The sequence below is a fragment of the Vitis vinifera genome, chromosome 8 (assembly GCF_030704535.1).
Source record: "Vitis vinifera cultivar Pinot Noir 40024 chromosome 8, ASM3070453v1".
NCBI classification, from domain to species: domain Eukaryota; kingdom Viridiplantae; phylum Streptophyta; class Magnoliopsida; order Vitales; family Vitaceae; genus Vitis; species Vitis vinifera.
Window position 1 is genome coordinate 17,416,852 of NC_081812.1, and position 52,176 is coordinate 17,469,027.

Here is a 52,176-nt window from a genome sequence, read left to right on the forward strand (position 1 = left end):
TCCAATCCCCTGGCAAGGCAATTATTCTCTTTATTTGTTTCTCACGGTGATTATTTGGGGAGCTGAAAAAGTTTGCAACTATAGCATAATCAGAATCAGTAATTAAAATTCCGCATCAATAGCATGCAACACACATATGCAAAAATGAAGAATGGCATTCAGATGATATAAAACACAGAACTCTTGCTGAAATGATATATTATAATGTAGGTATACAAATTATCCAGATTTTTTATTCTAATAAACATGCTAATAGAGCATCAATAAAAAGATTACCGGAATGCTATCACATCACCATGAGAAAACTTGTACTTTTCAAGGCAAAATTTCTCCAACAAGACATAATCATCTGCATAAAAAAGAATGATCATTGCAATTAATTTTAAAACACAGGAGGGCAGAACTTGTTTAAGCTTTCTCTTAACTATGTTACCAGTCAATGATCCCATAAAAGTTCTAGCATTGGGATTGAATGTGGGATACATGGAGAGGCCTTGCACATGGGCAATACTGGCATATCGATCTGAAATGGTAAGGCCTATGAGCCCAAATGTGAAACACTTCTTACCAAAGTCCCATAAAAAGTTTCGAGTTCCCATATCCAAGTCTCCTCAACCATATGCATGTCAGGCATAACCCGAAGCCATCTGCACCAATCATCAACATCCATTAAAGAAAATCAAGAATAAAAAATAAAAAAAAGAGAGAACAAAGGACCAAAATCTGCGATCTCACTGCCACATAGTAATATTCATCAAGCATTATGCATTTTTAACTAGACAATAGTAATCATGGATCTATCAGCCAGTGTCCTTATATCACAAACATTAGCCAAAAAATGTCTTCCTTAAGGAATTCATGTGTTCTCTTTATTTATCAAATCTTAGTGTTAGCTTCAGCGCTGTTGAGTTAAAATCTGTTGCAATTTTTTGTGCTCAAAAGAGCATAATTCTAATATAGTTGCACCAAAAGGATCACCAAAACCTTCAATGAAGTTTACTTGGATGTTAGAAAAAAAAAAACATTCACCAATATGCAATTAAACCCAAACAATAATGATCTTTAAACTACTGCAATGTCCATATCCTCTCATAATTCCAATCAAACCCAAGCTATTGGGGAAAAAAAACCCACTGGAAACCAGATTAAACTATCTTTTGAAATAACTAGCACATATTCATAACTTAGGTTTCCCACCCTGTACGATAAGCCCAGGAAGCAACCTATCCCTGAATGACTACCCCAGAAAATTACATGGAAGTAAATGTTTTTTCCCCAACTATAAGATATCAAACAGGTATAAAAAGATTTAGTTACTTGTGCAGTCTGACAACTATCCAGAAATGTATGGGTGATCAGGTGTCTACGTCTCTGGCTTACAACCAAAACCCAAAAATTGAAAGAAAACGGCTCACATTACCATTGTACTTTAGCTGATTTTACAATGTAAATGGAACCTGCGTACGAAACCCAATACAGAAAATTCAGATTGAGGGAGTGTGTGGTGCAGAAAATTGTAAAACGCAACTCAGAAATTACCATTTACAAAGAAATATGGTCACGTTAATCGACCTCAATTTCCCCTAACAGTTAGGTACCGATTTTTTCTCCCATTTTCTTTCAATAAAATTTTAAAATTTTAAAATTTAAAAAATAAATATATAAAGAAAAACCTTTTACTCAACAAACCGATTTTCTCTCTCAGGTAGAATATGAAGAATCCAGTTTCCAAAAGGAAAAAAAAAAAAAAAGAACCCTGAGCAAGTGTTAGAAAACCTTTACCTGATCCGGAAGATAGAGAGCTGCTATGGGTTTTGCTCTGCGGCACAGTCCTACCATGGCTGTTGGATCGTTTTCCTCTTGTAAGATGAAGCAGGGGCTGCTGGGCCTAACCCTCCTTTTCAAGGCCCTAGTCCAGCCCATTCAATTATTGGGTTTCTAGCTCAGCCCATCTTAATTTTAACCGTTTTTGCAGTTTCAGATTATTGTAACGATCGCTCTCCCGTGGGGCCGAAGGAGAGAGCGACGATGGGTTGCTTGGCAAAGTCAGAGATGGGGACCGTGGCGGCAAGGCCAGGGACGATATGGCGTTAGTCCGTGGGTGTGGTCGGATGGGATTGTGGCTGTGGGAAAGAGGGAAAATGGGTATGGAAATATGATGAGGGAGTGATGAAGAGATGAAAGAAGAGAGTGTTGGCAAGGGAAAAGGTGAGCCCCGGTGGTGAGATGTTCAGTTGCAGAGGAGGTGGTGTTGCGTTCATCAAAGGCAAAAACGGAAATAATTATAAATCACACTGTTTCTGGGCTGCTAGGGGGATTAATTATGTTATTGGGCTCTTGGCTCAGACTCTGCAGAACTTGGCCACCAATTTCAATTCTTTGGAAATTGGGCTCGAAAATTTTCCCTATCTTCTTTATTCATCTTTTTATAAAAAGTCATAATTATTTCCAAGTTATTAAAATATAAATAATAGAAAAGCCATAAGCATTTTGAAGTTATTAAAATATAAATAAGATAATGAGTTATAAATATTAAAAATATTTCCTATAATCAGTTAAATATATTTAAAAAGGTCATTCAAGAATAATTTAATAAATTGTTTTTAATATTTTTAATATTTAATAAATTTTATTATTTAAGTATTAAAAATAATAAAAACTCTCTCAAAATCATTATTTACTCATGGGAATAATTGACAAGGTTAATTGGAGAAAGATATTGCATAATAGGTTTACGATGTCAGCCACAGAAAAAGCCACGAAACGTGCAGACCTGTGGTCATCACAAACGGTGGGTCTCAAAAATCAGATAAGGCGAAGATAAGGCCGACGCTCCCACACCCCTCAGATGGATACGCTCCTCCAATCCAACGGCCACCAAGCCTCACCCTGGATATACCACAAAGCCTTCACCAAACCAAATATATCCCCAGTCGAATCCTCACACCACCACAATTCCATTCTCACTCTCTCCAACATCTCCACACCCGCCACTCCTTACACAACAGCCATGGCAACCACCACTGCCGCCGCCGCCGCCGCTACGTCCTCATTCATGGGAACACGCCTTCCCGACGTCCACTCAAACACCGGCCGCGTCCAAGCCCGATTCGGGTTCGGTCGTAAGAAAGCGCCCGCAAAGAAGGCCGCGAAGCGGGTGTCCGATCGCCCGCTATGGTTCCCGGGAGCCGTAGCTCCAGAGTGGCTGGATGGGACCTTGGTTGGGGACTACGGATTTGACCCCTTCGGTTTGGGCAAGCCCGCCGAGTACTTGCAGTACGATTACGACTCCTTGGACCAGAACTTGGCCAAGAACATCGCCGGAGACGTCATCGGAACCAGGTTCGAGGGCGGCGAGGTGAAGTCGACCCCGTTCCAGCCTTACACCGAGGTTTTTGGGCTGCAGCGGTTCCGTGAGTGCGAGCTCATTCATGGGAGGTGGGCCATGTTGGCCACACTCGGTGCTCTCGCCGTGGAGTCACTCACCGGAGTCACATGGCAAGATGCCGGAAAGGTATGTACATAGTTGCGATACAGGATGTGTGGTTTTTTGGGTGGATCCTATTACTAATAATAAGGTTTGGTTGATTGATAATTCAGGTGGAGCTGATCGAAGGATCATCGTATCTAGGGCAACCACTTCCATTCTCCATGACCACATTGATCTGGATTGAAGTTCTGGTGATTGGGTACATTGAGTTCCAGAGGAATGCAGAGCTGGACCCAGAAAAGAGGCTGTACCCAGGTGGAAAGTTCTTCGACCCATTGGGATTGGCAGCTGACCCGGAGAAGAAGGCGGTCCTCCAACTGGCGGAGATCAAGCACGCTCGCCTTGCCATGATTGGTTTCCTGGGATTCGCCGTCCAGGCAGCCGTCACCGGAAAAGGCCCTCTCAACAACTGGGCCACCCATTTGAGCGACCCACTTCACACAACCATTATCGACAACGTTTTCTACTCTTAAGCTCTCCCAGTATTTCTCCCTTGTGCCAATATTTTATAATAGCTGAGATGTCGTGAGGTATCTGTATTTGCCATCTTGTAAAGAACGTAACATTCACCCTTAAGCACAACGCTATTGCCCTCTATTATCAATTTGCCTTCTACTAAATGGCCCAATGCCAGGCTTGCTGTAGCATAGATGAAATTTGAAAACACCAACTAAAATTAAAATTTCAATATTAACAACTTACAATTAACAATCTTGGTCCAAATATTGAGATCCCTTGCATAATTATGGATAACACAACTAATGTGATCCACTAAACCTGAATTAAGATTTTCGATTCAGTGCTTAACAAATGCAACTGTTTTTTTTTTTTATATATATATAATATTCTTATTATTTGTTGCAATTAATGTTTGACAACTTATCATTAGGTTATATTATACTGTCTGTATAAATGTTTAAAGTCAATTCAGTGTACGATCATTTAGTATGTAATGCTTGATGTTTAGTGTCTACCGGGATTTACTAAACTTGATCACAATATAATGCAAATAAAAACAGAAACAATGCAATATGTTTTGGAAAGATAAACTCACTAAATAACAACAGTATGTGTTAGAAATCCGACTTATCCTTTTTCTAACAGACTGAGGGCAAAGACTAGGAAATATACGGGCACGCAGAATTTGGGGGGAGACAGAAGAAAGGAAAAAAAAAAAAAAAAAAACAGAAACAAAGACAGGTAGACCATAGAGAGCAGAGTGAAAATACGCGTACAAGATCGCAGCGCTGCTCACTCCACATGGAAAGGTCTAGAGAGAGAGAGAGAAAGAGAAAGAGAGAAAGCTTAGGAAAGTTGGATCGAAATTGGGGAGATTTTTCTGGGGTTTGGGGAGGTTCGCTACTACCACCCATTTTAGGGTTTCAGATATTAAGACGGTTTTTTGGAAGGAAGACTTGCGTTACGTTTTGAGTAGACTCCTGTTGTTAGGATGACCTCTCAAAACTTTAGAATAATAATTAAAAAAAAACTTAGTAAAACTTTTTATTCAATTTTTTTCCTTATTTTTTCTCCTCATAATTAAAGAATGAAGAAAATATTTTTTTAATATTTAATTTTAAAATCCTAAATATATAATACAAAACCATATTGTTATGCATTGTACTAAAAGATAAAATTTACTTCTTGCTGGTCAAACAAAATCATATGGAACATTTTAGTACCAACCTTTTCGTGCTTGTTAGGATGCAACTTTCATCTTCCATAGAACACAAAAGTTTGTTAAGGTGCTAACTTTTTATCATGGTTTTAAAAATCGGATTGGATTAGTCGGTCACGGTTTCAATCCGATCAATTATATCGGAAATATATAGGTTAAATTGGGATCGGATTGGTTGAACCAGGGTCCGACCGGTGAATCGGACAAACTGGACCGTTCGATTAATTTTTATTTTTATTTTGTTTATCAGCATCAAAACGACGTCGTTTTGATGTTTCTAGCGTCAAAATGACGCCGTTTTGGAGGACCTCCTTCCAAACCCTCCCTCTTCAACAACTGCCACCCACCCCCAACACGCCGCGACAGGCTCCCACAGTCGGCCGTTTCACCTCAATGGCAGACACAACTCTACTTACTCCTCTAACAATGGCAGCAAGAGCATCAAGTTCCTCAAGAAGACTCTCTTTCACAAACACTAGTTCAATGCTTTCTACCAAGGTCGTCCCAAAAGGGTTTCTGGCCGTGTGCGTGGGGAAGGAGTTGAAGAGGTTCATCATCCCGACCAGTGAACAGTGAATCAATAATTTTTTTCGGTTCAATAATTGATTTGGTTCTAAAAACATTGTTTTATATCCCTTAAATAACAAACACTTTACTTCTTATTCGAGGACTCCTCAAACTCAAATTCGTTAATCAGCATACAACTTCTTACTCATCTCCTTCAATTAAAAGTCTTTTTATGTCATTAAAAATATCCAAGGCTTATTATATCAACTAATTGGTGATCCAACCCTTAGTTTTTTTATTGTGGGCATGTGCCTTATTTTATTATCAATTATTAAAAGATAATTATGATGCACTTATTTTGTTATTAATTACCTTTTATTCAATTTAAAAGATAATTATGATTAATAATATTAAATGCTAAAATCCTATTAGTTAGTTAAGGAGACATTTTTTTAAATTATCGTTGATGTTGATGAAACTCAAAAAAGAAAGAAACTCTATTTTAGATTTGATGTTTTTTTTACCCAATATATATACGGTTTTCCATGCATCAAGAAACCAAGTTTTTTCTAATTTGCTATTCTCCGTAAAGAATTTTTCTTGAAGATCAATCTCATGGATCAAAATATGTTTTCTTGATTATTTATTTTATTTATGAAAAATCACAAAGTTCTAAGATTTGTGAATTAGGGTTATGATTGTTTTGCATAAATTAAATAAATCATAACATGTGGTATTAGAGCACAAGATTTACTAACTTTTGATTTTCTTCTAAAGATTATTTTATGTTTATCTTATGATATCAAATCTTTTAACAAGAATATTAAATTTATTGATATTTTTCACTTCAATTGTGTTGGTATACCTTTATGAGTTGAAAGGTATGTTCTACCTTTCAAATAATTGACTATTTAATAACTATTATTGATGTGATTTCTTTTGTATCTTATTGTTTATCATTTTTTTTAAGTTTGTTTCGGATCTTCTTTTAGTTTCCTCTTGTATATTTGTTGATGAAATCTTTAAGAGAATTAATTGATATATAATAAGATAAAAGTATTGCATGAAATTTTGAGTAATATATACATAAAATGTATTGCAATTATTGTATTATTATTTATGTTTATTTGATATTATACAACTTAAATATATATTATGAATGGTTTGCTAATCACCAAAGTGACAAAACACTAAAGTTTTATGTCTATTAAATTGCACAATATTATTAAATAAATGTTAACTATCTAATTTGATATCTATATCATGAATAATTTGTTAGTCACCAACGTGGCTAGATTAGAAAGTTTTCATAAAGGTCAAATTAAATAAAATTCAATTGTTGATTATTATATAATGCTATATATTAGATGACATAATGATAGGTATACATTTTTTTTTTGTCACAAGTATATTGAACTTCATTGATTATAAAAATATTTAGGATTGACCCAAAGGTTGATTAGTTAATTTTATAATTAGAATATGATTGTGGTTAATTAATATACTTTATTTGATATGTATAGTATATCTAAATATGGAGAACATGTCAAGTTAGGGTATATATAATTGTCAATTATAAAATAAATAAATAAATAAATTAAGCATTAAATATATTTATTGTTGTACATTGTTGGATTACCCAAAAGAGAATGTACAATTATTGTTTATGTTAATGTTAATATTTGAATATGCATTATGTATTTAATTTTATGACTCAAAATATTAATGTATAAGCGGCGTTCTATGTTTGTAGTATCTGTTCTTATTTCTCTTCATTCACAAGTTTTGTTTGTTTTGAAATATAATGGGTTTAATTCCTTTGAGTAGTGTGAACAAGTCCAATTTCACCTAAATGTTTTAGATCTTGATTTGACACTCCCAACTAATAAGCTTGTTGCTAGTATGAATGCAAGCAACATAAAACAAAGGTATTTTCATTGGGCTTCGGAAAGATCAAATAGAGTAAGCTTAATGTTTATGCGGATGATAGTTGCAAACAACATCAAGTCCACAATTCCCAAGATTGAAAGTGTAAAAGAATATATATGAAATTTATGGAAGAATGGTCTTAGTCTGACTCTATTGATAAGTCATAAGCTAAAACATTAATGGGTACATTAACCACCATGAAGTTTAATAGTTCATGTACCATGTATGAGCATGTCATTGAGATGACAAATATAAAAATAAAATTTAAATCTATGGAAATTAAAGTGAATGGAAACTTCCTTGTGTAGTTCATTATAAACTCCTTGCCTTCTTGGTATGCCTTTCCAAATGGGTTATAATACTATTAAGGATAAGTGGAATGTGCATAAATTATAGCATCTCCTCATTCAAGAGGAGACCAAGTTAAAGAAACAAGGAGTTCATTTAATTAATCTCATGGATCAATAAACATCTGGAAAGAGACCTAGAAAGAATAATGGAGATGGCAAACAAGGACTACATAAGGTTAATGTGTCATCTACTCAAATCCACAAGAATGAACACAAGAATGATAAGTGTTATTTATGCAAAAAGCCTAAACACTATTAGAAAGATTGCCTAAATTGTAAGACATGGTTAGAAAACAAAGGTAAGCCTAGTGCTTTCGTATGTTTTGAATCAAATTTGGTAGAAATTCCTTATAATACTTGATGGATTAATTCTGGTTATATCACTCATGTTTCTAATACAATGTAAGGATTCATTACGACCCAAACCATAAATCCAAATGAAAATTTTGAATTCATGGGGAATTGAGTCAAAGTTCCAATTGAAACTATTAAGATCTATAATTTGATTTTAGATATTGGTTGGACATCATATAGATGTTTTTTTCAAACCCTTTATGTTCTTTTTATTTTTAGAAATTTAGTTTCATTGTATAAACTTGATACAACTGGATACTCTTTTAAATTTGGGAATGAATATTTCAGTTTGTTTAAACATAATCATTTCAATGGTTTTGGTGATCTATGTGATAGAATGATTATGTTTAAACAAACTGAAACATCCATTCCCACATTTAAAAGAGTATCCATTTGTATCAAGTTTAGATAGAAAAAATAAATTTATAGCAATAGAAGGAACATAAAGGGTTTGAAAAAGATCTAAATGATGTTTAGTATCTAAAATCAAATGATAGGTTCTAATGGCTTTAACCAGGGTTTTGACTCGATTTCTCATGAAGACAAAATTTTCATTTGGATTTATGCTTTGGATCATAAAGAATCTCTGCATTGTATTGGAAATATAAGTGGTATAATTAGAATCAATCCACCAAGTATTATAAGGAACTTCTACCAAATTTGTTTCGAAACATATGAAACCACTAGACTTATCTTTCCTTTTGAACCATGCCTTGTGTATCAGGCAATCTCTTTGATAGTGCTCAAACTTTTTGCAAAAATAACACATATCATTCTTGTGTTCCTTCTTATGGATTTGGGAAGATGACACATTAATCTTATGTAGTCCTTGTTTGCCATTTCCATTTATCTTTCTAGGTTTCTTTCCAACTCCTTATTGACCCATAAGATTAATGGAATGAATTCTTTGTTTCCTTAAGTTTGACCTCCTTTTGAATGAGCATATTATGCAATTCATGAACATTCCACTTATTCTTAATAGTATTGTAACCCATTTGGAATAAGGCATATCGAGAAAGTAAGAAGTTTATAATGAACTACACAATAAATTTTTCATTCACTTATTTTCCCATAAATTTCAGTTTTGCTTTTATATTTGTCATCTCGGTGACAAGTTCTTGCATGGTACATAAACAATCAAACTTCATGGTGATTAATGTACCAATTAATGTCCTAGTTGATGACTTATCAGTGTAGTTAAACTAAGATCGTTCTTCCACAAATTTCATATTTTCCTTTGTACTTTTAGTTTTAGGAATTGTGGACTTGATGTTGTTTGCTATTGTCATTTGTATAAACATTAAACTCAGTTTGTTTGATATTTTCCAAACCTTATGAAAAGACTTATGTTCTATGTTATTTGAATTAGGCATATCAACAGACTTATTGGTTAGGAGTGTTAAATCAAGATCTAGAACACCTAGGTGAAATTGGACTTGTTCACACCAGTCAAAGAAATTAAGTCCATTATATTTCAAAATAGACAAAGTTTGTGAATAAAGAAAAACGAAAGTAGATACTACAAATATATAGAATGCTCATACATTAATACTTTGAGTTATAAACTTAAACACATAATACAAATTCAAATATTAACATTAACATAAACAATAAATGTACATTGAAGTTCTCATTTGGGTGATCCAACAATGTACAACAATAAATATAATTGATGCTTGAATTTTTTTAATTGATAATTATATATATTCTACATGTTTGCTATCTTTGGATATACTAAACATATCAAATGAAGTATGTCAATTAACCACGATCATGTTCATGACTATAAAATTAACTAATCAACCTTTGGGTAATGTTTAAATATTTTATAATCAATGAACTTCAATATACTCATGACAAATAAAAAATGTATACATATTATTATGTCATCTCATATATGACATCACATAATCATGAGCAATTGAATTTTATTTAATTTGAAATCTATGAAAACTTTCAAATTTGACCACTTTGGTGACTAACAAATTATTCATACTATAGATATCAAATTAAATAAACATAATAATTATTTGATAATATTATACGATTTAATAAACATAAAGCTTTAGGGTTCTATCATTTTGGTGATTAACAAATCATTCATAATATCCGTTGAAGTTGTATGATTTCAATAAGTATAAAAAATAATACAATTATTGCAATAACAATAAAAATTATATATATGCTTATTTACAAACTAAATACGATGAATTATTTATATAACCTCCTCTAATATATATATCACTCCAAACTTTATGTATTCATTATGTGCATATCATAGTACAAACGACACCACAATAAAATAAAACAAAACGTTGTAAATAAACCAAAACTTTATAACAAAAGGAAAACCCATTTGCATTAATTATTGAATGGTCAATTATTCAAAAGGCACAATATATAATCAATTCATAAAGGTAGGGCAACACAATTGTAGCGAAGAATATCAATAAATTTAATTCTCTCATTAAAATATTTGATAGCATAAAAGAGTATCATAAAATAATCTTGAGAGGAAAATCACAAGTTTGTAAACTTTGTGCTCCGATACCATATATTAGGGCTTTTTTAATTTATGCAAAACAATTATAACCCTAATTCCCAAATTTAAATTGTTAAAGTTTCTTTTAATTTATGCAAAACAATTGTTACTTTAATTTCCAAATCTTAAAACTTTGTGATTTTTCACGGATAAAATAAATAATAAAGAAAACATATATTGATTCATGAGATTAATTTTGAAGAAAAATTCTTTGTAAAGTAGAACAAATAGAGAAAACTTGATTTTTATTTCTTGATCCCTTTAATTTGATTCTACCTTGTTTGATGAAGAGAAAATTGTATATATATTAGACAGAGAGATGATTAAATCTGAATAGGAATCTCTTTTTACATTTCATCATGGTAAACAATTATTTAAAAAACATATCATCAATTCACCTATAGGAATTTAACATTTAATATTATTAATCCTAATTATCTTTTAAATTAAATAAAAAATAATTAATAATAAAATAAGGCACGTGGGGCACATTAAAAAAGTAAAATCTAACAAGGTATGTTGTTGGTGGTCCTGAAAATAGTTCCATCCTCGATTGAAATTGACATTCTACCTTCAAAATTCGACAATTATTATTATTTGCCGAGGTACAACTCCTCAGTACAATTCTCACCTAAGGATTCGAAAAGAGTAATAGAAGAAAGGAGCAAAATCATTCTTAAGTGAAAGTAGAGAAAGCTCGAAAGACCTCATGAATGACAGAATAAGAGAAGACAGAAGCTTCAAAAAAGGATGTCAAGAGGCTTGGATTGTAATTAATTAATTAAGCCAATGGAGAAGGGAATCACCATCCGATTGAAGCAGACGATTTGACTCTCACAAAAGTTGAAAAATTAAGTTGTAAAATGTGGCTACAGCTGACTGAACAAGGTTGGTTTGGGCCAAGCAAGGTAGTGCTTCAATATATATGCCCCGATTAAATATTCATTACTTTCCTCCCCGTGCCACTCCCAGCCAGCTAGACAAAAACAAAAACAAAAGAGAGTAGGAGTCGCATCGCATTCTCCACTAAGTCAGATGTGAATGCCAGGGTACAACTAAGGATAGCGTGCATGGGCTCCCACGTGTGAACTTGATGGAGACAGCACACATATCTCCGTGTCATTGCCACCACAGGATCACTTGGCGGCAATTTACCGTCGTCGCTTTATTCAACTTCCCCAAAAATTCAAAAAAACATAAGAAAAAAAGAAAAGATCCCGTTGTCAAACGTCATCGACCGGCAGTAGGCGGTAAAAGAAGTCTCCTCGTCGTTGCGTGGCGACGAACTTCAACGGTTTACCGACTAGTCCGGTCGCTCTATCAAGTCCACTCAGTCGATCATACCCTATTCGATATTCTGTTCGCTTCGGTTCTCCGTTTTGGGTCTTCTCTGTTTCTCAAACAGGTAACGTGAATTTTTTAAACCGTTAATCGATTAAATTGCTCCTCTTTTGAAGATCTGAGGTTTTTATTTTATTTTATAGATATTTGTTGTTCATTAAGAAAACTTTTTCCGTTATTTTTTGGCGATTATTTTGGAAACGCTTGTTGTTTTCTCAAATTATTTTCTTGTTTGAATTATCGGCTTTGATTGTGAAAACTTCTGCTATTTTCTTCTGAGTTCTGATTTTGATTTGTCCTGAATACCTATTTGTTTGGTTTGTAGGATCAATATTCCATCAAATTTGTTCTTTCTTTTTTGTTTTGATAATTCATATTTGATCCTATTTTTCTTTTTCAATTATGGCATCCGTACTTCAAAGTTTCCTGTTCAATATCGTTTTTCTAGCTCTCTCTGTATCTGATGCATGCATTGACCTGTATATATCTTCTAAAATCATCAAAACTGCTAAAGAGGGTGAAAAAATTACAGTGAAAAGCTATGCAAAGCATTAAATTATTGAGGTAACCTGTTCTTGAGATTATAAATAAGTATTGAAAATTTGAGAGGTTTGGTTTATATTAATTTCTTCAATTCATTTCCAAACAAATTTTCTCAAGGCAAAGAATCCAAAATTTCCTTTTTAGTTGGTTGCTAGGGCTGTACGTGTTTCAGGTAATAAAAAATTTCATTCCATATTGTTGATTGTTAGATCAATGGGGAGTGAGCTCGATACTTTGAATGTTACTCAGTGTGTATACAGTATACATGTGTTGACTCTACTGTAATTGGAGTGTTTGATACTATTCCTACTGTTATGCATTGAAGTAAGAAGGAAAAAGTTTTCAATATCAATTTGGCATGGCAGGAAGCGAGAAAGTAGAAAAGAAAGAGTGCATAAGCCCATGAGGATTAAATGAGTTATAACATAGAAAATCATGATGAAGAAATCGATATTATTCCTACTTCAACATGTTAAAACATAAATAACAAGTATAGACATTAAAAAATTCAATCTCAGCGATATCCTTAGAGACTAAAATTCACTATAAAATCCATAGAAATGGCTAAAAATAAGGGAATAGTGCATTCATACACTTTTAAAAGACGGGAAACCAAACATGAAAAATGTAAAACTTGTTCACATTGGCAATAGGTCTAGGTGACTTGTCCATCGTTCATGTTGATCCACTTGTATATCTCACACTCTGTACAGGGACTTGGAATTGCTTTCAACTAATTCTCATGTGCATTTCTCCAGCTTAATAGTCTTTGTCATTTTCAGGAATTTCTCTTCTAAACATGAAGGCTGCCAAGGGTAAGGGGGCAGCAAGGAGGGACACAAAGGAAGCATTGAAGCCTGCTGAAGACAGGTTAGATTGTCTATATTTTGTCTTGTGAAAAATTCTTACATTCTTTGGGGAGTTTGTTTAGTTTGAGATGACTCTATAAAGCTCTGTTCCTTGTCATGTTCTTAGTTGTCAGTTTTGTGGCTGAGTTAATGAGTTCTATCATATTTGATGGTGGATACGGTGGTTACAGGAATTTTGTAGTTATGGATCATGTATCTCTATTCTTTTCAGAAAGATTGGGAAGCGAAAGGCTGCTGTTAAGGCAGAAAAGAGTAGCAAAAGAGCGACCACGAAAGACAAAAAGGCCAAGAAAGACCCCAACAAACCAAAGAGGCCTCCCAGTGCCTTTTTTGTATTCCTGTATACATCTCCTCCTGTTTCTCAGTCAAGTTGAAATTGCTTCAACTTGTTGCAACTGAATTTTCAGATTTCCCTTGACTTACATCTTGTTAAAACTACAGTGAGGAGTTCAGAAAGGTCTTCAAAAAGGAAAATCCCAATGTGAAGGCTGTCTCAGCTGTAAGAAAGCAATGTTCTTCAAATACTTAGTTTTATAGTTTTTTTACTAGTTCTATTTGATAAATTTATTTTTGGAATAAGAAATTGATTTAGTCACTGCATTTGGCAATTGAAGGTTGGGAAAGCTGGCGGAGAGAGGTGGAAATCCTTGTCTGAGGCTGTAAGTATTTAGAGATTTTCCTCTTCCCTTTCTAAAAGTACTAGCTTGGACACGTCCATTATAATGGAAGATCACAAGCCTTTTGAAATAGTTGTCTTCCACTTAGAAATCCAGTGAGGCCCTGGAAAATTTACAGTGTGTTGAAAAGAGGAGAAAAAAATAAAGAATGAAGAGAAGGGAAGAGAAGGCTCAGAAGACAAAGGTTAAGGAGTTTAGTCAGCTTCCTTTATGGGAAAAAAAATGGAAGAAAAGAAAAGAGAAAAGGAATGATGCGTTCCAGGAAATTTACAGTGTGTTGAAAAGAGGAGAAAAAAGATAAAACAATTAAGAGAAAGGAAGAGAACACTCAGAAGGAAAGATTGAGTATTTTCTTCATCTTCCTTTATGGAAAAAAATTGAGAGAAAAGAAAAAAGAGATGATGGGTTCCACCCAAATCCCTTTTCCCATATACTTGTACTTCGTGTATAAAAAGGTGAAACAAATGTATTATTAGAGCTCCAGTGACCAATTTGTTTTGGTCTTGCACCTGCACTGTTTCAGCAACTTTAGCAGTCAAAAAGAGATGGTTCTAAGGGTGCAAAGTCCATAATGGCATGGCCAAATAATTTATCACATGCCCCATAGTCACATACTACTTACATAGTAGATAGTAGATAGTAGATAATAATGAATCAGGTTAAAAGCACTAGATGACTAATGGTGTGAGTTGGGATAGGCTTTCACCTTTTGAGAGTGGTGTCACAGTAGAACATTCCCATGGCTGGTAATGGTCAAGGGAAAGACTGATCTTTTAGTATGTAAGATCAGTAAGCTTTCATATATAAATTGACTCTCATAAAAAATGGCATTGATTCACTGTATTACTGACCTGAAAAATTCTTGACCTGGTTTGGAAGGAAAAAGCTCCATATGAGGCCAAAGCTGCAAAAAAGAAGGCTGAGTACGAAAAAATTATGAATGCTTACAACAAGAAGCAGGTGAACACATGCATAAGCCTTTTTCTCATCAAAGAAATGATTCTTCATTGCCGATATCACTTGCCTGACTTTCTTTTGTGTTATTGCAGGAGAGCACTGCTGATGATGGTGATGAAGAATCTGACAGGTCAAAATCTGAAGTGAATGATCAAGATGATGAGGAGAGTGCAGAGGTAATGAAACTTATCATTTGGATTGAATTAACTATCGGGTTCTTCATGTTACTGCATATGCTTGAGTAGATAAAAAACAAAAAAATAAAAAAATTACTTAGATTATTATTTTTAATTTTAACTTCTTGTTTTATGATATCAAACTTGTCAAGCTGGGGTATGTTGGTTGATTATATATATATATTTGTGTGTGTGTGTGTATTTGGGTATTTGGCATTTAAATGTTAAAAATCATGGTCGAAGCAGTAGTCACTAGTGAAGGATCATCCATATTACCTATTGAGGAAATGAAATGGGAGATACTGAGATGACATAGGAAACAGGGGTAACTGACAAAGAGTCCTCAAAATGCAATATGTGAAATAGTTTTAAAAAAATTGTGAACCCACACAGATATTGAGGTGTCAAAATGTATGTGAAGCTTTAAGAAAATGTATGAACACATAAATATGAAGGAACTGTATGAGAAAATTTTAGGGCCAGGTTTCTTGACATTTGGGAGTTTCAGGAACATTTTGCATTGGTGAATATTTCCATTTTATGATGATTGGAAACACTAGTTGAGGACAAGCTTCGTTGATTTTTTGAAGATAGGTTTCCCATTAGTACTGGGAATGGTTTCACACTTTTACCAGGGACTAGGTTTCCCATCCACATTGGGGAAAAGAGTGGGGGCCTGGCATGACTGGTACATGCATGTCTCTGAAATTAAACAATTAGGTCAACTATAAAAACTCTACACTACCCCATATCACAATATTGAACCTGTTTTTGTTTTTCCCATTGGACTCATCTGGCTACTTCTCATATTACTGATGCCAAGACTACTATAACTGCCTTGTGTCTCTGAAGCAGGAGGAAGAGGAGGAGGAGGAGGATGATGATGAAGACTGAGCTTGCATGCTTTCTGAATTGGTCATTCTGGCTGATCCAGTGCAACAATGCTGCATTCTGTATGTTAACACTTTTACAGTTGTGGTGCTTCTTGAAACAGGAAAAGAAGCACCTTGTGCTGCCATTTTATCTTGTTAAGTTATTTGTACACTTTGCATCAGCTCTCTTCTTTGGTTAAATATAGTATTGTAGGTTCCCACAATGCATGTCCTGGAGTTCTGTTTGAGTTCTTATCTTCAAAGAATTAAAGCCAAATGCATCTTTTTATCAGGTACAGATACCGATCATGCTGTTACATATGGAGATACTACTAACTTTTGATAGACAACCTTCTAAGATCTTTTTATCATCTTATTCAACCTTGTTGAAATGCTTCAAATATCAAAAGATGCATGGGCAAAAAAAATTTGGTATTGAAAATACTCTGTTTTGTCACCATCCTATGAAGTTGGTAGTTGAAATTTGTGTTGTGAAGTTGTTATTGGTTGAAATTGGTGAATAATTGTTGGGCTCTTGGTGTGTAAAATTTGCTGCCCTAGAACATTAGGACACTAACATTACTGCCTCTAGTTTAACAGAGGGCCAAACTTAAAAGGATTTTAGAATATATTATGTTATAGGAAGGTTTATTTCACATAATTAGGGATATGAAAGAGGCCATATGCTTGAACAAAGATTAAGATCTGGATTTTGATTATTGGTAATGGAATATGACATTAAAAAGAGTGCATGGAATATATTAACTGTAAACTAAAGATTGCAGGTATGACATATGAGTAAATGCTAAAGCAGAAAAGCCATGGTGATTGATATTGGCCAAAGACTACATGAAATGAAATAAGCTTGGGGGGAAATATCATTTTGTGAAGTTTTTTAATAGAATTTTTGAGGACTAAAGTAATGTCAAATGCTTGGGAAATGGAGAAAAAACTTAGCGTGCTAAGCATAGAAGTAGATATTTGAAGTGATGGTCAACTGGGTGCTAATTTTGGTTAGCAGGATATAGAAACAAAAGAGCAGTAAATTTGGTCAAAGGCAGAATAGAAAGAAGGGAATAATGAATGTTTACAACCAGTTGATTATTGGAAGAGACTTTCCATTGGATTGGAATATATATACGACAAGGAAGAAGGGATGATTGAAGGAGATGTTGGTCTTAGAGTTAGAGTTAGATGGACAAATGAAGCTCAATGGAGAGATGTAGATATGATGAGTGGCATGATGAAATATAGAATAAGAAATGAATGCAATAAGGGATGACTTCATTCAAATTGAAGGCATCACTAGGGTTTGGTAAGAAAGGGCAACACTATACTGCTACAATTTATTAGACAAGATGGTTCTAGATGAGCTAAATATTGAAAAGAATTTGTGCAGCTGAACCCCAAATAGTTGGCATAGAACTTTGTTAAGTTCAGTTGAACCATTAACTATAGTATTCTAAGGCATAAAACCTAGAAACTTTGTTACTTTGCTTGATTCTATGGAAAGTAACCATCAAATAACATGTAATAACTGTACAAAAATTTCAAATACCGAAGAGGACAGATGGACAGTAGGGGAGGCAGTTGTCAAGTTACGGAGATGGTTGGTTGGTTAATAAATACAAAACGAAGTGAAAAAATAACTATTAACAGAGATATGGCAAAGTAGAAATATTGTTGTTATTTTTATAATAATTATTATTAACAGTCAGGTCACAATGCCCTTACAAATTAGAATGAATAGACAGCTTTGGGATTAACCTAGGTATCACTGTTTCCATTGCTCAACTAGTGATTCTCTTTGATCTCTTTGTATGCAAGCTCAGCAAAAACAGCAGCAGTGCTGATGCTTATCTAGAAGTATATTTGATACGTAAGGATACTTTTCTTTTTGTTTTCTTTGTGGCCAATCGTCCATCCTTCTGACTTTTACATGTTTTTGGGATGTTTAATGATTTCATAAATCAAAATGTGAGATGCTATTGTGCATGTTCAGTTGTCTAGTTTTTGCAATGTTTTGATTCTGTTTTGGGAGAGATGAAACTAGTAGAAATGAGTGGAATGCTGTTTCCAGAGGCATTGAATTTATTTTGTCATATATCAACAAAGAGAACTATTGGATTACATTAAATTTATGTTAGGAGTGAAACAATATTTTTCAAAACCCTTTTAAGCTCAAGAGAATCCAGTTCCCCATTTAGAAGTTGGTATTGAAAGGTAGACCTTTGACGTCGCCTGTTTTGACTTCCTTCAACATCTTGAGTTTACAGGTTGGATTCATTGAGCAATTTGGGGGGTGTTATTTGCTTCTACTGTACCAAAAATTTGGAAATCTCAAATAAGAAATCTAGCCGGAATTTATTACCATTGCAATACTCAATTCATAACATGAATTCCCATTACTTTCCCGATATAAAAAATCTAAATCCTTAAGGAGTTTTTGGACAGTGTATGAGGCGATTTATTTGCGGCTGATGCTCGCGCTCTCAGGAGGAAATTAATCCCCTACAATATCTGCAATAGACCCCACTTAAATTTAAAATTTAAAATTTTAGCCTGCCTTATGTTATTGCCTGGTAGAAGAAATTCAATTTCGATGGGTAGAAAAAAATCACAGGCCATATGCAACATGTGAGCAGTCAGCGTGTAGCCAAAGACGATGCATGAACGCTTTGGCCCCATTGTTCTCCTTTTTACCGGTTCCTTCTAATCCAATCCTTTCACCCGTCGTGCATGCCAACATGCAAGCAATAATGAGCAGTTGGAAGTTTGTAAATAGCAACAGATGAATTTTGGGTTGTATTAGCCAAATGTGTATTCACAGACTTCACATTCAAGCATCAAAGACCACGGAACATAATTACAATTTCAATGTGCTAATGGGGGGAGAAATCTTTATGTACAGCCAAACCAGGTTTTTTATACACAAATCTGAAAACTGAAGAACAGCCCTCACCTGAAAGGAGGATCATAGGACATGAACATAGGATCTGGAACAATTAGAGGTAACTTGTCTATGAACATGAAAAGTCTCTTCAAATTCTCCCTGGAGATTGAAGACAGGTCATCAATCTCATGGCTGTTCATGTAGATCCACAGGTCACCCGAGCTCACTCTTTTAAGGCTATCCCGACAGAAGGGGCATGACTGAGATCGTGGACGCCTAAAGCAACCAGCAAACATTGCATCAGAATAAACACCAAAATTTTCAGGAAAAAGAATGCAACTTAAAATGAGCCACAAAGAAGACATCTGAAACCCAGAATTCAATACAAGAGTGGTAATCTATGTATGGTACTTTTTTCTTACTGGGGTAATTGCCATGAGACAACTAGAACAGGTGGGTCTATCCCAGCTGGAAGATCACAGAAAAACCAAATCAAATAACCGAAACAAACAATAAAAAATTGTTCAGCATAATGATTTTGGTAGCTACAGGACAGCGGTATTTAATATGGTTCTAACACGTGGTCTTCTAAATTATTCTCCCATTCTCTATCTGAATCATTTTAAAAGCCAATAATGTCCCCTCCACTGAGGGCAGAGAAATCTTTTCCTTTTGCAGTTTGATTTTCCCTTCTTAATTTTGCATGAAATGTTGCAACGGAACCATTAAAAACATAATCTTAAATAAATGCCAATGATAATTTTCATCTCTTGGGATGAGAAAAATATTGAAGTCTAGAGGTTCTGAGCTGTAGACAGTAGATGAGATAACTAAGAACATATGGGAGAGAAAATTTATGGGTAGGATTCGAATTCAGAGCTGATGCAGTTGAATATACAGAAATAAGTGCTTCTGCAAAGAAAATATAGACAAATGTTTCTTGTGGTGTTCCTATCAAAGAATTTCAGAAAGAAATCAGTGGTGCATAAACTAAGGTTTTTTAGCCAATATGACACAGTTGTAAATGAAATATACAAACTATACAATAGTTTGCTTACCAGTTCCGATAGCATTTCATACACAATGAATGATTGCAATTGGGCAAGACGACCTTGCTGCTTATCTCCATGCAAATGCCACATTCTTCCTCTCTCTCCACATCAACTTCAGAGAGCTTCCCCTTGTCCATATCATCTTTCCTTTTGTACTTGGCAGCACAAATTTCTCTCTGTTTCCTCTCTTCCACATCGGTTATTCCTCTTTGAAGTTGCAACAAAGAGGGAAATATCACCCCTGTCAATGGTGGGGCAGACTAGTGAGAATGGACAACTAAAGAGTTGATAAATTTCCTTAGAAGGGCATAAACACAAATCAGAAAAAATAATAATCAACTTGTTTTCTGAACATGATGGGAAAACTTTTATCTCTACAAAATAATATTTATTTCCACAAAATCTACACACCATAGAACTCTCTTATACTAGCTTTCCTTTCATGAACAGACATTGTGGTCTTGCCATCCACATACGCCTGCAACAACCCCATCATATAGTCACGCCCTTGAAAAGAAAAAGGAGGCATTAAGGAGAGGGGAGTAAGCATAAAAAACAGGGACAAGGGACAAGGGACAAGGTTCTGGGGAGTTGAAGCAACACTAAATTTGGTGTGGAGGACAAAGTAATTCACCTTATAAATAAGGATTCTAAGCAATCCAAGAGCACCAGCAAGGTGACAATCAGTCCACTGAACAAGAAAAAGAAATAAATGAGCAGCTGGACTATAAGATAACCTCATCTGGAAGCAGGCACCATCATACTCCCTCTGATAACCAGAAGCCCTGGTATAAGTCAAACCCAAAATCAGAAACCAAATCAAAGTTGAAAAAAAGAAAACCCCTTTCTCTGCAAAAGAGAAAATTAGCTTGTAAGCAATAGATCCACATATCCAAATTAAGGAAGAGCCAAAAAAGAAAGGACCTTTAATATGTTGTATAGCACTCGATCAACAGAATGAAAAATCATTAAAAGCTTAGATAGTACTCCAGTGTCCCAAAGTTCGATTTGTGTACAATTGGACCCACTAATTTCCCCACATTGCCTGGGATGGGAAAACGGATGTCCGTTAGCAATCCCATCCAAAATAGAAACTAGAAAACGGATTTTTCCCCCTCGGAAAACAAAGGGCATGAATGTTTCTAATATGTAGAACTTCATAATTTCCATTTGGGTCTGAATCTCAATTGGTTGCTCCAGTATGCTTAAAACCTCAAATTAGGCAAGATATAAGTACACAATCCAGAAGTTGAAACTTCGTTCCAAACAGAAAAGGCAACAGTCGGTCTTACCACCAACCAAACACCTATAAACCCTAAAGATATCCTTCAAATTTAGGCAAAATAATCCCAAGGTGGAATATATTTGTGGGTTGCAGCAGATTCTCTTTCAACAAAATCAGATACGGTTTAATCCTAATGAATCTTTTCCAACATATATCAGACAGCTAAAATCCAACAGCATAGAAAATCAAACACAAAATCTCAAAAATAAACGACCTCAACGTCCCAAAAACAGAAAATTCAACAGAAACCTCCATGCCCCCAAAGAAAAAAAAAAGGTAGAAGAAGAAGGAAAAAATTGTAGAGAAGGAGAGAATACAGAGTATTGGCATATTGAATATCGGCTTCAAGGGCTTTCAGGGAGTCTTTAAATGACTTGCGCATGGCTACTCTCTCTTCTTCTCCGCAATCCAATTCCCATCCAATCACAACCAACTCATATAATTCAGAGCCCTCAAACCCTAGATGTGTCTTTTTGAGTGTAGAGTGTGGGTGTTATCTACACTGTGAATTGAGAAGAAGAGTAATTGTCGGCGTGGGAATTTGATTACTTGTTCGGCTTTGAGATAACATCTTCCTTTACATTAGTGCCCCCACCCTTCTCGCCCTCTTTCTCCACACCCATTTTTACTCGCTCACTTGCCTCTACTGTAACTCGCCTGCTTCTGGGCCCCACTTTCCCCACTTGTTTTGTTTTGTTTTTTTTAGTTTATTTTCGATTACTCCTCCGCATGCTTACGTGTTCTCCTGCCAACAACCAAGATGATAAAGAGGAGCGCTGTTTTATGACACGTGGCGTCCATGCAGGATTCCTAAATTTGTGACTGTGAGATCTGATTTCATGCGGTCGTTGGGTTTAGTTTTGGACCCCACAGGAGAGCATGAGGCCCATTCCAAGGCCCAATTGCTAAATCATTAGTTCCAAGAAATATTTGGTTAAGATTGAGTGGATAGGTTGATTTAGTCTTAAATTTTTATGTAGCTGGTAGTAGTTAATGATTGAGAGGATGATAGACAGAATTCAGTGTAGAAAAAGCCTTTTTATTTATTTTTTTTATTTTATGATCATTAATGTACTATCCTTGGACAGGAACGACGGAATTTGGGAGGGAGAGAGGGTAAGAAAATAGAAAAAATAAAAAAATTTATATAAAATAAAAATAAAAAGGAAAGAAAGAATCATGGGGGATTGCCAGTATTGTACCCCACCTTATCCGATCCGAATAAATAAATAAATGTAGAATTTAAAAAGATTGGTGGCTCAGAGAAAGTGACCACCCACCAACCAGTTGGATGATGAAGAAGAAGAAACCAAGTGAAAAATAAATTGTGCAGGCATCATTGGAGTCAGAAGCAACCACTTTTTGCTTACACCACAAATACTTTAATACATGAATCGTAAATGCTAAGGTTCATGAATTGTAAATGTTAAGGTATCTTAATCTAACCTATCGAAATTTGAAATCTTGAACATTGAGATCTAAACTATTGAAAGTAAAAAACCTGAAAATTAAAAATATATGGATGATACCTTGTGGTTGTTGACCCATTTTCATTATCTAAAAACAGAGTACTGTTGACTGAACTATATGTTAATAGGTTAGATTAGGAGGAGCAACGTTTTCAGACCTTGTACATAAATTGAGCTTATTTTTATTTCCAGTAAATACCAAAAGTGAAGGCTCTAGATGTAGGGTATATGTATCAGTTTAGCTAATAGGTGGCACTCATAGGCACCCCACTTAGACTCTTCAGTCCAAAAAAATCATCTTCCATTTGACACGAGTGCCCGCCAGGGCCGCCACTCACCACATTTCCATTTGGATACGTGGGAAGAAGCTACATCAATTTTATCATATTGATGATACGCACTTTCGAGAGGATACAGACTTTCTGATAGGCTCAATAATTAAAATTAATCTATATATATAACCCATTTAGGCAGAATTTTCTACAAACTTTATATAAAAACATTCTAAAGATGGGAAGACTAAAAAAAGATGCAAAATAGTTTTGTAACTTTTCTTGGGAATTAAATAACTAGAGGAAAAGCCAACAATGAAACCTCCAGAGACATGGAGAAGAAAGATGAACCAAATGGATTATGGAACATTTTCTCAGCAACAAAAACGGTTTGAATAAGAGCTAAAAAGGACACAAGAAGAGGGATTTACATGCTCATTCCGGATTTGAATGGATGAACTAAGGTGAGGAAGGCTAACTGGATTTTTCCACTCTGTAGGTATAAATTGCCGTGTTCTTCTTCATTTCTCCCCCCATTTTTTAGTGTGCAAAACTGGCAGACTGTGACATGTAATAGCAGCAGAGCTCCTTGCTCAAACAGCAGCCCAATGCGGACAAACGTTCCATGAGCAAAGCTATCTTGTCTCAACACAAGATATTTTGCCAGGCATAAGATGTTTTGGCAATTGATAAGCAAACAATCAAATAGCACCCACTTCTTCAATGGATTGTTTTTTGGGCACCTTCAGATTGATCTTTTGCAAATCCCATCCAGAGCTTTTCAACTGTTGGGTAAAATCCCCAAAGGACTCTTCCAATTCTAACAAGCTTTGCTCCAGCTGAACAAGGATATTATCTGATCCACACCAATTCTCCTGCAGCCAGTAACTCTGCCATATACTTCGCAGGACTGATAGACTCGTAGCTCCCACCTGTAGAGAAAATTTAGAGTTTAGCTAAATTAGAAGGGTCAGTTTCACATAAAACCTCACAAGTAGTTAGTGTGTACCTTGAATGAAACGAAGACCTCAAAGTCTGTCCCCTGTTGCTTCACCACTAGAATATATTTTTCCTGGGAATATAATTTGAGAAGAGTCCTCACCTGCATTGAGAAAACATGATTAGAAGGTACATATTCCAAATGCATTTTGCATGTTAACTAAGTCAACCATTGATAGGGGTATCATTATTTCTGTTTTATGTCATCCCTTCAAAAAATATGATGCACATTTGCTCATCAGTATCAGTCATTTTGAACTGACAAATTCTTGACAAAAACAGAAAAATGGTAACAGCTAAAATGCTAAAAGTTCTATAGGCCAAGACATGCCATAAAAGGTTTCAGGTTAAATCCTGTCCCCAAATGGTAAACTACATGCTACAGTCATGTAATACCAAATTTGATTCTCCTTAGATGTTCATATTGCACATATGGCATATGTAGACGGTATGAGCTAAGAGCAATCATTTTTTGCATGTGTGATCTATGTGTTTGCACTTTGGCTGGACAAGAGTGAAGAAATTAAGCATAGAATAAAAGTTATTTCATAGGCAAGCTAGCAAGACAAAAAGATAAAAAATGTCAGAAGGAGACTAGAGGTGGAATAAAATTGAAGGGAAAAACTAATGAGAGAAAATATACTAAGTTTTGCAAAGTCACTTGCTCAGGACTTGGAAGCAAAGATCTTAATGCTAAGAAGTTAGAATAGATTCAAAATAATTTTTCCTTCTTTATTACACAAGTAAAAGAATAACATTAAAAAGCCTCTAGAAATAAGTCCAATATAAGAAATTCAGGAAATTAGTGGAAGATATGAGTTATATTGCAACAAATGGAGGTGTCAGTCATCAATAACCAAAGAAAAACAGCTCAACAGTTAAAAAAAATACCCAAAAATATTCCAAGCGATGTATTTCTAGCTATCAGCCATTATGCAGCTAGCAATGCCACATTGGGCAAGCTGGCTGTGCGTAGTGTCCAATGTCCATGAGGTGCTGGGATCACAAGAACAGTAAGTGTGGCCAAATTACATGGCATAGATACCCATGCCACAAGATCATAGGTAAACTCGTAGAATGTGCTAAACAGCTATTGGATCATGCACCAAAAAGATCATTGAAGTTTGGGGCCAGGCAAGCTCAATACCCTTGATCAAAGGAAAATTTAATGCAATTACTAACTTCTTTAAGGCAGCATATTTTTACTGTGTCAGAACATTTAAATTCTTTTCTAAACAAAAAAAAAAAATATACAGCTCTCTGCTCTCTGTCAGAAAGCATATCTATAGCTAATGCACACCCTTAAAAAGGGGTGTCTTTAAAAAAAATGACCCTGTTTAGTAAAATTCCAGTATTTTTTAACAAAAAATTTAAAAAGAAATCATTGGTTCATTTGATAAAGAAAGCTTAAAAAGTGTCATCCCTTTAAAGAATAAAGCTCAAACGTTAGGAAATCCAAACTACTGATTAAAGTAGTCAATCAAATTGGACTCATATGGTCTGCCTAGTATCTAAAACTAGACAGAAAATTGCTTTAAAGCTTAAATGGCTGCATTAAATTCTTATGCATGCCAGCAGCTCATAAAATTAGACAATACCTTGGAAACAGGTCTCTCACCACCAATCAGCTCCTCCAAGGACACACCAAAAATGATTCTTGGCTTTAAGAATCTTTGCCATGACAAAATCTTCTCTTTCCTATTGCAATCAACATATCCTGAATCAAGCACATTCAATATTCATTCTAGTAAAATAAAGGATCTAATACAAGCTGAGGGCCAGAAGCAGTATATTCACCTGGGACAATCGAGTGTAGAACGTGTGATTTCACCAATATACGGGCACGCTTTAGGTTTATCTGTCAAATAAAATACAATAAAAAGGTCCATCAGCAGACAAGACAATTTAGACATTTAAAAACTTGATGCCTCCATCAGATTTCTTCTCTCTCTCTCTCTCTTTTTCCCTCCCTCCCTCTTTCTTTTTTCCTTTCTTATTTTCTCCACTAGCATATCTGTGATTGTTTAAAAAAAAAAAGTTGATTCAAGCAAAATGAAATGATGGCAGGACTCAAACCAAACTTGATCCGACCAACTCTTCCCATGTAAAGGTTCTACTCCAATAAATCTAAGTCCATATTTTAGAAGAAAAAGAAAATGGAGTTGAATACATGAAATTCTTACACTCTTAAATCGTAGCACCGAAAGAGACTGATAACGTAACCACAGGTGTAGGAGCCGCATGCTCATCCATGTGAATGCCAACACTGGATATGATGTTGCAACAAGAGGTGAAGTCTGCAGTGATGATTCTATACCTTAGTCTAATACATTAAATTACGAATTTTATTAATAGCTAGTTCATGTTACCAAGATAATCATAGAACTATCTTGGAAAATTACATAACATACCAACACCATTATGCCAAGAGCAAGGCCTAGCAGCTGAGCAGCTACTTCCCAAACTTCCTCCTGAAACATTTGATCAAACAATCTAGAGCTCTTTTTCTTACAAGTGGAGAATAGACAGATGAAACACTTCCATATTTAGAGGCATCATTCCAGCATAGATGCAGCAAATATACACAGATAAAATAACATACCTTTGCTGCTACCTCTCCTAAATTTCCAGAAATAGCAAAATGGTTTTGAATCACACGAAATGAAGGATCCTTTAGTCCTCTTGCTACAGCCTGTTTAAATATAAACATCAAGTAAAAATAGTAGTAGATCATCCTGTACACACACACACACACACACAAAAAAAAAAAAAAAAACGACTATCAAACATTTGATCCAGAGAATATTATGCTCCTATAAAACAAAATAACTACCTAGAAGCACTGCATCTTTTTGATACTGGTGATAAATATTTACCAAAGGATGAAGAAAAAAGAAATTGTTCTGAAGGTGAAAACTTTTTAATGGAATGTAGTTCTATAATTCATCCATTGAAGCAAACCCAGAAAAATGCAATGTACATGGTCTGGAAAACAATACAATTAGTCAGAATACCTTGGCAAGATTCCCAAGAGATGCTAATTGCAGGAAATAAGCAGGATACAACTGTGTGCTGAGGTCAAAGATACTGCAAAACAGATTAATAAATTTAATGGGTTTTTAATAAAATTTCATTATAACTTTTAACACTTTTCAAACAAAAAGTTACAAGGACCTTCCAGCACTGCCAATGAGGTCAGCATACATGCGCCATTGTTTTGGATCATCATCAAAAAGATTTCCAAACTGTCCACCTGGAAAAGATGGCACCTGTTAGTAAGGTGGACAACCTTTTATATCCCTTAGCTCTCTTGATGACTGACAGACCAATAAATAAGCGACCAACAGCACCAATGCCATCCTTTGAAACCCATCTGTAGAAACAATCAAATAACCGATATTTCAATCCAATGAAAAGATTAGTTTGATATCCAACAATCTCCCTGACTTAATCTATATACAAATTGACAAAAAAAAAAAAAGGACTCCCATCTATGCAAAAAGGTACAGGATGCTCGGCAGTCAAGAAACAAGGATAAAGTGAGCTTAGTGAAAGGATGAATGGGGTGAAAGCATTACAAGATGAAAAAAATTCATTTATGATGGTTTGGTCTTAATTAATGATGATTGATGATGACACTACTAAGGAGGAACAAAATGACACTAAAGGGAAGGAATAGCTTGCAAGAACTTAAAATTATGTCAGTGTGGTCTGCCTATCCTTCTGAGTTCCTTATAAAGGAGCAAAAACCACAATGAAACTTCCAAATATGAATCAACCACAAAAGAAGAGGAAGGAAGAAAGAAATCCATGACAGCCAATAGAAATAAAAAGTCACCTGATGGCAGCAGCAGAAGCAGCAGCAGAAGCAGCAGCAGTGGTTGCTGAAAAAGAACCAACTCCAACAGCCTGTATCATTAGCACATACAAGTTAGTGTAGAATCTATTTGAAGTAGAACTCCACTGAAGAATAGTGTATCGCCAAAATGAAGACAACTAATTTAACATCAACAAGAAAGTATTAGAACTGTTCTTTTTTAATATTTTAAACATACCACAAATTTCTGGTTCTTCAACTCCATATAAGCATAGAATAGGAATACTAACAATGAAAAGCAAACTCAAAGGAACTTAGTGGATGAGTTTTCCCACAACATTCTGTTGAATTAATAGTGGAAATATTAAATATTTCAATCAAGAAATCTTAAGCCTCAACTCAACCATGAGGATATAACCTGGGGTCTAGTAGAGCTGAGTTTTTCATATTTGCCAAAAAATAGGAAATACAAGATCCCAAATCTAAATTCTTTCCTCCATCTTCACAACAACCAAATGGAGGTACATGTATCAAAATGGCATTTTGTGATTAAACTAATGTGATTTAGAAAAAGATATATATACTACATAAAAGTCCAGTTTCACCAAAAACCATGCAGATGGGCTTCAACAGAAAAACAAAAGCAGTCATAAGATGATTCTCAGACTGATTGACGCAATTATCAACTAGTTCATATATCCTAGCAAATTAATGGCCTGAGTTGGATTGACTTGCCTTTAGGAGACTTGATGTGACCAATGTGTGACAGATCCATGCAGTAACATTGGTGGGGAACTGTAATAACATGTATTCCAAATAATCATCTGAAACTGATCCTGCATTGATGTGAAAAAGAGTGAGGAAACAATCATTTCTAGGCCACTATAGAAATCATGCATGTACATTAGCTGCATGATTGCAAAATCAATTAAATACTCTAACTACACTTGGTTATTACAATCCAAATCTTAATGCTAGGTCAGGTTTTTCTTGTCCCACACCATCAAATAGCCCTCTCAGAAAGTTAAAGACTAAGCTTCCATCAGGAGTCCAGATAATATGTTTAAATGTTGTTGTCATGTTGTGTATAGATATTTTGTTTCACATGAGCCACTTCAGGCTTGCCCTCATGCTGCCAACTGCTAATCGATGTATCTATAAATGTTTTTTAATGCATTCATAGCATGTATAGAACAGATATATACCATAATGGGCCAGAAGGAGATGATTGACAAACACATTCCCATACAATTAATTTTGAGAATATTAAAATTGAAAATAAATAAATAAATCAAAGTTCATCACCAGGGAAGCCTGCTGGCAAAATAAAGTCTTTAACAATGATAGGAAGCCAAGATAATTGCGTATCTGAGAAGCTAGAGCCTTGGACCCTCTCAGTTTTGGATCCTTCTTCCTCGAGGAAGGTTTGTATTTGTATGTCATCATCTAATATGAACCTGCTTGCAGAACCAGAATTAAACAGAAAAACTCACAGACCTGACAGTCAAACTACTTTGTCTAATAAATAGACCTTTACATAAAGTTTCCACACCATATGGAACCCATGATGCTCTATTGAAATTTGAACTCAAAGATGTACTCTAATTGATAAAAAGAATGCCAAGTAATGAAGAGATATGTTAAATAAAGACCTTTTTGCAGTACCATTGTTATATTTCTCCAGCAAAATCACATGTTGTGGGCATTGACCTCTGCAACACACAGCACCAGAACAATGTAAATAAAATATGAGATTGCTGAAGAAAGAGGCCACTAGCTTGGAAGGAGGAAAAGCACTAAGTCACCTGACTATTCTTTGGTTGCCAAGAGTTGTGTAAAGGAAATGAAAATAAAATTTCAAATCTTAACCTTCTCAGTATTTGAGAAAACAAAGCCAGCTCCCACTTTGCTAACATCAATAATTATATTGCGACTATTTGGGTCAATGACAAATCCTGATATCCCATGGATTTGGGTTTGGCTTCATGGATAAGTAGTATTCACCATTCAGCTCTATCTAAGAAAATCATCTCAATATTGTTTCTGAATACTCTGTGTAACCTCGCCAAATATATCAAATCCTGAACCTAGATTATTTTTTATACAATCAAAATTTAGACATTTAAGGCTTATTTTTATTCTTGGGATGCTATTTTCCAGGAACTGTGGTGAAAATTCCAACCACAGTTTCAATAACCGTTGTGTGGATTCTTCAATTACATAGCTTTCTAGTACCATAATTACATTCAGAGGGATCCGCCTCATTACATCTCTTTTCTTGATTGTCTAATCCATATAAACAAATGGGCACCGAATCCATTTATGTGATAATAAACTTGCTTGCTGAGAAAAAACGTAGGAAAAAGAAAAAAAAAAAATTAAAAACCGACATTTCGTATAGTTTTTGTTTTTCAGCTTTTTCTTGATGAAGGAGTTGGGGGCCGAGTTTTGACATTTTGAAGAAGCCGCCGCCCAAATATGAAGGTTTGCTTTCTCATTTGTGGGATTTGTCATAAACCGAAACAGAGGATTTGGAGACGGAGGTGATGGTTACCTCTTATTACCAGCATCCCCTATCTCCTGTCCTTCTTCTGGAGAATCGGAGAGCGTAGAAGAGCAGACAATTCCAAAATCACCAAATTTCCTTCTCCTAATCTTCAATGGAGTCTGAAACCCAGACACCGGAAACGAGAATTGCAGAGCGTGAACCATTCTGAAAACACAAAAACAACTGCGGGTAGGCTTAGGGTTTAAGCAGAAGGGCTTCAACTTAGAGTTATGTTGGAGTTTCAAGAAGCGGTTATCATTATCATCTTCTATTTCTTAACTAGGTAAGGCCCTGTGTGTAGTGACGCCACAATTCTCTCCTTCCGAATCCAAACAAATACCTTCCAAGATTTCTGAATAATGCTAATTGCTTTCCCCAAAACAGCCTTTTAAACGTCTTTAAGCATTAAAAATAAGAGGAAAAAAATCCCAACTCTTTTTTTTTTAATAAAAGAATTTAGTCAGCCTCTTTCTTTTTCTTTTTTTTTTTCAATAAATTAATAGCGGCGAATAATTATCCTCAGGCTTCTTCTTTTCTGGATATATGTCGGATTTTAGGAGGGTAGGGAAGCCGTTAATGGAGCCCACTGGGACCCTAAAGCAGTTGATCAACAGCAATAAAATAATGATTATAATGAAAGATTAGATATTGAGGTCCAGGGATGAGGCCGGAAGCTCACTCTACCCCGGTGTTCATTGATTCCAACCAAACCAAGTAGTCCGCCTACAAGAAGAAGCTTAACTGATCAAATTTTGAAGTAATATCTCGATGCCCAGCATCACTCACGTTTGCATTCTAAATTTATTTAAGGTTGCAGGCTGAGATTGTCCAAACAAACTTCACCACCATGGCTTCCTCAATGCATTGCTTGCTTCTGCATGTGAATTTACTACAGATGGGGAAAAAATCCAAGTTGATAAATAAATATTCGAGACTAGCACTAATGATTATCTGACCAAAATATAGCCCCAGGACACCAGAACTGGTGGCTCAAGAATCACTACATATCATCATACAGGGCATTCTCCTTATGGAATATAATCCCCATAAAAGAAAATGGTGGGACATCATGTCCACAAAAAATGGTAGTCAAAAAGAAAATCGAGCAAAAGAACCAGCGTGATGAGGAACTGGTCTCTTCAACGACTCTCCTTCTGGTTTTGTTTCTTGCTATTTTCCTCAACAATTCTTTGGAACTCTTTCTCACCAGCCGCAATCAGTCGTTTAACCGAATCAAAGGTGGTAAGCCGAATGCTGCACCAAAAAATTGAGGAGTTCATCAAATAATGTAACTAGGCATTATGCCACTAAACTGCAAGTTCATGATGGGAAATGCTCATTCATGCAGCAAGTAGACTCATCATTTCTGATTAGTCGGGAAACATGGATCTGGAGTTCCCAAGGAAATTACTGCACTTGTTTCCACAACATAGTAGGCAGAAATTCTTCCCCAAGTATGGAGTCAATGCTAAGAATGTTTCAAATATTGAAATCACATAACCCTTAAGAGAGGATTTAAGGTTCCCATATACATACAACATTTTTAACTCCCTTATAATCCTCAACTCCACAAAGCCTTCATTCCGACCGCTGGGGACCAGCCATATAAATCCTTATTCAGTTATTCACCATTCAGCTACATCTATAGCCATATCCTATTATACATTATTAACACCAACTTCTGAGGGTCGCCAAGGAATGCTAAAAAGTCATGGGCTATCAAAAAAATAGAATGGACAATGCAAAACACCATGATGGAGCATTACATGAACATCCACAATATTGGTTAACTTTCTTTGCTGTTAAGGAAAACCTTATAATGAAATTGTTAAACTGATATTAGCTCAATATATCAACAAAGTCATCATGCAAATCTTTCAAAAACTTGACTAGAGGGCATCCCACAACTAATTCACCAAATGATCTAGACATAAGGCCTGAAGGAACCTAGTTTCAAACTACACCACAAAACCATAAAGAAGGATTTCTAAAAGAGAATAGAGAAAATGGAACAGGAGTTAACATGAACCTGCTGTTTGGTAGGGTTTTCAACGCATTGGGAACAAACCCCCTGTATAATCCAATAAAACCATCACGTTCCACAATACCTGAGACAATCAGACCAAGTCAGATATAAGCAAGGAGTTATCAATTAAAGCAACATTTACATCTTTGTTAAAAGAACCTAGACTGTTAAAAAATTTATAGCCCCTTCAAAAGGGAGAAACCAGACATGGAAGTTGTGAGGATTATGAGGCCCTAACAACAGACCTAAAAAACAGAGAGAGAGAAGTAGAGATATAAATCAAGAATTGCGAGGATGATTATAAAACTTTTCTCCATCTGGAAAAAAGGGCATAAAACAAACATATTACTTTCTTAGAGGCTCTTCCATTCAAAACTTATCCATGTTTACAGCTGATAAAATTCATGCTTTACTAGTGATGGCATCTATTTACCTGGAATAGCATCCAGCACTGTTTTGTAAGGTGCACCCTTCATTTGCATTTGCCTTCTAACTGTGTCCAAAGGATAGCACATGACTGTGGCAATGGTAGCTGACACTAAACCAGTCAATAGAGAGGTTTCAGTCCTCTTTTGGTACTTCTCTGGCAAAGACTTCTTCACCCTGATTACCCATAGAAGAGATTCATGTCTCAGATGAATATATTCTGTTTGTGTTCTCACTCACTAAGCTGTAATGGTCATGGGAAGAGGAAGCTCACAAATCAAAAACGCAAAAGTTCACAGCAATGTAAGGTGCTATTCCAAGAAGAGAAGGTCCAAGACCCTTATAGAAGGATGCAACTCCTTCCTCTCTTAGTATGTTTAAGGCAACCTGAAATCAGCTCATAAATGCATCTTCACATAACAAGGCCTTCTTGCCATAAACACAATCTGAATCAGTTGATCATACCTCAGACATAGTTTGATGGCCTGGCTCAACTGCTAGCCTTAACCTAAGTACATCTAGAGGGTAAGTTACCTACAAAAAAAATACAGAGCCAAGGATAAAAGTTTTAAATGTATATATAGATTGATAACAGAATGGATAGAAAGAGAAGTGATATGAATAACACATGAAAAATTCCAGACAATCAATGATTATTTGCAAGATAGAATTTATAAGTGAAATATATGGAGTATATGCTAACCAAGCAATAACCACATTACCACCTAGAAAGGCACATTGCAAACCAGTATGTAATAAACTAAGATTCAGCGCCTTTGTTTGCTGTATTACTCACAAAAGTGGACGTCATGCCAGCACAAGCACCTGCTGCAAGTCTACCAATAACAGAGAGCTCACCATCCTTTCCCCTAAAAAGTTTCTAGAAATTCATGTGTAAAACAAAAAATCAGAATGTCTCAAACACTAATCATTGAGATCCATATAACAACATGCTAAATGATGCTTAAAGATGGCGCCACCATTACCTTGTAAGTTTCATAAGCAAACAGCTGGACGGCACTGTAAGGTATGATACGTATCACCTGGAACAAATCAAAAGAAATCCTTAAGTACATTCAATTCAATAAAGAATTATCCCAACAATCTTGGAAAAAGATACTCTGAAACAGTGAAGAGAAAAGCTTATCCATGCAATTTAGAAAGTGAAGGATGCAAAGGACCTGAGGAAGGTTGCCTTTCCAGTACCCTTTAAGTCCTTCTTCCTTTCCAATCAATGTTATGGCCTGCAGTTCATGTCCAAGAAGGCATCATCATTAGACATAAAAAAGTCATCATCGAGGATGAGTTCAGGGAAAGATAGTTCCTTAACAAGAAATCAGACATGGGATTCAAATGAACAAATATCCCAGCATCTTAATACAAGTATACTGAAGCAATTGAAATTTATCATCTACAAAACCACTATCCATAGTTAATAGAAGCTAAAATAGTCACAAATATATTGCTTTAAAAGTAATATACTTTGTCTGGCAGGCTGGCAGCTCTCTTGTGAACCTAGGATACCTATCAATTCTTTCTTCCTTAATGTCTATCATGTTAAATGTTCCAATAAAAAAAATAATTTGGAAATGAAAAAGATTCCCCACAGAACTCAAAAGGAACAACTATCCCCAAAAACAAACCTTTATACCTTTTGAAATGAAGAAATTCAGGATCATTAAGAAGCATCTTTATGCATTTACCAGGGACTAGTACACAGATGACTAACAGATAAGGCAGCCAGGAGCTCTCATAACACCCAACCTATCATCATGTTGTTGGAGTAGACATATAAAACTATAATTTGACAGACATATTCAACTACAGTACCACAATCTGTGGAGAAGTACAATATCAAGTTGCTGGGCAAATGGAATCCTACAGGTCCTTAAAACATACATAATGGCTGTCAATGAACAAAAAAGGTTCCAGAATAAAAATGAGAATATGCAAGAAAGGAGAAAGGTTTCCAATTAAGAAATTTTCACTACAAGATTTGGGACTAGGAGTGTTTTTCCTTTTTCTGGTACGCAAATGAAAATATTAATGAGTGTCAAAGGGTGCACAACAGGGAGATACAAAATTAAAACACAAAAAAGAGGGAGAGAACAGAAGAGAAGAAGAAAAGCAAGAAAAACGAACAGGCCACAGATCCAGTTACATAGACACAAAAATCACCTAGACTAAGAAAAGAGCAAAAAAGGAGCATCTAGAATTCAAATCAGAGACAATCTCCACCATCCATACATACAAATACCTCAAGAATATATCCTCTGTCTCCAACAGCACGCTTCCACTCCCATTAAAGTCCCTTTTTTTTCTGCTCCCTCTAAATACATTGGAGCAAACAAGGGAGCAATCCTCCAGGAGAGAATAGCTATATTTATATTCCTATTAAACTAAAATTTTAATTTATTGATGAAGTTGGCTCCCCTATGGATGTGAAATAAGATAGGTCAACATAAATGAGATCCTTGGCATGGGAAATGCTTATGTAGTCAAGATAAAAGAGCTCACACAAATTTTACAGTTCAAGCAATAAGAAGTAAGATTACATCATAGCCCATATTACCAAAATGCATAGAATCTGCAATAAATGAAACAATTATGAACAACCGAAAGCAAGAAAAATGAAACATAACATACCTCAATAAAACCAATTGCCTTCTTAGCACTTTCTTCCCCAACTCTCAAGCCATGAGTCTATAAACAGAGCAAATTGATTAAGAATATAGAGTGACATTTCCCTATTTAATTAGCAAACTCTTCATCAATATCATAAATTTACAAATGTGGTTCCCAGAGGAACCAAAAAGAACAAGCAGGGCTCATCTAGATTATATATACACACATTTAAAAGAAGAGAGCCCATAGACTGATCGCAAATGGTAATTTTCATTTTCAACAGCAAACTATTCCAAATTACAGGAAAAAGCAATAATGATCTACATTACAGCATTTGTTCCCATCTAGCGGGTTTTCACCCATTTCCAAGAGAGGTTATATTTGAACTTTCACCGCTAATTTCCTCTGTTTATAGATTTTACTGGCCAACTTACTCATTGTCCCTAGTAGTTGAACCTAATAAATCTCATGTTATGTATGTTTTTGCTATGCTCTGTATTTTCATATTCTTGTTTTCTCCTTTCTTGCATAGACTACTGTTATTTATATTCTGTTGATGGGGTTTCTTTCCCCCAAAGATTCCAATAAATCCACTAATGCAAAAAGTTTATTGCTCTGTGATACTAATACAGCTCAAGGTAAAAAAATACACGAAATTAAAGCACAGCCACTTGGATAAACAATCATCATAATTAGAAGCAAATGTAACATTAAGGCAAACAAAGTTTTAGATTTACAGAACAAGATGAATCCATGCGTAAAGGTAGCAAAAGTGCTTCAAAAGAATTATTCCAAGAAAATGGCATTCATGAAATTCAACAACCTTCCATAATCAGAAACAACTGAACTTTTGTTATTTTCTGTTTGGTTGCCCAGAAAACTGGGAAATAAATAAATTTCAAATCTCATGTTTTGGTTTATCTAAAAATGAAAACTCACTTCAAGTGACCTAATTTGCTGGGCCGGACTTAGTGGAGTGTAGGTTTGTGTGTTGTCCAATTCCAAATAAACGAGGAACTATATTCAAATTATTTTCTGTTCTTCCTCCAAATTTGGCCAGTAACCAAACGTAACATTGGCCAAGTCAAGAATCCTAGATTCCATCTCTTAATTTCTTTCCTTTTCGTATATTTTCTGCTTGACAAAAGGAAAGATTAGGGAAGCGCAAAATTCAGATTCAATATATCAATTCCTTTTTTTCCTACATTTTTTTCACTAACCAAACGGAACAGTAGATGGACCTAGTTGAGTGCGGGGTCGAGTGTTGTCCGATTCAAAAACAACAAACTATATTCAAATTCTTTTCTGTTCTTTCTCCAAATTTCGCCTGTAACCCAACGGAAAATTGGCGAAGCCAAGAATCCAATATTTCATCTCTTAATTTCTTTCTTTGTCCTATATTTTCTGCGTAACAGAAGGAAACATTAGGGAAGTAAAAATTCAGATTCAATCAATCAATTTTTTCCTCTTTCCGACATTCTCACCAACCAAAGGAGCAGTAGATGGAACAATCGCCAGAAAGAAAGTCAATACTCATAAACCATGCATTTGAAAAAGATTGCAATAATAAATAAACACCTGCATGAGAAGCTTGATACGGTCAAGAGGCGCCGTGACGCTCTTGGCCGCCGCTCCGGCAACTGCGCCGGCAGTAAACAGAGAGATGTCTTTGGGCACCAAAGCCACCAAAGCTAGGGGATGCTTGAAGAGCTGAGCCGCCGTCGGGGTGGACGTGGGTGGCAGCTCGTTCTGAAATCCCTTGTCTAGCACTGAAACAGAGGCAAAATTACAAGAAATCCCACTGAACCCGTTCTTTCTCCATTGCAATTGCGGGACTGGGCTTCCAACGAGACCGGTGTTGGAAGCTTCAAGGCCTGGGATACTTCGCCAGACTAAAACACCCTTCTCCTCCCTCATCTCTACACAGCCGAGACCTGTAATTTCCAGGGTTTTGGAATGGCAAACTCAAAGATAAGGCACCCAGGAGGAGGTCCCGTTGCAGAGGAAGAGGAGTTGAAAACGTGAAACCGATGCATTTCTCCCTCCTCTTTTATATTTGTCTCTCCCTATGATTTGGTGAATAATGGGCCTACCATATGGGGCTTATTTCTGGGCTCAGATATTCAATGGGTCCTTAATCCCTGTGGGCCCTAGATTTTCATAGTCATGAAATTTTTAAAATTTGATTCGTGTGGTGTTGCATAGTTATATACATATGATTGAATATTTTAGGTATATAAGTCGGCAGTAAAGGCATGGGAAGGCAATAGTTTTTAAGAATATTTGATTCCTCAAAGCTACCATTCCTTCCACGCCTGCTTACAGGGCCAGCCCACTCTCTTCTCTACTCGTACTTTTATTTACCCAATCAAATCAGGCTTAGGCGCCATTTCGCTTGGTTATATAAATGTAAACAGTACGAAGGAAAGAAGGTTCTAGATATAAAACTCATCTTTATGAAATTGGAATCAAAAGTTTTATGGGATAGATTTTGGGAGGGGACTTCAGAAAAGGTTTTTAGGTGGGCCAAACCAAACTGGCCCAATGCGGTTTTGTGGAAATATATAAACTGGGCTTCCTCAGCATTCTGGGTCTTCTAAGCCCAACACTGAGCTGACCAACACCCTTCCTTCTCCTGTTTATTGCAACTTGCAACTGGGGTTTAAATAATACATTATGCAATGAAATAGGGTCCTCTGATTCTCACCCTTTATTGAAATGGATATACCTTACTACTCCATAAGTTCCCTTTGTGACTTCTCCCGTAATGAGAATTGTGTTTTGAACTCAGCTGTGCCCAAAAATTAAAATTTGACATATAAAAGTTATATAATTGATGGGAATGATATAAAATGTGAAGAGACCAATATACCTTTCAAAACTATTTTGAGTATTTTCTTCCACAATATTTGACAAACTTTTTTATCTTAAATTTTTTTAATAATTATTTTGAAATTTTATTACCTTTAGAAAACTATTTTTTTTAAATATATCATTTAAAAAAATAATTTTAACATATTTTTAGTTATTTTTTATATACACAATTTTAAATATATATATATATTTTCTAAGATGTTTGATTTTAAAATAATAATAATAATAATAATTTTATTTTTATTTTTTTGGAAAATGATGTATTTTTTTTCAAATCACTAAATTAAATTAAATTTTATTGAGGTTTACAAAAGAAATAAAATTTAAATTAATATTTTTCTACTTTCTTTTTTTTTATAGTCAATAAATATCATTTTTGAAAAGATAAAAAATTCATATATTTCTTCTAAATTTTCACACTTCTTATAAGTTTTAACCTTAAATGATAAACTTATACCCATCAAAACTTAATTTTTGAACCCAAGTTAAAAGCACAATTTTCTCAATATAATATCCATGCCAACCAAAAGGTCGACATGTCTCCCAATGGTGCCCACATATTCACCCATGATTGGAGACAAGAATATTATATCCAGCAAATGACTTCATTCTTGATTTGACCTTTTCAACCCCTCTTCAAATTCACACAAAAGCGCAACCTTTAAACCGCAATAGTTCTAAAAAAATTGGAGGAACTCACTGTGCATAGAATATAATGAGGTTGGGGACTCTGTCAATGTGTTCATTCCCCATGCAAAAGGTGACAAATAACACACTGTATTATCATTAGATTTAGATACTTATAGGGGTGCCGCATTAGGAAACAATAATAGAAGTTGAAATCGTTCCAGAATTTTACAAAGACATAGCAAACTCAAAACACCAATTTCCATTTATTGATAATAGAACTACAGAAGGAAAGTAGCCCTGTGCGGTGCCCCACCCACCACTCTACTAGCATAACAAACCATACTCAGTTACCAACGAATATACATGACCATATATGCTTGTATGCTGGTCTTCTTCATCAAGTTGTAACGCTACATCCACCACTAATATCCTTCTCGACCTTGGAGCCTCCACAATCTCTAATGCCAAATGTAACATGCATGTGAACTTCACGCCCTACGCTGCACAAGGCCAATCCAAATGAAAGAATAACAAATATTGCACTTGATCCTCCCATTTCCAATCAAGGGATTGTTGGAAAAATAGCATTACAACATTGCTTTCTTCATCAGGAGAGAAACGACCCCAAAGGGCCAAAGCCTGCATATGTCAAATAGCTCATTCTTCATTACACTTTACTTTTTCCTGCATGTGTGGAAATATATTTGTATATGTTCTGGAGAATGTACTTGCCTATTAAGCACTGACGACTCCTTCAGTTGGCAACTTGATCCCCGGGGTGATGCCATTTCCTTGGTCTAGAAAAAAGAAGAGGTAAGAATGAGATGGGCGTTGGATATATTCTGATTAAAGACGAAAAACTTCATTTTATGTACTCACCGGGGGTTGTTTTGGAAACGAAAAAGCAGGCCCCGATAACAACATAGCACAGCAGAAGGACCAATCCTTTCATGTAGTGAGAAGATCCATCCTATATATAAATAATCAACAGTACCAGATTTGAGTCTCATTCAACAATGATGAACAACTTCCTCAGGACTTTACATAAAATTAGGCATGTGAAATTGGTGTTCATGAAAACCTAACCTGTAGAGTGAAGGCTGTGACAATTATGGCTAAAGCAAGAGAGCTTGTCTCAAGGAGACTGAAATCAAGATCCATCCTGATGCCCATTATCCAGGCAACCAACACGCATAATGGAACCTGATCAATCATGTTTACACAGTGATTAAATAATTTTCCAACTGATTCAAAGACAGGTTTGATTTGATCAAGAACTCCCATTTCTTGGGTTGTAAATTCTCACCACAAACATTGCAATTTGAGTTGCAGACCCCAAAGCAACACCCAAAGATATATCCTGCATTTGTGTCCAATGAATACATTCAGCAAGTTCAATATGAGAAAGAGGGTTGTTCTTATTCAAAATAGCTGTTCAATTGAGAAAAAAAGAAAGAAAGATCACTGCACTACTCACCAACTTGTTCTTAAAGGCGAATATGACTGCTCCAGCATGTTCTGCAGCGTTTCCAACTATGGGCAACAAGATTATGCTGATGAAGCTGACAGAAATACCCCAAGATTCTGATGCAACCTGGTAATAAAAGAAAGAGAAATTCGAGTTAGCTCCACATGAAATTAATCCCAGAAAAAGCTATGTAAAACAACATGATCAGATTTAAATTTGTTGGGATATTTAAAGACAGCTGAATGCCTAGAAAATGTTTTGATTACCTCAATCGTGCCGACAACAAACTCAGATAATAAAGCAATGATAGCCGTCATTAAAATCAGCCAGACAACTGAACTCCAAAATCCTATAACAGGCTCTTCATCAGAACTCACAGTGTCATCATCACCATCCTGATCATCAAAGTCACCATAATTAATCACATAATGTAAGGAGGCAGTCACCAATTTCTGGACTCTGCCAAAACCAATTCATACGGTATAGATTTGTTTGTTCAATGCATGGCCTTGCACCTAAGACAAAAAGAAAATGAAGAGAACCACCTCTGGTGCCTCAAACAATTTCCTGTGGGTCCACAACTGGAAAACTAGGTAAGCCAAGTATGCTACGAGCATCACAATGCTGCCAGCTCTTGATAGAGAGAGAGTTGAGTCTGCAATAAGAGCGGCACCACTGGGGTTTGCTGCATACCGAAACATCAATGGTAGCATGTGGCACAACAATCCCAGAAGCAGAAGGAGCGAGTTTATGTCGGATTGTTTCTGTTAAGAGTTAAGACCACAAGTAATATTTATAAATACAAACTATCACAGAATTAAATTAGGGTTTGAAATTAAAGATAAGTGATTAGGGGTTTACCCTATCATATTTCTGCTCCTCTCTAAGGTTGTAAATGCCACCACAGAAGAGAGAAGTCCCAAGAACCAGAAGAAGATTGGAGAGCACAGAGCCCAGTAGAGAATACTTCACCACTAAAATTTTGTTCTTGCTCAAAGCGAATATTGCAATTATCAGCTCTGTGGCATTACCACATGTTGCATTTAGAAGCCCTCCAACTGAAAGCACAATTTCAAGGAAAACATCAAACAACTTCCATCACTGACTGACAATATCAAAGAACCCACTACATTCAAAAATCAGGTTAGCTAAATTTGGCTCTCACTACACCCATTACAAATGGAGACTACTCCATTGGGTTTGTACAACCACCGTTTCATTAAGTCCAAATGTAAAACCAATGATTTTTCTTATTATCAATGTAAAGACCAGCACCCAACTATATATATTGTGTCCAATGTTGACCCAAAGAAATCCCCACGAATTTAAAATGCAAGATCAAACAAATAAATACCCTATACAAGGCTAAACAAGTCCCCACATCGGGGTTGAAGATCGACTCTGATACCATTTGTAATGACCCATATCTAACTATGTAAATATTGTCCGCTTTTGACCCAAAAGTGTTTTCATGACTTTAAAACGCATCCACAAGGTTAAGAAAGACTTATACTTGTATAATATAAAAAAATTACTCCCCTATCCGATATAAGATATCACAATCTTAACATGCATAACAAGAAAAATTACAACCCTATAAAGAGTTTGAGAGCAATCATTATTAAGAGGCATCAACCTCACATAATTTTGTGACAATTAAGATATTAATATCAAAATTGAGATTAGGAAAATCCCATGGACCATAGAGGTACCACATCTTTGATGATTTGAATCATCATATGCTTGAAAAGCAATTTCAAACACTATTTCCAAGGGTTCTATACTCCAAAAAGGTGAGGCATCATAAAATGTTCTTAATAGAACAACATACAATCAACTGGAAGGAAGTGATGAAAGTGCAATAAACCCTAGGGGAGCTTTATGATCATTAAAAACTTAATCCAGTATTACTACCGAGAAACTCATCTAAATTCCGATTTATAAATAAATTAATCAACGCAGTTAGTTTAATATCCAATAATTTGATGGGAATGAAATTTTAGAATGAGAGTCACATTGTAAATGGATCTTTCCAACGTCTGGTTTTACATGATAGCCTATGGTTTCATTCATTTTCATTCATCTCCACTCATTAGTTATTCTCATTCACTCTTCAAAGAAAGGAAATTTTTGTTTGATTATAAGATAAGCGAGAATTTCACCTCTTGTAGCATTGCTGTGAATGCTATAAAACAGGAAACAAAGAAATCAGAATTTCCTTCTCTCTTTTTTTCATGTTAGAAAAGTGGAGGAAGAGAGTAGAAAATGACTTTTTTTTTTTCTTTCAAATTCATGTTTTGCATTCTTTGATTAGTAAAAAGGATGAAAAATTTTGTTTGATGGCCAAGAAAGTGAGGAAAGGGAAGCAACAGGAATAAAAATATCTTTTTCAATTACTTTGATTGATGAGGGAGAAAAATTGTTATCTAAATATCTTAATTCATTTCCATAAAACATTGAAATGAGAATTGGACTTGTTCCTCTACTTTGATTCCTACGCATCCAAATACAGAAATAATGTTTGAAAAAACGGGTCCCCACCCTCTTCACAGAGAAATTAAAAAGAAATTTGGGCCCCAATCTTTCATTTCAATTTGATCAAGCAAATGAAGGTTCCATGATTTACCTGTTGGACCAGTATAATATGCTATTTGCCTTCAATTTGTCACGAGAAGAAAGAAAAAACAATGTTAGATCAATTTATGTGAACAGAAAACGAAAAGCTATAAAACTAAATAATTGAAAATCAAACATTGGCTTACTCGGTCAGAAAGCCAAGCCGTTCAGCAAGCGGGGTGAGTCCAAGCAAGCTCAGACCGAAAATCCAAGGCTGTTCCAGAAAACAAATCGTAAAGAATTATTAATATCATACGGGAATTCCAAATTCGATTCATCCTTGGATTAAAATCCAGAATGACAAAGTGATGAATATCAGTGGAAGACTTACCCCGGCAAAGCCGTAGTACTGGGCGACGATGGCAAGCGGGATAGCCGGAAAGAGAACGGAGAGCTTAGTCCCGAGGATGACCTCCTGGAGATTGGCCAATAGCTGCCTCACCAATCCGCAGGGAACTTTGTTGACAAGGGAGAGATCGGACTTCTTCCGAAGGGAAGAAGAGGACATGTTGTGGGCGGTCCTTCCATGTTTAATCTCCTTGCTGGAGCCCTTGAGGTTGCCGTTCTCCATCTGCCACGGCTCCTGAGACGCCATTCTTAACTTACCTAGTAGGTGCAACTCTACTGATGTTTCTCCCGATAATTAATCTACAGAATAGATAGCTAGCAGATAGATTTCCAGCGCCGTTATCTTTGTGCTACACAGGTGTGAGAGACATCGTATTTATAAATAGAGCGCATAGCGCCTGTAGTATAATAAGCCTAAGCTAACTTCCAGGAAGCTTCGTTTTGCTTTGGTGTGGCGGTTACACAGACTACAGAAATCTAACCTACGGTTTTGCAGGCGGAGGTGAATTTCTTTATTTATCATTTTTTATTTAGTTCTTTCATTAATTCAATACCACGGAGGTGAATTTCTTTATTTATCATTTTTTATTTAGTTCTTTCATTAATTCAATACCACGACAACAGTGTCCTCACGTCACTTCCGTCCTCTTTACTCAAGGAAAAACACAACGGCAACATATATATATATATATATATATATATATACATATATTAAGAAAAATTACGTTTCCAAATTTAACTATATGTGAGATAAATAATAAAAATAAGAACAACTTATCATGCTGTCGTAAGGTGTACTGCTGTACCCACCACCCCCTTTGTTTCTTACTTTACACTTGATTAATATGGACACCGGCCCGCGGCTATCAGTGCTTTTGATATGGATGGTTTGACTGTGGAGTAAAAGCATTTATTTCCATTGGAGTCATTGGCCCCGACACGAGAAGAAGAAGTAAAATTATTTGAAAATCTGCTTAGCACAATATTTTTTACACATAATTATGAAATGATGAATGGTGAATCATATTTTGGCTGTGTACACGTAGGATTTATTGTACGTGTGTCCTCCACTCATGTGACAGCTCTGCCATGATACATTAATCTTTAATATTTGTTTTGATTTAAAGATTTTTGACTGTCACACTTAATGCTGATTAAAAATGGTATGTTTTCAAATCACAGTTGGTTGCCAATATTTTATTGTTGAAAAACAATACATCAGCCGTCAAATCTTGGTTGCCGATTGGGTGGATGATTGAAGAAGAATGGAGAACCTTGACGAAGGCTGAATTGATGAAGTAGAAAACAAATAAATAAAGAGATAGCGTTCACGTGGGATTAGTGTCCATGGGAATCGAACAAACTCAAAGAAGCCAAGCTTCACTCTTTACCCAAGCAATCAAAATGAGAAGATCCGGTTCACGAAGCAGACACAGAAATAAAGTTAAATTGTCACGTACGATCCTTAACATATTCCCGTTCTTTCTTCCAAATCATTGCTTGGGTAATCAAGACGTTCCAAAGGACTACCATGTTATATGGTTCGCTAACATAAAAATCACTCAAATCATATTTTTGGTAACTTGTTTTTAAAGTTTTTGTCTTGTTTAGAATGAAAAGTTATCTACGATTCCTCGTTTGTCCATCGACATTCACGTTGTGAAACTATTCATTCCGTCTTCTGATGTTGATAGATATTGACATGGTGAAACTATTTTTTTCTTTCGCTGCAACATAAAACAAATTATTTTATTACTTATCTTATCTTAAATTTAACTAAACATATATAGGATAAAACTAATTTATCTCACGATGTTCTAAACTCAACTCACATTCTTTATTGGTGGGTGAACAACCTAATAAGCGTAAGTTATTAGCTCTCGTCGATTACATCCATACCCTTTGTACACATCATCTGTCACTCCTATCGATTAAATGATTTGATGAAGTGTTCGAATCACGACGATGTAGACGATCTACCACCTATAATGTATCATCAACATATATTTTATATCTCCTTAATATAACATATATCAATTCAAAGTTAAAGAGAAATTTCATTTTTTTTAAATAAAAAATATTGAAATATATTATAATTTGTATTTTAAATATTAAAAAAATAACATATATTTTATTTTATTTTTTATTCACTTTACAAACTAAATATAAGTATAATATAATATATGTAATTGAATATGCTATCTTAAAATATTATATTCATCATATTTGATATCCAAATGTATCACATCTCATTAAAAATTATATCCTAACTAATAGAATATGATATCATATTATATACATATCTTATCCTATCAACCAAGCTAATCTTAGTAACCCATAATTTTGGTCATTAAACTCAAATAATTTACGTTATACTTAGACCTTTCTATCTAATCATGTGATTTACTATTATGGTATGGTTAAGATATTTTCCTAAACTTAAGTTAAAATAATAATTTTAAAAAATAAAATAGCAGTATTATAGACTTTTTATTAAATATGAAAAAAAATCAAAATATTTTTTTTATAAAAAATAATATTTGCTTATTTTATGTACAAGTTTTTTTTAAAACCATAAATTGTTTAAATAAAAATAACTAAACAAATATAAAAGTTACCACTGAGTTTAAAAAAGGGTTTTTGCTCTCTTATAAATCTTAAAAAAAAAATAGGGCAATTGAAGTCATGAAACATGATCATTCAAAAATTTAGATTTCGCAATAATTGAAGGATTTAACTTAATTTGGAAATAATTGAGGAAAAAATTGTAATAATTTAAAGGGGATTGAAACTGAGGGTTCTTTCTAATCATTAAAAAAAATGTTTCAAAAAAAGAAAACATTAAATTATGACAAGAAAGGGAGAAATAATTGCCCTATTTTGAAAATAATAGGAAATTTAGCAATAATTTTTAAAAATTTAATTTTATAAAAGAAAATCAAAATTACCCATCACTGAATATCAACATTACATAATATGATCAAATTATGGTATCAATTGATGTTAATATGACATATCATTGTTGGTCAATGTTTTCAATTAACACAATGTACAAATCAATATACTGAATGCTTCTTATTTTTCATGCCTCAAAATACATATAGAGACATTATATAATTGAGAAAAAGTGGATTTATTGAATTCTTTATATATATATTTCAAAAGTTTAAAGAAAAAATTCTCCACCAAAGACTATTAGCATGGCATGATTTGAGGAGATAGTAGTATCAGTTAGTAATCATTGTATTGTGTACTTTCTTCTAATGATAAAATGTTATTTTTTAAATAAAAATGCTATATAAAAAATAAATATTCCAAAATTGGGTACATTCATTATTTTCATTTATAAAAAATAAATGCTTTTTTAAAAAAAAATAAATGCTTTTTTTAATATATATATGCTTTTTTTTTTTAAATAAATGCTTTTTTTTATTATATATATGCCCTCTTTTTTTACTCCCAAATAATTCACTTTTTGTACACCACCTAAGATAATAAGAATATGACATGAATGTGATATACAAAATTTATTTTATCTTTTTGCTTTTATTTGTTATCATTAATCACACATCCTAAGTATATATTCGTATACTTTATTCAAATTAACTAGTATAAAAAAAATATAAAAATTATAGAATAAAATAAAAAACAACCGCAACAGTAATATGAGTGAATATTTTTTTTTTTTTTTAATTTTTAAGTATTTTGGATTTAATTGTATTTTTTTTTAAATCTTATTTTATTGTTGTTCAATATTCAAATGCTTGTTTATAAAGAGAAAATCTACAAAGTTTCACTTTTTCAGTTCTTAATAAAATTAAACTTCATAAATTTCTCATTTAAAAATGAAATAGCATGAAAAATCATAAAAAATTTGGATCATAAATGAATTTATTATATTGTTTAAAGATTAGACAATTATAAATTGAAAACCAAAATAAATTAACCATGATCAAATAAAATAAATTTTGTCTAATCCAAAACTTTAGAATATTTTATTCAGATTCATTTTAATATATTTTTAGTTCTCTAAATTAAAAACCAAAAAATTAATTAATTAATTAATCTTAATAATTAAGTAGACATTTCACAGACAAATTTATAAATCTAAATATGCTTCACATACAAATCACTTAGCAATAAATGAAATTTAATTTATAAAATTTTAACATCCGTTTGGACATATTTTTTTACTTGTTTTTAGAAACTATTTTATATTATTTAGCTTAAAAATAATTTTTAAAAACAAGTTTTAGAAAACATGGTAAAAAGGTGTCCATATTTTTATTTTGTTTTAAAAAAATTGATGAAAATAATTTGAATTTATTTTTTAAAAATTATTTTTTATTTCACTTTGTTTTTTAAAAAAGTTTAAATAAAAACAACCATACAATGTTAGAAAACTTTAAAAAAGATTTTCTACTTTTGAAAATAAAAAAACTATTTTTAAATCAGATGATCAAACAACTTTTAATATTTTCTTAACAATTAAATATAATTATAAATTCTAATTACTATCTAATTTCCTATTCCTGACTAATAATATAATTTATTATTATTATTAAGTTTGGTATTTTGGGATATTTAAAAATATGTTAAATTATTATCATTGGTTATTATAATGCATGCTGAAATGAATCATTAATAAAATAAAATAAAATTTTCATTGCCGCTAAATGAATGGATCAAAGATAAACACAAAAGGGGTAAAAATGACTTTTCATAAGAAAGATATTATAAAGTTTTTGCATTATTCATGATAAAGACATTTACGGCTATTCTTCATGATAAAGACATTTACGGCTATTCTTCATTCTAATTTCTAAGAGACTCCACGTGACACAAAAAGACAAAAAGGGCGCCCTAAATTTCTAAATTCTAATATCCAACCCTACATGTCCTGAATAAAAATATTAATAATTTTTGACATTTCAGGATATTTGTTTTAAATTAATCCTGAGAAGTTGGGGAAGCATATGTAGTATCAAAAAATGGTAGTGACACGTAATCAAACAACTGTGCTAATCTAATATTAAAAATTAATGGCAGTCCAATGATTAAGGAATACATGGGAGACATCCTTGTTGGTGCACTATCATCGTTTGCCTTATTTTAGAAGCTTTCCTTATATATATAATTAAATAGATTTCCATATGTAATATTTCTATTGGTTTAATAGGATTTGGGATGAGATTGTGTTTGTTTGCATTAATATGATCATTTTTGAGTTTTTTTTTTCTTAATGGATGATTCACAGAGTTGTCAAACATGGATGTTTGATTGTCGTTTTCATCATAGGTATAAATATCTAAATTTGATATTTTTTAAATCTATTATCAATATTAAGTAACAATCCCAAATTTGTATCTATTTTTTATGATATTGTGTATGAATTAGATATATCATGACAAATTCTTTAAAAAAAAATTGTGTGTTTCACAAAGGAATTTGATACCACCTAAACCGTTCTCATTATTATTTTTCAAAGGAGTCTTTATATTTTATTGCGAGGAAAAAAAACTTCAGTAAGAAGCTTCGGAGAAGCTACCAACGTACAAGAAGAGCGGTTATGGCGGTTGTCCTTTTCTCATTTAGTACATTAAAAACAAATAAGAATAAAAGGCCAAACTGCTCCACTCCAGTTCTCAATTAGGGCATATTCATGCTTACCATTCGTGCTTTAGGGGTAAACAGGTGACACGTGTAAGAAAAACCAACTTGGGCTCTCCAATTGTACAGCTGTCTTCATCTAGCCGGCGTAGCATAGGAAACCATGCAACCCGCGGCTACGCACATTTAGGCCGCTCCGTCCCTGCCAAACAACTGGGAGAAAGAAGTTTCCTTAAAATAGTAACACTAATCCATCTGGCTTCTGAGAGCGCCATTTATATATATATATATATAAGTCCACCGATCGTCCACCTGATTTTGCCGACTAAATTTTGGGTATTTTGTTAGAGAATTGTTCTGAGGTCAATTACCATTTTTCTTCTTTCTTCTCCTTTTATTTTTATTTTTATTTTTCTGGCTCTGGAAGAATTATAGTAGTGGTAAAAGTAAGTTTAGCGCTGGAGGTAGATTCGAGGGTTTAATCTTAGTTTTAATTACAGGGCAGTTTGTTAGAGTTTCTAGTAAGGCTTATGTTTACAGTTTTTACCATATCTAAGTATATTAGTACTTCGTAAGAGTTTCTGCTATGAACATTAATTACAACACCTTCCCTAGCTTTCTTAAGGATTCTTATAATAGGTTTTTTTTTTTTTTTTTCACGAAATTTTCTTGATAATTTTTCAGGTGAAGAGTACTTTACTTAGATGTTGGGGATGATCTTGTCTGGAAAATTAATTTTGAAAGGTCAAAGAATTCGAGGAAAGGTATTTTTTTTCTTTTTTTAAGGGTTTTCAAAAGTTTATTTGGGAGTAATTTTGAAATTTAATAAAAGTTTGTTTGACATTTTCTTTAAAAAAATTATGTGTTTATAATTTGTTTGGGAGTAATTTTGAAAATATTTCAAAGCAGTTTATACTCTCTAGAAATGATTTCTTATAAAGATTAGGTTTTTTTTTTTTTTTTTTATCAAAGTTTGACAATGATTTTAAAAAATATTTTTAATACTTAATTCTTTTATTATTTAAAATCATTTCACTATCAAACACACTTTAAAAATATTACCCAAAGAAATCACTCAAGAGACTTTTAAATAATGTACTATCTAAGAAAATCAGCCTTCATTTGCTATAAATTGGATATCAAAATAATTTAGTCACACAAATTGTGATTAATACCTGTTTAAGAAACTCTCGTTGTCTAGTATGTTAAAAATATATATATACGGTAACAAGACGTTAGTTCTATTCATACCTTGAATTTTCTTGTGTCCAAACAATGTAAAGTTATCTAGTATTTTTTTTTTCTTTTTTCTTTTTTAAGTAAAAAGAAGAAAAGATTAAAGTCTATTTGATCATGTGATTTAAAAACGGTTTTTTATTTATAAAAATAAAAAATTTGTTTTTAAAAATTTCTAATACTGTAAATTTTAAAAATAAAGTGAAATAAAAAATAATTTTAGAGAATAAATAAGAATTATTTTCACTAATTTAAAAAAACAAAACGAACGTATAACCCATTTAGTCATATTTTTAAAAATTTATTCTTAAAATTAAAAAATAAAAAATAATTTTTAAAAACAAATTAAAAAAACTTGACAAACCGGGGCTTGCTAACTTCACATGAATTCTACCATAGATTTAAATTTAAACGTTTAGTAAATTGAATGTGAATTCATTATGCCATATCATACATTATAGTTGCCGTAATTTTATATAAATATAATGTGTAGGTTGTTGATTGAGACGCAGAAGTAAAAGGCGTGAAGGAGAAGTGATCCACATAGCCCAGAAGATGATCGCTCGCTTTCATATAATTTGTTTTTGAAAGGCAGCCAATAATCTACCCTCTGGCCTCATATGATTACACAAGAAAATAACAATAATGCAGTTTGAATAATTTTTCACGGACAAGAGTGCGTTTGAAGATACACAAATCCTGAAGATTTTGGACGCCGTCCCATCCCAATCTGGGTTACATAACCAACAATTCAGCATCCTCAACCACATCCAAACACGGTCGGTCCCCACCTGCATGTGCCGAAGCCTGAAGCCTAGAAGACACCTTCCATGAAGCTTCCCCCAAAATATCTTGACAAATTAAAAACACAAAAAAAATAAATAAATAAAAAATTCTCTACATGTATCACACGAAGATATGGGTATAACAGCATAGCTCCATAATTGACAAGAAGACAAGAAGAGGGAGTCATATCCAAATGAAACAAAATCCTGAAATTGGTGCTTCCGTCCAAAGCTATCCTCTGCGTTGCATACTTGCATGTGCCATCACCCACGCACAGTGGCTTGCAATTTCCGCGAAGTTTCTCCCCTCAAACAGGCTAAAATAGTCAGGTGTCGCCATGCGCCGCCCGTTTTCGCTTTTCATCAAGTTGGCGGTGTCATAATGGAGTAGAATTCCGTCCTCTTCCGTGGCTTAGGACTTAGGAACATGTTACTTGTCAGTGTGATAAGCATGCTAGTGGTGGATGGGTGGTTAAGATTTATATGAAAGAAAAATATGGGAAACTAAGAATGTGGTTCGTAGAGAGATGGCTGCTGCGGCACGGAACTAGAGATGTGGTTCGGCAGTGAAAGGGACTACAAGTACGGAGGGTTCTGTCATTATATGCACCCAACAAGTGTAGTAAACATCGATTCCGTACGCATGTACTCTCACAAAGTTTGTAGTACAGATGTGAGGGTAGATGAGTGGTGACTGGTGCTCTGCGGAGGCAAGTAGGTGTGATATTTTTTGTTGTCCTTGGGAATTTCTGACTTCTGAGTACCGGAAAACAGTAACGTCACGGAAAATAATATATATGGTGGCTGGGTGTCAGTGGTGGGACTGATTCAATGCTGATCCACAATTGCAATAATGTATGCACGGAACAGCTTTAGAATTTGCGGTCAAAATGGCCTTTCCTCAAATAAAAT

The 52,176-nt window shown here is 34.4% G+C and overlaps 7 protein-coding genes across 21 annotated transcripts in view; 2 read left to right on the forward strand and 5 right to left on the reverse strand.

The window, feature by feature from the left end:
* Positions 1 to 2,308, reverse strand: part of LOC100244265 (uncharacterized) — a 3,590-nt gene extending 1,282 nt beyond the window's left edge. Inside the window, exons 1-5 of one of the 4 annotated variants that reach the window (XM_059739151.1) lie at positions 1,783 to 2,308; positions 1,421 to 1,457; positions 434 to 647; positions 277 to 349; positions 1 to 62 (exon numbers count right to left, since the gene is read on the reverse strand). The exon at positions 1 to 62 is cut by the window's left edge and continues 104 nt beyond it. In XM_059739151.1, the coding sequence (XP_059595134.1) occupies positions 1 to 62; positions 277 to 349; positions 434 to 599 (301 nt within the window). In that variant the 5' untranslated portion in view covers positions 600 to 647; positions 1,421 to 1,457; positions 1,783 to 2,308. Of the gene's footprint in view, positions 63 to 276; positions 350 to 433; positions 648 to 1,317; positions 1,458 to 1,539; positions 1,638 to 1,782 lie in introns of those variants that run through there. The other 3 variants (XM_010655862.3, XM_002279769.4, XM_059739152.1) reach the window with 3 other exon arrangements.
* A 397-nt stretch (positions 2,309 to 2,705) lies between these two features.
* LOC100266604 (chlorophyll a-b binding protein CP29.2, chloroplastic-like) lies at positions 2,706 to 4,087 on the forward strand. Its single transcript, XM_002279798.4, has 2 exons — positions 2,706 to 3,514; positions 3,601 to 4,087. The coding sequence occupies exons 1-2, from the start codon at positions 2,849 to 2,851 to the stop codon at positions 3,961 to 3,963; spliced, it is 1,029 nt and encodes a 342-aa protein (XP_002279834.2). The 5' UTR covers positions 2,706 to 2,848; the 3' UTR covers positions 3,964 to 4,087.
* Positions 4,088 to 11,993: 7,906 nt separating this feature from the next.
* LOC100256381 (high mobility group B protein 1) lies at positions 11,994 to 16,509 on the forward strand. 8 transcript variants are annotated; one of them, XM_010655858.3, is made up of 8 exons: positions 11,994 to 12,255; positions 13,517 to 13,604; positions 13,815 to 13,943; positions 14,045 to 14,102; positions 14,218 to 14,262; positions 15,160 to 15,240; positions 15,330 to 15,413; positions 16,266 to 16,509. In XM_010655858.3, the coding sequence occupies exons 2-8, from the start codon at positions 13,534 to 13,536 to the stop codon at positions 16,305 to 16,307; spliced, it is 510 nt and encodes a 169-aa protein (XP_010654160.1). In that variant the 5' UTR covers positions 11,994 to 12,255; positions 13,517 to 13,533; the 3' UTR covers positions 16,308 to 16,509. The 8 variants fall into 8 exon arrangements, with proteins under 8 accessions (XP_010654160.1, XP_002279947.2, XP_059595137.1 ...); XM_002279911.5 differs by having other exon boundaries at positions 16,269 to 16,509; XM_010655859.3 differs by having other exon boundaries at positions 12,179 to 12,260.
* A 2,550-nt stretch (positions 16,510 to 19,059) lies between these two features.
* Positions 19,060 to 22,192, reverse strand: LOC100261401 (E3 ubiquitin-protein ligase AIRP2). Of its 3 annotated transcripts, none has more exons than XM_002279972.4 (5): positions 21,833 to 22,192; positions 20,865 to 21,015; positions 20,642 to 20,708; positions 20,237 to 20,471; positions 19,060 to 19,454 (listed from the first exon to the last, which is right to left on the reverse strand). In XM_002279972.4, exons 1-5 carry the CDS (start codon positions 21,895 to 21,897, stop codon positions 19,244 to 19,246), a joined length of 729 nt encoding a protein of 242 aa, XP_002280008.1. In that variant the 5' UTR covers positions 21,898 to 22,192; the 3' UTR covers positions 19,060 to 19,243. The 3 variants fall into 3 exon arrangements, with proteins under 3 accessions (XP_002280008.1, XP_010654159.1, XP_010654158.1); XM_010655857.3 differs by having other exon boundaries at positions 21,155 to 22,192; XM_010655856.3 differs by having other exon boundaries at positions 22,065 to 22,169.
* A 1,320-nt stretch (positions 22,193 to 23,512) lies between these two features.
* Positions 23,513 to 31,415, reverse strand: LOC100251225 (protein root UVB sensitive 5). 2 transcript variants are annotated; one of them, XM_010655855.3, is made up of 15 exons: positions 30,627 to 31,120; positions 29,725 to 29,784; positions 29,378 to 29,529; positions 28,808 to 28,908; positions 28,094 to 28,164; positions 27,582 to 27,628; positions 27,430 to 27,508; positions 27,270 to 27,342; positions 26,858 to 26,947; positions 26,667 to 26,726; positions 26,439 to 26,552; positions 26,053 to 26,113; positions 25,854 to 25,972; positions 24,266 to 24,358; positions 23,513 to 24,188 (listed from the first exon to the last, which is right to left on the reverse strand). In XM_010655855.3, exons 1-15 carry the CDS (start codon positions 30,782 to 30,784, stop codon positions 23,958 to 23,960), a joined length of 1,509 nt encoding a protein of 502 aa, XP_010654157.1. In that variant the 5' UTR covers positions 30,785 to 31,120; the 3' UTR covers positions 23,513 to 23,957. The 2 variants fall into 2 exon arrangements, 1 of the variants encoding a protein (XP_010654157.1); XR_786508.3 differs by lacking the exon at positions 23,513 to 24,188 and having other exon boundaries at positions 25,854 to 25,953; positions 30,627 to 31,415.
* Positions 31,416 to 31,518: 103 nt separating this feature from the next.
* On the reverse strand, positions 31,519 to 37,732 carry LOC100245861 (thylakoid ADP,ATP carrier protein, chloroplastic). The gene is made up of 10 exons (XM_002274728.4): positions 37,276 to 37,732; positions 35,719 to 35,775; positions 34,254 to 34,316; positions 34,059 to 34,115; positions 33,869 to 33,952; positions 33,538 to 33,606; positions 33,347 to 33,459; positions 33,080 to 33,249; positions 32,650 to 32,728; positions 31,519 to 31,874 (listed from the first exon to the last, which is right to left on the reverse strand). Exons 1-10 carry the CDS (start codon positions 37,612 to 37,614, stop codon positions 31,760 to 31,762), a joined length of 1,146 nt encoding a protein of 381 aa, XP_002274764.1. The 5' UTR covers positions 37,615 to 37,732; the 3' UTR covers positions 31,519 to 31,759.
* A 1,705-nt stretch (positions 37,733 to 39,437) lies between these two features.
* On the reverse strand, positions 39,438 to 44,114 carry LOC100240763 (vacuolar cation/proton exchanger 3). Of its 2 annotated transcripts, none has more exons than XM_010655854.3 (12): positions 43,617 to 44,114; positions 43,432 to 43,499; positions 43,296 to 43,324; positions 41,531 to 41,727; positions 41,215 to 41,433; positions 40,936 to 41,064; positions 40,679 to 40,795; positions 40,508 to 40,561; positions 40,288 to 40,404; positions 40,081 to 40,171; positions 39,934 to 39,998; positions 39,438 to 39,701 (listed from the first exon to the last, which is right to left on the reverse strand). In XM_010655854.3, the coding sequence occupies exons 1-11, from the start codon at positions 43,878 to 43,880 to the stop codon at positions 39,937 to 39,939; spliced, it is 1,347 nt and encodes a 448-aa protein (XP_010654156.1). In that variant the 5' UTR covers positions 43,881 to 44,114; the 3' UTR covers positions 39,438 to 39,701; positions 39,934 to 39,936. The 2 variants fall into 2 exon arrangements, with proteins under 2 accessions (XP_010654156.1, XP_002274791.2); XM_002274755.5 differs by having other exon boundaries at positions 39,438 to 39,840.
* Positions 44,115 to 52,176: the final 8,062 nt, after the last annotated feature.

What these genes read in the sequence shown, in the direction of transcription:
- LOC100261401 (XM_010655856.3), bottom strand. Translation starts at nt 22,138, where the DNA reads ATGGGTGTGGAGAAAGAGGGCGAGAAGGGTGGGGGCACTAATGTAAAG. An exon ending in TTAGAATCCTTATTTATAAG is followed by an intron (nt 20,709 to 20,864) that starts GTGAATTACTTT and finishes GGGTTGTTGCAG; the next exon opens with GCGTATGTGGATGGCAAGAC. An exon ending in TAGTATAAGAGAGTTCTATG is followed by an intron (nt 20,472 to 20,641) that starts GTGTGTAGATTT and finishes CACCATTGACAG; the next exon opens with GGGTGATATTTCCCTCTTTG.
- LOC100240763 (XM_010655854.3), bottom strand. Translation starts at nt 43,880, where the DNA reads ATGGCGTCTCAGGAGCCGTGGCAGATGGAGAACGGCAACCTCAAGGGC. An exon ending in AGGAGCAGAAATATGATAGG is followed by an intron (nt 41,434 to 41,530) that starts GTAAACCCCTAA and finishes AACTCTTAACAG; the next exon opens with AAACAATCCGACATAAACTC. An exon ending in CGTTTCCAAAACAACCCCCG is followed by an intron (nt 39,999 to 40,080) that starts GTGAGTACATAA and finishes TCTTTTTTCTAG; the next exon opens with ACCAAGGAAATGGCATCACC.
- LOC100251225 (XM_010655855.3), bottom strand. Translation starts at nt 30,784, where the DNA reads ATGGTTCACGCTCTGCAATTCTCGTTTCCGGTGTCTGGGTTTCAGACT. An exon ending in CTCTTGGCATAATGGTGTTG is followed by an intron (nt 26,553 to 26,666) that starts GTATGTTATGTA and finishes TCATCACTGCAG; the next exon opens with ACTTCACCTCTTGTTGCAAC. An exon ending in GTGAGAGACCTGTTTCCAAG is followed by an intron (nt 24,359 to 25,853) that starts GTATTGTCTAAT and finishes TTCTCAATGCAG; the next exon opens with GTGAGGACTCTTCTCAAATT.
- LOC100266604 (XM_002279798.4), top strand. Translation starts at nt 2,849, where the DNA reads ATGGATACGCTCCTCCAATCCAACGGCCACCAAGCCTCACCCTGGATA. An exon ending in CATGGCAAGATGCCGGAAAG is followed by an intron (nt 3,515 to 3,600) that starts GTATGTACATAG and finishes TTGATAATTCAG; the next exon opens with GTGGAGCTGATCGAAGGATC.
- LOC100256381 (XM_059739154.1), top strand. Translation starts at nt 13,534, where the DNA reads ATGAAGGCTGCCAAGGGTAAGGGGGCAGCAAGGAGGGACACAAAGGAA. An exon ending in TTGAAGCCTGCTGAAGACAG is followed by an intron (nt 13,605 to 13,814) that starts GTTAGATTGTCT and finishes TATTCTTTTCAG; the next exon opens with AAAGATTGGGAAGCGAAAGG. An exon ending in ATGCTTACAACAAGAAGCAG is followed by an intron (nt 15,241 to 15,329) that starts GTGAACACATGC and finishes GTGTTATTGCAG; the next exon opens with GAGAGCACTGCTGATGATGG.
- LOC100245861 (XM_002274728.4), bottom strand. Translation starts at nt 37,614, where the DNA reads ATGAGGGAGGAGAAGGGTGTTTTAGTCTGGCGAAGTATCCCAGGCCTT. An exon ending in GCCATCAAACTATGTCTGAG is followed by an intron (nt 33,460 to 33,537) that starts GTATGATCAACT and finishes AGCTGATTTCAG; the next exon opens with GTTGCCTTAAACATACTAAG. An exon ending in AACTTTTGCGTTTTTGATTT is followed by an intron (nt 33,250 to 33,346) that starts GTGAGCTTCCTC and finishes ATGGGTAATCAG; the next exon opens with GGTGAAGAAGTCTTTGCCAG.